Consider the following 72,089-nt stretch of genomic DNA (forward strand, 5'->3'; position numbering starts at 1 on the left):
CTCAATGAATCATTGATACAACTAGCCGTGGGTTCACATCTCCATGTGATTCGGACTAAACATGTCCTTATATAAGCATACCCCAATTGCTCCATTCTTACTTATCAACTCCTTGATAACAAGAACGTCAGAACTCAAGTCTGATAGTACCCAACCAATCATGTTAAACGCCTAGCAGCATCGCTTACATGATTCCCTAGGTATCAAATGATAGTGCCTGCAAGAACCATTCAATTATGGTTAGCGTACAGTACGGTCCCTTCAACTCATATATCCCGACCGATTCGACAACCATTGGTTTATCGGGAGTTATGAATGAATCGATACTATGTGTCATGTCGTAGTTTCATCGATGGTGTAATCTTTGAAACCCCTTTCATAATTACCACCATACTCTGATCAGAGATTTCAACCTACATACACATGAGAAAACATAGGATATCCATACCCGAAGGTAAGCGGTGAATCCCCGACTACAATGCATCGAATCCTATATGTTTCGACAGAACACCCAACCTTGCCACCTGATGACCCCATGAGAGTCGGTAAACAAGTCAAAGTGAAATTCTAGCACATAGAGTCTCAATGTTGTCCCGGATCATAAGGACTAATTGTGTACAACCATAAACTAGGACTTTTCCACTCGATAAGTGAGAACCACTTGGATAGTCCTTTTATGGAGGGTTGTTCAGTGCACTCTACCAGGAGCACCTATCTGCATGCTCGAACATCACAATGTCCCCTACCAATGAAACATGGTACTTACATCGCAGATACTAGTCTCGAACTCTAGCGGCCTATATCCTTCTTACCGGCGGCTGAATCGACTAGGAACTGTTTAGAATATACAGTATTCCAAATATGAGTTTCATGATACTCATCATATGAGCATATCATATTATTTATACTATTTGTATATTCAAGGTCTTTATCTATGCAACTAGCATGGGTATACAGATAAAGATTTGCCAAAACAATAATTTCAAATATGATTAAAATAAAGATTGCTTATACATAGAGTTTCATTGTGAACACTCGGCCAACACTTGGCTCGACGGGCACCTACTCTAACACTCAATCCTCTATAATTCAATCCCCATAACTAATATTATAGAAATTCAATTCCCATACCTTAGAGTTTGAAACATGCAATTCTAAATCATCAATTTCAATGCACCTCGATTGAATTCTAGCATTCATGATTATTAATTCAAGTAATAAAGCAATATAAAATGCTTAAATAGCCGAAATACTTGTAATAAGCGTAGTGTCTGGCTCCGCTTGCTCAGCATACATCACATAAGACCTTCTAGTCACTGGCTGCTTCTGCTTCGGGCAATTAGCGCCCTTATGCATGTTTACTCCTCACCTAAAGCACTTGTATGTGCCCCACATACACTTGCCAAAGTGATGGCGATTGCACTCCTTGCAGAACGGCTTCTCATCAGTCTTCGGGATGGCTGCCCACTGTGGCTACCCCTACAGTTGCTGCTTCCTTGTTCGCTTTGATGGTCCCGTAAATGGTTTCTTTCTCTGTTGTGACTGCTGCTGTGGAGGGGGGCTCTTTCTTTGCATCTCCCACTTAATATCTTTCATCTACTGCTCTGCTCTGAATGACCTTGTAATAGCATCATTATAACTTTTAGGGTGTCCCAACAACACATCCCGACACACAATAGGCCTAAGACCATATAGGAAGTGTCTCAGCTTCTCAGTAGTGTCATTTGCGATTAGGGGCACAAAGTGACAACCCCTATCGAACTTCTTGACAAACTCAGCAACAGGCGTGTCCCCCTGTTGGAGACTCCTGAACTCTCACTTCAGTCTGGACCTCACATCCGCAGTAAAGTATTTATCATAAAGAATCCACTTGAAGTCCTCTCATGTGAGGGTATTCAGATTCACGCCCCTCTTAGCTCCTTCGCGCCATAGCGATATGTTGTCCTTCAGTTAATAAATGGTGCATCGAACCCTGTCAGCATCCACCATGTTCATGTAGCGGAAGATCACATACAACGACCTAATCCACCCCTCAGTCATGAATGGATCAATAGTACCTGAAAAATACTTCTAATCCATCCTCCAAAACTGCATATAAATGTCATCCGAGCGGCCCCTAACAGCATTCCCAGCATGCTGCTCTAGTAAGCGGGCCATCCCCTCAAGCACTCATGAAGCAGCATCCGGGGGTGGTGGTGGTAGCTCCTCACGTCTCTTCTCCTCCCTCTCACACTCAATACTCATGGAAATAATACGTCAGGGCGGCATCACTGTTCACGTAGTCCAAAACACGTAACCAACATGCATTTAAATTTAAAATTACGTCTAGTCTCTTAATTCATGTATCATATAAGCATTTAAAACTCAGGATATAAATCTTAAAACAGTAAACAAACTAACTTGAGGCGTGACTTCTTGAGCTTCTCCGAGTGGCAGTAACACAACCCTTTCGGGATCCTTCGCTCTGATACCAACTAAAACGTCCCTTAATTTTCAAATTTAAAATCTACTAATTATTATTATTATTTTTATATAAATCACGAACTTCGAAACTCTCCTTGAAAATAACTCCACATTTAAAATCTTAATACATAAAAATGCATAAATCGTCAACCACCAAAATTACACGTCAACTTTAAAAATAATCCAAAACTAGAGTTCAAAATAAATCATAAAATATCTAAATAAATCATCTTCAAGATCTTTACGTAAAACCTTTATATACTTAGTAAGTGCGGAAAATAAAGTCCCTTGAGAGTGTACTGATGGACTCGATCCACTCGAGCGTCAATGCCTCTCCCAAAATCATCATCACATGCGACCATCCAAACCTAGTGTGTATAATGACTCAGCACGTTCTAACCATACATATCAATTAATATATACAGGCACATGCATTAAAATTATACTTTTGTTTAAAATAAGCTAGCATAATTTTGTAAGTGTAAATAAATAATAAATTATTAAATCATAGAACTTTCCATCATCGTATATCATTTTGAGTGAATTTTGATCCTTGAAAGTGACTAGGTATAATCATATCATCATATGGTCGACTCATCAGTCTTAGCTCACCAAGTACTTGGGGGCGGGAAGGTCAACAACTTTCGTCACTAGGCCGTGGCCAAATATGAGAATACGATCGTTGGGCTCCCTTTGGGGCATTCTCCCATAAATGTGATCCCTCTGGACTTTTTCCCTCACGATTTCCCCAATCATATCATATATGTCACAATTAATTCATATCATTCAAAAATATTTTTCTTTCTTTTTATTTATAAAATATCATATTATTTAAAAATCGTAAAATAGCATTTTTCGGGAAAAATCGTACAGTCTTTTCATATAACATGAAAATATCATATTTTCATTACGTTTTAAATTATCATTTAGCATGAATTATGATTCTTTGGGACACTGTCAGCCATTTCTAACTACCCGGGACGTAAAATGACCATTTTTCCCCTAGACTCCAACTTCTTGATTTTGACTTTTTCTTACTTTTCTTCACTCGAGCCTATCCATAGCATCATATAAGTTCAAAATTGACTTCTAATATTTTTCTTAGACGTAAACCCGAGCCTTTCGGTTTATGACTTAATAATTAAACCGTGAAGCGTTTTAAACACGAATTAAATTCAAAACTTAATATTTTAATCCCATTTTAAACACAATTATTTCATCCCTAAAATACCATATGAGCCGCGAGCCAACCCCTGTGGACCACGGTCCGACCCCCTTTCTTTCCCAAGCCAAAACCAAACCTTAACCATTCCTAAACTGTTCGCCTCGCCCAAACCATGAGCCACCACCAAGCCACCCTAGACTGGACCTGAACCAAACCCTACTTGCCTCATCCTTGACCCAGCACACCACCCCCCAGCCCAAAGCCAAGACGCGCGCACCCATGCGCAAGAGACCGATGATCGCGACTTTCCCTTATTCGAGCCATCCTGTCCCAGCCACCTAGGAACTCATCTAGGACCCTTCTAAAACCCTTCGGACCAGCCTCAAGCCACCACACATGCCCCTGCACCCAGGCCGAGCCGCGTGCCGTCTTGCCATTTAAAATATAGTTTTTGCCTCCATACTTCAACCAGCAGAGCCCAGCCATTCAAGGAATTTTCCTAGCCCCTCAACACCGCCCACACCGGGCCCTGACCAAGCCCTGGCTGAGCCAAGGTGTGCTACCCTCCTAGACTAGCCGTAAAACCCATGTAAATCCATCAAACCATAGTCTCTATCCCTCAACCATGCACGGCTCTTCTTTTTCATGTCCAGCCCTCGTATTGTCACTTAATAGACACTTTTCCTATCCCTTAAATGTCTTATATGTTAGATTAGCTATCCGTCGAGCCAAGTGTTGGCCAAGTGTTCACAATGAAACTCTATGTATTAACAATCTTTATTTTAATAATATTTGAAATTATTGTTTTGGCACATCTTTATCTGTATACCCATGCTAGTTGCATAGATAAAGTCCTTTAATATACAAATAGTAGAAAGAATTTGAGATGCTCATATGATGAGTATCATGAAACTCATATTTGCAATACTGTATATTCTAAATTATTCCTAGTCAATTCAGCCGCCGCTAAGAAGGATATAGGCCGCTCAAGTTCGAGACTAGTATCTACGATGTGAGTTCCATGTTTTATTGGTAGGGGACATTGTAATGTCCTCACATGCCGATAGGTGCTCCTTGTAGAGTGCACTGAACAACCCTCCATAATGGACTTTCCAAGTGGTTCTCACTTATCTAGTGGAAACGTCATAGTTTATGGTTGTACACCATTAGTCCTTATGACCCGACAACATTGAGACCCTATATGCTAGCATTGCACTTTGACTTTTTTATCGACTCTCATGGGGTCATTAGGTGGCAAGGTTGGGTGTTTTGTCGAAACATATAGAAGTAGATGCATTGTAGTCGGGGATTCACAGCTTACCTTCGGGTATGGATATCCTATGTGATCACATGTATATGTAGTATGAAATCTCTGAACAGAGAATGGTGGTAATTATGAAAAGGGTTTCATAGATTACACCATTGATGCAACTACATTATGACACATAGTATCGATTCTTTGACAGCTCTCGATATACCAATATTTGTCGAATTGGTCGGGATATATGAGACGAAGGGACCACTGTACGCTAACCATAGTAGAATGGTTCTTGCAGGCACTATCAGTTGATACCTAGGGAATCATGTGAGCGATGCTGCTAGGCGTTTAACATGATTTGTTGGGTACAATCAGGCTTGAGTTTTGACGTTCTTATTATCAATGAATTGATAATTAAGAATGGAGCAATTGGGGTATGCTCATATAAGGACATGTTTAATCTCGAATCACATTATGATATGAACCCACAGTTAGTTACATCAATGAACCATTGAGGGTCACACAATGCTAACTTTTTAGATCCCGTTGAGAAGTAAAATAGTTCAATGTGTTGAACGGCTTATAAAGAAGTTTATAGGCATAAATGAAAATTAGAAGTATGACTTCAATAAGGGGAACATGGCTTTTTAATTTGACGAAGTGTTCCTAAATTAAAAGTTGGCCAAACAAATAATGTATTTGAAAATTGTGATTTTCATAAACATTATTATGGACTAAATTAAATTAATTCAAGTGTTGAATTAATTAAACAATAGTGGACCTGGTAAAGTCCAAATAATTAAATTAATTTAAGTGTTGAATTAATTAAACAACAATGGGCCTTGTAAAGCCTAACTAGAAATAATTATTAAACTAGTGGGCTTGAGTAAAATCAACTAAAGTTTAAATGGACTCAAATGTGTTTGAGACATTTAAATAAAAGTTAAAAGTCTATGGGCCTTGTAATTGTTACAAGCCCAAATAGAATTGCATGCTTGGGAGATGAAGGGTTATAGGCAACTTTTGAGTTAATGGCATGGCATGCACATGCAACTTTTTGCTTCAACTTTTTGCACAACAAAGAAAAGAAATCCCTTCTCTCCTGAAACAAGATGGCCGAAATTTCCTTGCATATTCTCTCCATTTTTCTTTCTTCAATGGTTGAGGAAAGCTTAGTCTTCTAATTGAAAAATGCTCTAATTTTTCTAGTGCAAAATTAGAGTGGTTCAACTTTGTTAGTGGTGGACCTAATTTTGAAGGAAGGAGTCCATTTGGGCAAGGAGTGATGTTGGAAGCCTGTAGATTGTCTACCTTCAAGAGCCAAGTTGTTTACAACTTGGTTGGAGCCAAAACATCAATCCTTGTGATTGATAGGTAATTTTTCTAAACACACTATGAAAGTCATTTTGTGTTTTATTGTATTGGCTACACATCTTAGTGTTTAGGGTGCTCGGTTTTTGCTATAAAATTTTTTGAAACTTCCGTTGCGCTTTTCGGGCACCTTAAACGATCACTTTCATTATAGCGTACCCATTAGAAATCATAAAACGATTAATATTTGTATAGAAACGTCATAACTTTGAAAAATATAGGTCTAACGTTAAATAATTTGATCTAAATAATTTTCATGCCTAAAAACGTAAATCATGCGTAATATGATTTGAATGGCACCGAAGAAAGTTAAGAAGCTTGCATTTGCGTTAAAAACACTCGAATATTAGATTGTTGGCATGGGTTGCGAAGAAGGATGGACAATCAACGAAAAATCTTTGAAATTTTCTCTTGGAATTTTCGAATTTTTGTGTGTGGTGTGTGCAAATTTCGGCCACTAGGATCTAGGAACCCTAGTTTTTTATTTATAACTTTTGAAAATCCTAGTGTTAAAAGTTAGGTTTTATGATTTTTTGTTTAGAAACAATCAGCGCCATCAATCCTAGTTAAATTAAGCTAAGGCCCATTTAATTATAAAATAAAAGTTTACAAAATTCATTTTCAAAAATAATAACTTTGGTCCTTTAAAAGTCTTTCACTTGACTGAAACCTGCTTCTCGGATAAAAATTGGGCTCATCTCGTTAAATAATTTGGAATCCAGCATTTTTAGAAAATTTTCATATTATAAATCATTTTATCGAGCCTTAAAAATATTTTTAAAAATATTTTTAATCTTGGTTGTCCCCTGTATTTTTTCCCCATCCTACTATCGAATATCCGAATAGAATCCTTAATTTCTTGAAATCATGCAATCTAAACATTTAATATGTAATATATATAATTTAAGCTTTTAAAATCAATTCAATAAAGTAATTAGGCAATTTAAAAAATTTGCATGCACGCTGTTTACGTGGACTGATTTTTGGACGTCACTGAAATTATGTGTATTTGTTATATATGTGCTCGAACGGCCCCCACTTACTGATTAAAGACCATATCACTTGCCCCTTACTCTAACATCCCAAGATAAGTCAGAAGAGAAAATCGAGGAAGATGAACAAGATATTTTTGTGGCTGATAATAAAATGAATCAAGAAGTTTATTTAGTTTTTGCTTAGTTAAGTTTTAATTCAAGTTGTAAACGCTTCTGTATATATCATCGTTTTATGAATCTATTTTTAAAGACAATTGTATGATTGATTATGAGTAATAATCTTGTTTTTGGTTTATATTGTACTACGAGACTTGTTGTTTTCAATTGTGTGGTTGTAAAACAACGTCGGAGTCGAATAATACCGGTCTCGGGGCGTAACATATGCAACTCTCGATATATCAATGATTGCGGAGTTGATCGTGATATATGAGTTGAAAGGACCGTAATGTACACTAACCATAACTTTAAGTTCTTTCTAGCATTATCAGTGATACCTAGGAGATCATGGGCCGATGGTACCAGACGCTCTTACCATAATCCGATGGGTGCAATAGGAATTGAGTTCTGACATTTTTTATCAAGGTATTGATGAAAAAATGTGGCTAATTATGATAAGCCCCCGAATAAGAATAAGTGTTATTCTGAATCACAAAATTTTTGAACCCATGGCTAGCTGTATCTTTTAATCGGAGGGTCACACATATATCAGATTCTTTGTTCCCGTTGAGATAGTCAAAGTTCAAGTAGTTGAATTAAACGAATGTAGTTTGATGGAGATCCAACAAAATGCTTATAATGAAGTTTATGAGTTGATTCCATAAGATGGAACAAGTGGAGGTTCGCTTGACCGCTAATTGAGTAAGGAAGGTTGAACTGTCTGTTTTGGTAAAAGAGTTCACAAAACTCACAGCTGCAAAAAATGGATCAGTAGAAATTTTGATTTTCGAAATTTTCAATTTTCATTATATGAATAAGATTGGTATTTTTAATATATCTGTGCAGTCAAATTGTCGATCGAGATTATAATGAGTTCACAATTATTTATTTAGTAAATTTAGAATTTATTAATTAAATAATAGTTTTAGTAATAGTGATTACTATTATGTACAAAATTCTCATAAAATATTTAGAGAAGCCTAAAATTAATTAACTAATAAGTTAGTTATGGAAATTAAATAATGCTTATTCAATTTTAAGTGATTTTTTCTGTGCATATAATGTATGTGTGTGCGCGCGTGTGTGTGTACACACACACACTTTATATGGAGATATAAAGATGTATATATAAATATATATTGCATTATCATTAGTTTATTAATGCATAATAAAATTAAGGAGATATATATATAATTAAATTCGGCCATCATTAAATTTTTCACGAAAAATTTTGGCAGTGTGCTTCCCGCCTCCGTCGTCTTGTTGCCACTGCTCCGACTCCGGATTTCTAAAATTTGGGTGTCCATATATATATATATATGTATATATAAATATATATATATGTATATATAAATATATATTGCATTATCAATAGTTGATTAACGCATAATATAAATGTATATATGCCGTCAAGCTGCCACAACACCGACTTTGGATTTCTGTAATTTGGGTGTCCTAATCTCAACGCAGAAATTTTTTGAGATCTCTGGTATGATCCAAACAAGGAACAAAGTCTCTAATCGTAGACTTAATTTGACGATAAAAATGATGAAGATCCGTTCGAATGGATATACAAGAAGGACTATATCCGCTTAGAAACCGGAATATTTTGGAGCTAACGTTAGATACTCATCGGTAACAATCCTAAACCCCGTATGGATGTTTAAATTCGTATGCCACTCGAGGAACATTTCGAACATCGGAACAAAAATTTTAAACTTCTTTGCACCTTGGGTGCTTTAAAACGGTACTCAAAAAGTGATATCATAGCCAATCGTATGATTTTTTTTTGTTAAATCATGTTGAGAATTATTTTTCAAACTGCGTTTGAAAATTCCAGAAGATCATAGCCGCTGAAATATTTTTTTCAAAAACGAAAAAATATTTCCGCGGTTGCTCGGAAAAGTTCTGTGCAGCGCACGCTGATAGCTGCTGCCCGTAACGAGCAGTGCTTTCCTAGGTAGGCAGTGCGCTTCTTGTACAGATTTTCAAAAATAAAACATTTAAAGGGGGTTTGGGTGGGCTAGGCTGTGCCCGAACAATTCGGGCAGTGCGTGAGGGGCTCGGGTAGTGCGTGAGATAGTCTCAAGAAGATTTGCCCGATGGGAACTCTATTTTGGGAGTCCTTGGGTGTTTCAAATTTTTGAGTCAAAAGTGATATTTTACGAAAATTGATAAAATCGACCCTTATAAATAAATTTTGATGAAAATACGGAAATTTCTCATGGAATAAATAATTACAATTAGATTTTAATATAAGAAGTTTAATTAATTGAGTTACATAAAAGTGTGTGTTTAAATTTTTAATTATGAAGGTTAGTAAAACAAGTCAAAACTTGTGGCAAAACTGGTCATTTCATTGCTGACTGTCCCAAGCCTAAGAATGACAGTCGTGGCTCAACTGAGAAAGGAAAGAAATCCTATTAGCACAAAAGAATATCTAAAGATGACAAGAAATCTTACAGGAAGAAGCATGAGGTGCTTCTAGCTGAGGGAAACAAGTCAAAATGGGCAGAATATGACAGTGATGATTCAAATTCTGAGAGCTTGAGCTGCTCCAGTAACGATGATGAAGAAGTCAAGTGTCTAATGACTGATGACACAGAAATGCAGTCAACTAGTCAACAAGTGACAGGTACAAATAAAGAACCAATCTGGTATCTGGACAGTGGATGCTCGCGTCATATGACAGAGGATGCAAGTTTGCTATCCCAACTGATCAAATACACTGGCCCAAACATCAGTTTTGGAGACAACTCCAAAAGTAAAACTGTGGGTAAGGGTAAGCTTATCCATGGTAATTTTACGATTAAAGATGTTTTATTATTTGAGAATTTGAAGTATAACTTGATTAGCATCAGTCAGTTTTGCGATAATAAATTATCAGTTCAGTTTTACAAACACACTTGTTCAGTTAGAGACTCAAGTGATGAATTCATCCTAACTGGCAATAGTTGTGGGAATACCTACAAAGTCAGTTGGACTGAACAACCTTATGCACCAGTTTGTCTTAAAGCTTCCAAATCTTCTAAAAACTGGTTGTGGCATAAGAGATTGAACCACCTAAACTTTAAATCAATTCCCTGTCTGAGTAACCATGATCTTGTAACTGTTTTGCCCAAAATAGATTTTTCAAAAGATAAAATTTGTTTAGCATGTCAGTTTGGTAAGAAAATAAGATCTTCATTCAAAAACTAGGGTTGTAAATCATCTTCCCGATGCTTAGAGCGGCTAAATATGGATCTTTTCGGTCGTATACCAGTCATGAGTTTATGGTGAATGAAATACACTCTAGTAGTCGTGGATGATTTTTTAAGATTTATTTGGGTTATTTTCTCAAATCCAAAGAACAAAATGTTGTACAACTAATTAAGATTTTCAAACGACTTTTAAATGAAAAATCAGTTGGGATTGATCGAATAAAGTCTGATCGAAGGACTGAATTCATCAATCAAAATCTTTCACATTTTTTAGAAAATGATGGAATCAAGCATGAGCTCTCAGCAGCAAGAACTCCTCAGCAAAATGGTGTAGCTGAGAGAAGAAATCGGACCGTAAAAGAAGTTGTTAGAACAATTTTTTCTGATTCTGGTATTTCTCAAAGATTTTGGGTAGAAGCAGTAAACACCACATGTTACACGCAGAACAGATCAATGATTAACAAGAATCATGTGAAAACATTGTATGAGATCTGGCATGGACGCAAAGGTGTGGTTTATTATTTAAAGATATTTGGCTGCAGATGTTTTATTCTTGACAATGACAAAAATCATTTAAAAGTCTTTGATACTAAATCTACAGAGGGAATATTTCTGGGATATTCTTCAGTTAGTAAAGCTTACAGAGTTTTTAACAAATGCACTTTGAATGTAGAAGAGTCTATTCATGTTGTATTTGTTGAATCTGTGCTAACTGATAAGCCAACTGATCCAGTTGAACTAGTTGATAGATTTACAGATATCAGTTTGGAGGATGATAATGAAGAGGAGAATCACATAAATAGAAACATCCTTCATACACCAGAACCAGAGTGCTGGATCAATCAGTTGAACAATAAATTATTATTGATAATCATTTGGTGGAGCAAAATGATAACAATCAGTTACCAACTAATACAGCAGCAACTGAAGCTGAAGAAAATATTCAGTTGCCAACTGAATCAGTTGCGATGGATGCAACAAATACTGAATATAGATGGAAGAAATCACATCTACCAGAACTGGTGATAGGTAATTCATCTGATCCGTTAAGAACTCGAAATCAAATGTTTAATTTATTTGTTCATTCTGCTTTTGTTTCCCAACTGGAACCAAAGAAAACTGATGAAGCTCTTGATGATTCTAACTGGATAAATTCAATGTAAGAAGAACTAAATCAGTTTACCCATAAAATTGTCTGAAACTTAATTCCAAGACCAGTTTCTAAAACCATTATAGGTACAAAGTGGGTATATAGAAACAAACCGAACGAAGATGGTTCAGTTGTGCGCAACAAAGCAAGACTTGTAGCACAAGGGTATAGGCAAGAAGAAGGAATAGATTACGATGAAACTTATGCACCAGTTGCAAGACTGGAGGAAATCAGAATATTCCTTTCCTATGCATCTTTCAAGAACTTTAAAGCCTACCAGATGGACATGAATAGTGCATTTCTGAATGGTCAGTTGCAAGAAGAAGTATATGTTGAACAACCACCAGATTTTGTTAATCACTCTCTTTCTGATCATGTCTATCATTTGAACAAAGCCTTTTATGGTCTTAAACAAGCTCCAAGGGCTTGGTATTAAACTCTTTCAAAATTGCTAACTGATCCTGATTTTACTGTTGGATCAATTAATAAGACTCTATTCAAATTCACTAAAAATGATCACGTTTTACTTGTGTAAATATATGTTGATGTTATTATTTTTGGGTCAACTATCCCCAAATTATGTGAGAAATTTTCCAAGTTAATACAGGAAAAATTCGAGATGAGTATGATGGGTGAGCTGAAATTTTTCCTCGGTCTGCAACTGAAACAACTGGAGACTGGTTCTGAAAACTAGTTTGTAACTAAGAGTTTGAGTTTGGCATTGTTAAGTCCGAAACTGAAGTGGGTCTGTACAAGTGTTCGTATCGATCAACTTCTTTTAGTGTATATCATATCTTTTAGAGAGAATAGGTGACATAGGAGTGTTTGAAACCTCCGAACATCCATAAAATCATGTGTCTTATTATTTCAGTTTTTATTCTATCTATCAGTCAGTTTATTTCCACACAACTATTTGTTAACTAATTGATATTGACTTACAAGATTCTCGAGTATCAGTTTATCACTAAATAACTCATCGATCGAAAAGGTTTTGAAAATTGTGAGTGTTTATTCAACCCCCCTTTCTAAACACTCTTTCACCCTTAACCGATCCTATTAGATTATCCGAAATAATTTCTTTTATTTCCTACCCAGAATCCGGCAATACCCAACAACAACTTGTTATTCCATTATAATATAAGTTTATGTAATTTTAGCTTTTTTGAAAACTTCATCCTAAGATAGAATGTGTGAGGCCCGGGGCCGAAGAGGACGGGGGGTGATCGCTGGTGCCATGAGATGGCACGGACAATGAACTGCTCCTGGCAGGCTTCTAGGTGGAGGGAATATGAATGAACCATTCTTACACCGGAAGGAGAGGGATTCCGAGACTGTTCAATGTAATGGACTGTACAGTTGAAGAGGGCTTATAAAGATTTGATTGGTACTGTAGTACTACTCATATCAAGAAGGTGCATCTTCTTTTCGGTAGCTCATCACATAAGAACTCTAAAGTTAAGCGTTCTTGACTTGGGGCAATTTTGGGATGGGTGACCTCCTGGGAAGTTTCCCAGGGTGCGTGTGAGTTAGGACATAAGCACGCTAGAAAGAACCGTCTTGATACAGTGAGGACAGTCGTCGAATCTAGGGCGTTACAGTTGGTATCAGAGCCGACCTCTCTGAGTACGGTGTGGTTCGGGGAGGAACCAAGCGGAAGCTGGTGGGCATGTGAGGCCCGGGGCCGAAGAGGGCGGAGGGTGATCGCTGGTGCCATGAGGTGGCACGGACAATGAGCGGCTCTTGGCAGGCTTCTAGGTAGAGGGAACATGAATGAACCATTCTTACACCGGAAGGAGAGGGATTTGGAGACTGTTCAATGTAATCGACTGTACAGTTGAAGAGGGCTTAAAAAGATTTGATTGGTACTACTCATATTAAGAAGGTGCATCTTCTCTTCGGTAGCTCATCACATAAGACTTCAAAGTTAAGCGTGCTTGAATTGGGGTAATTTTGGGATGGGTGACCTCCTGGGAAGTTTCTCAGGGTGCGTGTGAGTGAGGACATAAGCACGCTGGAAAGAACCGTCTTGATACAGTGAGGAATGTCGTCGAATCTGGGGCGTTACAGTTGGTATCAGAGCCGACCTCTCCGAGTACTGTAATAGCCGAGCCCGGTGTACGGTACGGTTTAAGCTTTATTGTGTTTATTGGGTTTTATGATTTAGATGTTTAGAGTTGTGTTTTGGGCCATAGTATTATTGGTTATAGTTGTCTTGAGGTATTAAATGTTGTTGGTTGTTCGTTTCAGTGTTTCGGTTCGATTTTCAGTTGCCTTGGTTTGTTCTTGGCCGAAGTGGTACCGCACCCGCACCCTTGCAAGGACCGCACCCGCAGTCACTAATGTTGAATTTTGATGGTTTTACCGTGAGGACACCGCACCCGCGGCAGTGTAAGCACCGCACCCGCAGTGAGACCGCACCCGCGGTAATTGTAGCACCGCACCCGCGGTGATCGTGCATGGGAATTTTGTTGGAATGCCGTGAGCTTAGCGCACCCGCGGTGCTTGTGTGACCGCACCCGCGGTGTAAGTATGGGCGAGATATTTAGTACCTTTTTGATTGAGTTGACTTCATTTCTACCTTATCTTCCCCTTCATTTCGAGATTTCCTCTCATTTCTTAGGGTTTTCTACCATTTCTTTCATTCCCTATCTTCAATCCAAGCTTCTTTTCGACGATTCGACTTGAGATCGACGTTCTCCGTGGTATAAGGAAGCTTAGGTAAGTTTTTGGTGCGATTCTAGCATGGTTTTTGGAGATGAGTTGTTATAGGGTGTTGTTATTGTTGGTTTAATGGGATATTTGACTTGTATTTTTGGATATAGAGTTGATTTTGGTGTTGTTTATGGATTATTGTTGTAGGTGGTGTACCAAGAGTATAGTTTGAAGGTGTTCTATTGGTTGTAAGTGGAATTTCATCCCTTTGCTCACATGATGATATATGTATTGTGTTTTAAAGATTTTAAAGTGATATTCCCTTCAATTGATTCATTGTTATGTATTGATTTCATTGATTATCTATTGGAGGCATTGTATGTCTCACTATTGTTAAAAAGGGAATACAAGAGAAAAGATAGAGATTGGGAAACGACGGCTTTAAATGCTATTCAGAGTTCAAATGTTTTATTGGATTGATTTATTATAGTCAGAGCATTGCATGCAATTAGTTGATCAACAACCATAGGCTTTTATCCCTCACAGTTATCGATTTATATCGATGGGATATTTGCAACCACAGACAGAGATACTATTGATATCAATCCAACCAGAGAAAAGAGAATACCATCGTATTGCTATCTATTGCTATTGCTATTGCTATTGCTACAGTTATTGCTACAGTATTCATGTTTCAGAGTTGATGGTATTTATAATTTCAAAGTCATGTTTTATAGAGTATACTATGTATCATTGCTATGTAGAGTTCCACTTGCTGAGATTTATTCTCATTTCAGTTATTTCATGTGATGCAGATAAGAGTGACCGACCAGGACAGTGATCGTGGATGGGGGTCATATGCATACACCGTTGGAAGGAAGATTATTTTGCAAATATTTTGGGACATGATCATAAGAATGATTGTTTTGTATTTTGTATATCATTTGAATGATCATGTATTTATTTTGTAAACATTTTTATGAAATGTATTTTGAAACTCCTTCCATATTTTAAAGAAAAAAATTTATTTCCGCTGCGTATTTTTAATGTTACGGGTCAGGGTGTCACATTTAGTGGTATCAGAGCGGTGTTCTTCGGACCAATGCATATGACATCGTCTACTTTCAACTGTCCGGGTATGTTTTCTTGCATCTATCCATTGTTATATATTGATTGGTGTCTTGTGAGCAATTGTAGAGTATGCCTCCTAAGCGTAAGGCGACCGAGGGTGAGGATAGTTCTTCCTCGAGAGTTGTCGACGAGTTCGGCAAGTTGCTTAAGGAGCAGGCTAAGGTGCATAGCGAGCAGATTCAGCAGCTCATTCGTATGCGAGGAACTGGACAGGGTAGAGGCCAAGTGAGAGGTCAGGTTGCACAGGCTGTTGGCACTGATGCCGTCTTTTCTGCTTTCAAGAGAATGGATCCACCGGAATTCGCAGGTAACACCGATCCTCTAGTTGCTGTCGAGTGGGTCAAGGCTTTAGAGGCGATCTTCGATCATCTCCAGTACGAGGACAAAGACAGGATCAGCTGTGCCATTTTCATGTTGGTTAAGGCTGCCCGCATTTGGTGGAATGCGACGAAGGTTGGTGTGACTGTTGCGACATTGAAGTGGTCAGAGTTCACAGACTTGTTCTATGACAAGTATTTCCCCGATGCACTTCGAGCGAGGAAGGTTACGGAGTTCTTGGAGCTTCGTCAGGGGAGCTTGGATATTGGTGAGTATATTCTGAAGTTTGAAGAGGGTTGCCTATTTGCTCCGTACATTGCTTCCAATGACAAGGATAAAGGCGCTCATTTCATTCGAGGCCTTAGAGCTGAGATTCGTCGTGATATCAACATGTCCAAGGCTGTTACTTTCAAGGAGATCGTGTCCAAAGCTTTGTTGGCCGAGCAGGATGAGAAGGACATCGCCAGGGAGAGGCAAGAGAGGCATCAAGCTATTGCTCAGAGAGGCCAAGGTTCTAATCAGAGGGGCAGGGATCGTTTCAAAGGCAAGGGCAAGATGGAGCCGAGTCCTAGACCACCGCCAGTTCCAGTTGATCCCGAGAAGCCACTGTGTCCTAAGTGTGGCAAGCATCATCGAGGAGAGTGCAGACTTGGCACTCATTCTTGTTATCGTTGTGGCACGGCAGGCCACGTTGCCCGAGATTGTCCAAGAGGAGCTAGCCAAGAGAAGGTGCAGGGTCGTATCTTTGCGACGACGAAGGAAGGTATTAATCATGATTCTTCATTGATCTCTAGTACTATTTTGATTTCAGGCAGAGCAGCTACGACTTTGATAGATACTGGTGCTACTCATTCTTTTATGTCTGATTTGTTTTTGAGATCTTTGGGTATAGTTCCTTCTGTTCTTTCCCTCCAGCTTAGTGTTGTTTTGCCTTCGGGGGACGTGTTGTGCCCGACATCGATTGTGTTTGCTTGCCCCGTTCGTATTGTTGATAGGGAGGTTTTTGCTGATTTGATTGTCATCCCGATGGTTGCCTTTGATGTTATTCTTGGCATGGATTGGCTTTCGACTTACCGTGCAGTTATCGATTGTGTTGCTAAGAAGGTGACTTTTGCAGATGATGGTCAGGGAGGAGTTCTCGCCAGCTCAGGTACTTCGCTGGTCCTTCCTTTTATTTCTTGTCTTGAGGCTGAGAGATTGCTGTGTAGAGGTTGCGATGGGTTTCTTGCTTCTACTGTGGATGTGGATAGACTGATTAAGTTGAATATAGATGATATTGATGTTGTGAGGGAGTTTGCTGATGTGTTTGAGGATGATGTTCCGGGTTTGCCGCCGGACAGAGATGTTGAGTTCGTTATCGATTTAGCTCCAGGTACGGTTCCTATCTCTAAGGCTCCGTACAGGATGGCCCCTACTGAGATGAAGGAGTTGAAGACTCAGTTGCAGGATCTTTTAGACAAGGGTTTTATTCGTCCGAGTTCTTCGCCTTGAGGAGCTCCGGTTCTGTTTGTCAAGAAGAAGGATGGATCTTTGCGGCTGTGTATCGACTACAGGGAGCTTAACAAAGTGACTGTCAAGAACAAGTATCCGTTGCCACGGATTGACGACCTATTTGACCAGCTCCATGGTGCCACTGTCTTTTCGAAGATTGATCTTCGGTCTGGCTACTATCAGTTGAAGGTTAGGGAGTCCGATATCCCTAAGACGGCTTTCAGGACCAGGTATGGTCATTTTGAGTTTCTTGTGATGTCTTTTGGTCTGACCAATGCCCCTTCAGTCTTCATGGACCTGATGAACCGTGTGTTCAAGCCTTATCTGGATAGCTTCGTCATTGTCTTTATCGACGATATTCTGATCTATTCCAAGAACAGAGAGCTTCATGCAGAGCATCTCAGAGTGGTTCTTCAGTTGTTGCGAGAGAAGAGGTTGTTTGCCAAGCTGAAGAAGTGTGAGTTTTGGTTGGATCAGATTTCTTTTCTAGGCCATGTTGTTTCGAGGGATGGCATTGCTGTTGATCCATTGAAGATAGAGGCGATTCAGAATTGGCCTATTCCTACTTCTGTTTCAGAGGTACGCAGTTTCCTTGGTTTGGCGGGTTACTATCGTCGTTTCATTTCAGATTTCTCCAAGATTGCCCTGCCATTGTCCAATTTGACGAGGAAGACTGTGAAGTTCGAGTGGTCCATTGATTGCCAGAGTGCATTCCTGGAGTTGAAGGATAGATTGACGACAGCTCCTGTTCTTTCTTTGCCTAGTGGTTCCGAGGATTTTGTGGTCTATACTGATGCGTCGAAGAGAGGCCTTGGTGCAGTGCTGATGCAGCGAGGTAAGGTCATTGCTTATGCTTCTCGTCAGTTGAAAGACTATGAGAGGAATTATCCGACGCATGATTTGGAGCTAGCAGCTGTGGTTTTCGCCCTGAAGATTTGGAGACATTACTTGTATGGCGAAAAGTGTGAGATCTTCACAGACCACAAGAGTTTGAAGTATCTGTTTTCTCAGAAAGAGCTCAATATGCGGCAGAGGAGGTGGTTAGAGCTTGTCAAAGATTACGATGTGACGATCAGTTATCACCCAGGGAAGGCGAACGTTGTGGCTGATGCTTTGAGCCGCAAGTCGAGTGCTTCATTGAGTTCTTTGATTCAGAGGCCATTGTTGATGGATTTGCAGAGAGAGGAGATTGATCTGGTGACTCCAGGTACCATTGCTCGTCTTTCAGCGTTGGTTATTCGATCTACTTTGACGGACAGGATCCGTAGAGAGCAGTCGACTGATGTTCAGTTGACAGAGTCGAGAGCCAGAGCAGAGGATAGAGGTAATTCAGAGTTTGGTTTGAATGGTGATGGTTTGGTGACTTTCAGAGGCCGTATTTGTGTTCCTGTAGGCGATGATATTCGGCGAGATGTCTTGACAGAGGCTCATACCACGCCTTATTCGATTCATCCAGGCAGTACGAAGATGTATCAGGATCTTCGTCGACTCTACTGGTGGCCAGGTATGAAGAAAGATATTGCTTTGTTCATTTCTCAGTGCCTTACTTGTCAGCAGGTGAAGATTGAGCACCAGAGACCTGCTGGGACATTGCTATCATTGCCGATTCCTCAGTGGAAGTGGGAGCATATTACGATGGATTTCGTGACTGGTCTTCCCAGAGTGCAGAAAGGTTATAATTCCATTTGGGTCATTGTTGATCGATTGACCAAGTCGGCGCACTTTCTCCCAGTCAAGATGACGTACTCCATGAAGCAGTATGCCGAGGATTATATTGCAGAGATTGTTAGACTTCACGGTGTTCCTGTGTCGATCGTGTCTGATCGTGACCCCAGGTTTACCTCCGAGTTTTGGAAGAGTCTGCACAGAGCTATGGGATCACGGTTAGCTTTCAGTACAGCTTATCACCCTCAGAGCGACGGTCTGTCAGAAAGAGTCATTCAGATTTTAGAGGACTTGCTCAGAGCTTGTACTATTGACTATTCTGGTAGCTGGGATTCTAAATTGCCACTTGTGGAGTTCACTTACAACAATAGCTACCAGGCGTCGATTGGCATGGCACCGTATGAGGCTCTTTATGGCAGGAAGTGCAGATCGCCTTTGTATTGGGATGAGGTTGGCGAGAGAAAGATGTTGGGACCAGAGTTGGTCCAGCAGACGGCCGATGTTGTTGCTGTGATCCGTGAGAGGATGAAGACAGCACAGTCCAGACAGAAGAGCTATGCAGATGTTCGTCGTAGGCCTTTGCAGTTCGAGGTTGGCGATCACGTGTTCTTGAAGATAGCACCTCTCAAGGGTGTGATGAGGTTTGGCAAGAAGGGAAAGTTGAGTCCGAGGTTTATTGGTCCATTTGAGATCTTGGACAGAGTTGGTGACAGAGCCTACAGATTAGCCCTACCGCCAGATCTTGACAGAATTCATAATGTTTTTCATGTATCGATGCTCAGGAAGTATATTGCAGATCCTTCCCATGTTCTTCGCCACGAGCCATTGGACTTGACGCCGAATTTGACTTACCAAGAGATTCCAATTCAGATTCTGGATCGCACAGTTAGAGTATTGAGGAACAAAGAGATCGGCATCGTTAAAGTCCTTTGGAGGAACAATTTGATCGAAGAGGCTACGTGGGAACCAGAGGATGAGATGAGAGAGAAGTATCCTGAGTTGTTCGTGCAGTGACGTCAATTTCGCGGACGAAATTCCTCTAAGGAGGGGAGATTGTAATAGCCGAGCCCGGTGTACGGTACGGTTTAAGCTTTATTGTGTTTATTGGGTTTTATGATTTAGATGTTTAGAGTTGTGTTTTGGGCCATAGTATTATTGGTTATAGTTGTCTTGAGGTATTAGATGTTGTTGGTTGTTCGTTTCAGTGTTTCGGTTCGATTTTCAGTTGCCTTGGTTTGTTCTTGGCCGAAGTGGTACCGTACCCGCACCCTTGCAAGGACCGCACCCGCGGTCACTAATGTTGAATTTTGATGGTTTTACCGTGAGGACACCGCACCCGCGGCAGTATAAGCACCGCACCCGCGGTAATTGTAGCACCGCACCCGCGGTGATCGTGCATGGGAATTTTGTTGGAATGCCGTGAGCTTAGCGCACCCGCGGTGCTTGTGTGACCGCACCCGCGGTGTAAGTATGGGCGAGATATTTAGTACCTTTTTGATTGAGTTGACTTCATTTCTACCTTATCTTCCCCTTCATTTCGAGATTTCCTCTCATTTCTTAGGGTTTTCTACCATTTCTTTCATTCCCTATCTTCAATCCAAGCTTCTTTTCGACGATTCGACTTGAGATCGACGTTCTCCGTGGTATAAGGAAGCTTAGGTAAGTTTTTGGTGCGATTCTAGCATGGTTTTTGGAGATGAGTTGTTATAGGGTGTTGTTATTGTTGGTTTAATGGGATATTTGACCTGTATTTTTGGATATAGAGTTGATTTTGGTGTTGTTTATGGATTATTGTTGTAGGTGGTGTACCAAGAGTATAGTTTGAAGGTGTTCTATTGGTTGTAAGTGGAATTTCATCCCTTTGCTCACATGATGATATATGTATTGTGTTTTAAAGATTTTAAAGTGATATTCCCTTCAATTGATTCATTGTTATGTATTGATTTCATTGATTATCTATTGGAGGCATTGTATGTCTCACTATTGTTAAAAAGGGAATACAAGAGAAAAGATAGAGATTGCGAAACGACGGCTTTAAATGCTATTCAGAGTTCAAATGTTTTATTGGATTGATTTATTATAGTCAGAGCATTGCATGCAATTAGTTGATCAACAACCATAGGCTTTTATCCCTCACAGTTATCGATTTATATCGATGGGATATTTGCAACCACAGACAGAGATACTATTGATATCAATCCAACCAGAGAAAAGAGAATACCATCGTATTGCTATCTATTGCTATTGCTATTGCTACAGTTATTGCTACAGTATTCATGTTTCAGAGTTGATGGTATTTATAATTTCAAAGTCATGTTTTACAGAGTATACTATGTATCATTGCTATGTAGAGTTCCACTTGCTGAGATTTATTCTCATTTCAGTTATTTCATGTGATGCAGATAAGAGTGACCGACCAGGACAGTGATCGTGGATGGGGGTCATATGCATACACCGTTGGAAGGAAGATTATTTTGCAAATATTTTGGGACATGATCATAAGAATGATTTTTTTGTATTTTGTATATCATTTGAATGATCATGTATTTATTTTGTAAACATTTTTATGAAATGTATTTTGAAACTCCTTCCATATTTTAAAGAAAAAAATTTATTTCCGCTGCGTATTTTTAATGTTACGGGTCAGGGTGTCACAAGTACGGTGTGGTTCGGGGACGAACCAAGCGGAAGCTGGTGGGCATGTGAGGCCCGGGGCCGAAGAGGGCGGGGGGCGCCGATGCCATGAGGTGGCACAGACAATGAGTGGCTCTTGGAAGGCTTCTAAGTGAAGGGAACATGACTGAACCATTCTTACACCAGACGGAGAGGGATTCCGAGATTGTTCATTGTAATAGACTGTACAGTTGAAGAGGGCTTAAAAATATTTGATTGGTACTACTCATATCAAGAAGGTGCATCTTCTTTTCTGTAGCTCATCACATTAGAACTCCAAAGTGAAGCGTGCTTGACTTGGGGAAATTTTGGGATGGGTGACCTCCTGGAAGGTTTCCCAGGGTGCATGTGAGTAAGGACATAAGCACCCTGGAAATAACCGTCTTGATAAAGTGAGGACAGTCGTCGAATCTGGGGTGTTACAGTTGGTATCAGAACCGACCGCTCCGAGTACGGTGTGGTTCGGGGACGAACTAAGCGGAAGCTGGTGGGCATGTGAGGCCCGGGGCCGAAGAGGGCGGGGGGTGATCGCCGGTTCCATGAGGTGGCACGGACAATGAGCGGCCCTTGGCAGGCTTCTAGGTGGAGGGAACTTGAATGAACCATTATTACACCGGAAGGAGAGGGATTCCGAGACTGTTCAATGTAATAGACTGTACAGTTGAAGAGGGCTTAAAAAGAATTGATTGGTACTACTCATATTAAGAAGGTGCATCTTCTTTTCGGTAGCTCATCACATAAGACACCAAAGTTAAATGTGCTTGACTTGGGCAATTTTGGGATGGGTGACCTCCTGGGAAGTTTCTCAGGGTGTGTGTGAGTGAGGACATAAGCACGTTCGAAAGAACCGTCTTGATACAGTGAGGACAGTCGTCGAGTCTGGGGCATTACAGAATGACTTTTTCTTCTAGAATCACCTCATCCTCAGCAGCCCTTTGCACATATAATATGTGCACTAGAGGAGAAAAAGATAGAAAACTACGTAAAGGAACATCATCATCATTATCAGCATCCTCCTATTGTTGTGCAATTGACTGCACGACCTCATCAACATTGGCTAAAGAAATCTCCTTTAGAGGTAAAGACGCTACAACATCTGATTTTTCAGTAGCGTGCGATGAGGTTTTGGATGAATATTGCAATAATTATGTTTCATAAGAGAGTCACTCGGAACAATAGGAGCTGAAGGGGTTTCGGCTACTGTAAAAATGGAAATATCTTGTGCTGAGGAGAAGAGGGTTCAACAAATTTTTCAACTGGTTGAGAGCCTAAATGCTATGTCTCTTCAGTTGGGCTTGAGCATTGCTGAACATTTGTCTAAGTGGCCTTCTGTTCTGTCTAATTGACTGGCAGTTTAAGCTTATGATCATCCTCCCACACTTCCACGATCAGCAGCAATGATAGTAGATACATATCTAGTTGATTGTTATTGCAAGATCATCAAAAGCATTTTGGGGCAGTGGATTGTAGTTCTGCTTTCTTTAACATATATTTCAGTAAACCTTTTTATCTTCACGAGTTCAACAAAGTACGATCTCCTCTGAAGGACTTCTCTAATGTCTCGTGTCTTAATCAGCATCAAAATATTCTTTTCAAATTAATCTCCTTGTACTAGGCATGTTTATTCTTTAGTTTGGTTAAATGGTTGACAGATCTAATCTTCATCTAGTCATAAAAATGTGACTATCTATGTCTGCATATTCAATTAATTTATTGATCAGCAAAACGATTTGAGTTTTGATAGAATTTATAGGCTCATATTAACAAACAATAATCTCTTTTCCTTCAGCTGAGGCTGTTGAGAATTTTGATTCAAAACTAGATCGGGTGGCTTCGATGGGATCTCTGATCACAACTCCCTTGGGTCGAGGAATTGGAGGTGCACTGGAAATTTTATAGATCTTTATTGGGATGGGACAATGGACACTTGACCTTTGGAGACCACAGGCTTGTCAGTAGCCCTCTTATCAGTTGCTTTCGTAGCAACTATCAACTTTTCCACCCAGTACTTGAGAAACCGGGACATTTGCGATTGGTTTAGGCACCATTGGACTTGAAACGACCTTGGTCTTGTATTTTCTAGGCTTCTTGATAACTAGAGGAGGAGTAGATGCCTCAGAGTCATTGGATTGAAGCACCAGTTTCCTCTTAGCCTTGGATTCCTGAGCGTTGTTGCTTTTTGCAACTTTCTTTGAAGCTTCTAACTTTTCTTCCAACTCCTTCTTGACTTTCAGCAGGGCTGAGATAGTTACATCCAGAGTCTTTCCTTTTAGGCCTTTGAGCAATAAAATTCTAGGTGTTCATAGTTTTGAACTTTTGAAGGTTCACTGGATCACTGAGTGGAACAACAACATCCTCAGATAGACGGCTGAGCGGATTCGCAAAGCCTACTGGCTGCCTTTTTGAGGAAATAATAGCCTTTGGTATCTCAAAATAAAACTTAAGACTAATTCACCTTGATTCCACTAGCAATGGCAAACATGACCAAGAACTTCTCATTGGTAAACACGTCTAAAGAACCTGTCTTAACCAAATTTGGTTTGGCTACAACATCAGCTAAGAGTTGGTATTCAATCTTCATCTCCTTCTTAGCTCATTAAGTAATGGTAGGCACGTTCGAATAAGAGAACTTAATATTCATCTTTTCTAAAATTAATTTGGGTATATAGGCAAAATCAGCTAGCCCTTGAGTGCGCAACTAAAAAAGAGTAGAGAAAAAAGCTTAATCGATCAAAAGAGTTTGTTATCCTAGTAGCATGTTCTCCCAGTAGTAGCATCATGATCTTCCCATAGGGTGTGATTTTTATTCTTCCAAAGAAGTTCTTCCACTATGGCACAAAGATTTCCATAGAGGAGATACGAAATAAATTTATTCCAGATGACTCAATCAACTTGAGTACTTCAATGATAGCTCCTTTTTCAAGAGAATAGATAGATTCAAAATCCAAAATGCAAGAATTTGCAATGTATGAAGGAGCAGTCATTTCTGCATAGGAGAAACTTGAAGAAAAGTATTGGAAGATTCAAACAAATTTAAAAGCAAGGAATGTGAAAATTTGTACACAATCGAGTCGGACAGTCAGGACATGTGTAATTGAAATTTAAAAAAAAGTTGTTGTACAAAACAATCACCGAATTAATCGGAAATAAATTAAAACGTTAAAAGTAATTTGAAAAATCAAACTCAAATAAATGCACTTTAAAAAAATTTAATGATCGGTTGTCTTCACACAATTAATTAAGGAATTAATGAATCAAGGTAGTTGTTACTATATGATGAGATCAATTAGATTAGGAGTACTAATGGATCAATAAGACTCAAAGTCTAATTGACAGCATATCTCGTCATTCAGGCTTACTGAATTAGTTCCCATAAAAACATGAACTCTAAAAATAAATCAGCGAGACCTAAAATATTTTTAAAATAAGAAAACTTAGCATCTGCGAGTGGTTTGATGAAAATGCCAGCTCCATGTTACTCAATGGAGACATATTCCAATCGAATGTTCTTATTCAACACACGATCTCGAATAAAATGATAAATAATGTCGAAATGATTGGTCCAAGAGTGCAAGACTGGATTATAACTGGATTACAACTTCCAGCAACTAGGTTGTAGAGGCCCGTATTTCGTATACATAAATTTTCGAAATTATTTAAAAATTTTCTTTAAAAGTAAATAACTTGCCTCATTCATAAAATAAACTGAATAAAAGTTTTAATGTATAATGTAACAGTGGAATAAAAGTTCAAATGTCAAAATAGCAGCGGAAGTAAATATCTGTTTCAAAACAACAACTTAAAATAATTCATCGTGATAAAATGAGTTTGAACATAAAAATAGTAAATGATAAAAGTGAGGTCCTCGGGTTCCTACTACTGCCGACCTAAGATGGCTCACTGGTCCCCGCCCTCGGTCCCGACCTCATCAGTACCTACAACAATCAAGTCTATTGAGTCTAAAGACTCAGCATGCATATATCATAAATAACAAGTAAATATATCATAAAATTTGGCGGAACGTAAAAATATCGTATCGTAAAATGTAACGTAAAAAATCGTGTCATGGATAATTATAAGTACGTGCATAACTGAAAATCGTACGTAAAATGTGTGCTCGTTAGAGCCCTGTCATAAGATAGCATATCATAATTTTCTGTTGAGATAATGTTCTACGCAGGTGGCCCATAACGTAACATAATATGAATCTTCTGATCAGAGTAAACCACAGTATACTGGGCGGTAGAGATCATCACAGCCCTTGGACTGGATATCCGTACCCATACATGAACTAGTCGTAAGTCACCGGGTGAAGTAATAATCCCATAAGCTGCAATCCCATAAGCGTGAGGTGGCCACAAGACATATCACATATATCTCAAAACAAACATTTTTTATTTTATGAACGTAATATAATTAAAAATCATGTCTTATTTTACCAAATGGGTTGGATCGTTCCCAGGATCGCTGCGACCTAATTCTAACATGAGAAACATGAAAATAAACTTAACTTGACCAACATATCATAACCGAACCAAAAACGAGACAATTACGCCCAACAAACTTAATATCTAATCACGACTCTGTACCAACCCGAACCAACATCGAACCATCATTTAGTCATGATTAAAATATGCCTAAAATACTGGAAAATAAATACCGAGGGCTGTAATACACGAAAATTGTGCATGGAGGCCAAAATCATGAAACGCTCTTTTGAGAATCACTTTGGCACATCGCACCGCAAATTCTCGTACGACCTCTAAACTTGACCAAATCACAAACGGCCAAAAACATGACCTTCCTAACTCAATGAGGTACTGTCCATTCCAATGCCATAAGTTAAAAGCCAACCAAGAAGTCGTACGTGACATCTGAACCGCAGCAAAGTTGCTGTCAAAAAAATACAGCAGCAGCTTTTGCGCTTCCGTGCTTCGTTTTCGAGACAATCGGACATTGGGGCTTGAACCACCGACCATGGCCTCTTAACAACATCCTAAGGCATGGTTTGAACCATGGCTAAGGGCACTACGCCAGCCACAATACAAGCAAAACCCGAAACAACACCATACTCCCACACGAGAACCACGCTGTGCACGCGTGGGGTGCAGCGCTTCTCTTGCTGTCTTGGTCACTACAATGGCCATATGATCGACCGTGGCATGATCTAGACATCATGAGGCATTGTGTGTACCATGGCTAAGGGCTAAAAATCCAACCAAGATCCACACCAACCTCAAAACCGAAAACAACTCACGCAACTCGGAAAAAGAGGAAAACCGAGGGGCTGTCTTGATTGTTAAAATAATTCTACGGGGCCATGAACCAATCCATGAAAGGTCATCTTGGTCATGTCCTAGACATGATAAGGAAGTGTTTAAACCATGGTTATATGCCCTAGGCCAACCAAGATCCGAAACCTCGCCTTAGACAAACAAGAAAAAAAATCGAGACTCAACAATTGCAACTATGGAGAGTTGCTGTCAAATCTCTTCCGTCAGCGTGTAGGGGATGGAACCTATGGACTAACATGACTCTAATATGCCCTAGTACATGTCTAGATACAGCCTTGAGTGCCTGGAATCGAGCCAAACCCTGAAACAAAAAAACCAACAAAACCGTAAAGCACATGTGGGAGCTAAAAATTGTGCAAATTTTTTTGAGAAATGCTGCTATAAAATTTTGGGTTTTGCCTTTAAATCTTGTACATGTGATGTTTAAAAATATTTATATGACTTGATTCAAGAGCAAAGAAATAACATATAAAGGCCTGAATTTCGTTTTCGAAAGAAACAAATCGATATGACGAATACGGCGCGGCGGAGACGGAGTTCTCTTTTCTTGCTTTCTCTCTTGTTTTCTCTCTTATTTTCTCTAGGAGACTCACGATTTTCTTGCTGAAATATTCAGAATTTTCGAGAGAATGAATGGAGGGAACGGCTAGGAGTGAAGGGAAACTCTACTAATTAAATGATATAGAATGGCAAGATCCAAAATCTTTCTATCCTAGTTTTTGATAGATAAGGAATGAGGTGTGATTTGATTTGATTTAATGGAGGTAGTGGCCGATTTCTAGCTAATAAAACATGGTAGAAATATTGCTTAAATTTTTAATTATTGGTGATTAAAATGAAGGGAATTATTTTCTAAGAAAAGAATATGGAAATGAATCAAAAAGGTGAGTTGTTAAACAAATATCAAATCTTTTAAATGGGGGCCAAAAATTGCTAGTAAATGGGGTTGATATATTGCTAAATTATAGAATTTTAACTCTTTAAAGTTTTAAACACTAACTATGTATTTTAGTGAATTAATAAATTAGTTTTGATAGTAATTTTCTTGCATGCATGGCTAATTCTTTAAATTAAATTACTAGCAGGTTAAGTTACAAATTCTTAAATAAAATAAGCCTAGATTAATTTATCTCAATTGGTCACATATTTTAATTTAGGCTTTTAGTTAAATTATTGGACATAAAGGAACTTATTTACTACTTATCTCTAATTAATTAAATAAATCCTTAAACATTCTTTTATATTAAAATAACTTATCATTTGGCTTAAATTAAATTTAGAAATATTTTCTTATCATTAAATTTTATCTCGATACTCCGACTCCGGTCCAGCCTCGCTTATTTATCCGAAAAGATAAAAGCTAAACTACTGCGATTTAAAATAAATGCTCATGACTTAATGAAATTTAAAATGCTTTAAATAATAAAGAAATCATTTTTAATCTATATAATAGTAATTATGCATGGCTTATACGTAGTCTGATTTAACGGGTTCTACAACTCTCCCCCCTTTAAAAGAAATTTCGTCCTCGAAATTAAAACTTACCGAATAACTCGGGATACCGACTCCTCAACTCTGGCTCAGATTCCCACGTAGCTTCCTCCTCTGAATGATTAAGCCATTTGACTTTCACTAGCTTCACCAGTTTGTTCCGAAGCTTCTTCTCCTGTCTGTCTAAGATTTGTACTGGTCTCTCTTCATAAGACAGGTTTGGAGTGAGCTGCAACGGTTCCAAAATTCTAGACATGCGAAGGATTCGCCATATACTTCCTCAGCATAGAGACGTGGAACAAATTGTGTACTCCGGCCAGATTCGACGGAAGACGAAAACGATAAGCTAGCGTCCCAACCCTGTCGAGGATCTCAAATGGTTCGATGAATCTCGGACTGAGCTTTCCTTTCTTCCCGAACCGCAGACACCTTTCATAGGTGCTACCTTCACAAAAACGTGGTCGCCAACGGCAAACTCTAGGTCTCTCCTCCTCTGATCCGCAGAGCTCTTCTGTCGACTCTGAGCAGTCGTCATCCTATCACGGATCTTGACTCCTATATCGGCAGCCTGCTGAATAATCTCCGGACCCAATTATGATATCTCCCCTACTTCATCCCAATGAACAGGCGATCTGCACTTACGACCATACAGTGCTTCATACGGAGCCATACCTATAGACGACTGGAAACTGTGGTTATAGGTGAACTCTACCGATGGCAAATTCGACTCACAAATCCCTGAGAAATTGATGACACAAGCACGGAGAAGATCTTCTAAAATCTGGATAACTCTCTCTGACTGCCCATCTGTCTGAGGATGGAAAGCTGTGCTAAACAACAACTTCGTACCCACTGCTGGATGCATACTCTTCTAAAATCCGGAAGTGAATCTAAGATCTAGGTCAGACACGATAGAAACGGGAATACCATGAAGACTGACTATCTATCGTATATACAACTCTGCATATTGAATCATGGTGAAAGTCGTCTTGATAGGCAAGAAGTGAGCTGATTTGGTAAGACGATCAACAATCACCCAGATAGCATTTGATCCTCTGACTGACTTCGGTTAACCGGTCACGAAGTCCATGGTAATATTCTACCACTTCCACTCGGGAATAGGAAGTGGCTTGAGCAAGCCTGCTGGTCTCTGATGCTCCGCTTTCACTAGCTGACACGTTAGACACTCGGATACAAAACGTCTGATATCCTTCTTCATTCCTGGTCACCAATACAACAACTGCAGATCTTTGTACATCTTCGTACTCCCAGGATTAATGGAGTACGGCGACATATGGGCCTCGGATAAAATATCTGCTCAAATAGAATTCACTCTAGGAATCCACATTTTGTCTCGATATCTCACAATACCGTCGCTAACTGTATACAAGATACTGCCCTTGGCCTCATCTCTCTGCCTCCTTTTCTCCAACTGCTCATCTGCTGACTGTCCACTGCGAATACGTTCTAGAAGAGAAAACTGAATCGTCAAAGTAGATAGACGGGTAACTCTACCTCGATATACGTCTCTTGATCAAACCTCTGCATCTCAGACTGAAGAGGCCTCAAAATCGCTAGATGAGCCATCACTGCGACTTTCCTGCTCAGTGCATCTGCAACTACATTAGCCTTACCCGGGTGGTAGCTAATGTCACAGTAATAGTCCTCCCCAACGCCTCTGACGCATATTCAGCTCTTTCTGCGTAAAGAAGTACTTGAGGCTCTTATGTTCGGTAAAGATCTAGCACTTCTCTCCGTACAAATAATGCCTCCAAATCTTCAAGGCAAAAACAACGGCGGCCAACTCTAGATCGTGGTTAGGGTAGTTCTTCTCATGGATTTTCAACTGACGAGAAGCATACGATATCAGCATCCCATGCTGCATCAACACTGCGCCTAAACCGAGCTTCGAAGCATCGATATACAAAACAAAGTCTCTGGGCCCTGATGGCATTGCCGATATTGGCGCTGAGATAAGAGCTTTCTTCAAAGTATCGAAGCTCTTCTGACACTCATCGCTCCACACAAATTTCGCATTCTTCTTTATCAACGACGTGAGTGGAACTGAGATAGAGGAGAATCCCTGAATAAACTTCCGATAGTATCCTGCTAGCCCAAGGAAACTACGGATCTCTGATGCATTCTGCGGCACAACCCAATCTCTGACTGCTGCAACTTTCGCTGGTTCTACCTCAATACCGCTGCTAGAAACGATGTGGCCTAAGAACGCCACTTTCTCTAACCAGAATTCGCATTTACTGAACTTCGCGAATAGCTTATTCTTCTGTAGGGTCTGCAAAACTGCTGTCAGATGTCTAATGTGATCCTCTTGATTCTTTGAGTAGACGAGAATGTTGTCTATGAATACTATCACAAACTGATCAAGATACGACTGAAATACGCGATTCATGAGATCCACGAAGATCGCTGGCGCATTCGTCAAACCGAACGACATCACAAGGAACTCGAAATGGCCATAACGAGTCTTAAAAACAGTCTTGAGAACATCGACGTCTTTCACCGTCAACTGGTGATAGCCAGAACACAGATCGATCTTAGAGAATACTGAAGCTCCCTATAATTGATCAAATAAATCTTCAATCCGCGGAAGTGGGTATTTTTTCTTCACTCTAACCCTGTTCAACTCCCGGTATTCAATACAGAGTTTCATCGTACCATCCTTCTTCTTCACAAACAAGACTGGTGCGTCCCATGGGGAAAAACTCGGGCCAATGAACTCCATGTCAAGAAGTTCCTGAATCTGCTTCTTAAGTTCTGCCATCTCTGTCGGTGCTAATCGGTATGGTGCTTTTGAGATCGGAGCCGTACTTGGCATAAGCTCAATAGAAAACTCCACCTCTCGCTCGGGTGGCATACCAGAGATGTCCTCAGGAAAAATATCTAGAAAATCCCTAACAATTAGGACATCGGAGGCTGACTGACTGGGTGCCTCGGGAACGGATATAAAAGTTTCCAAAAACTCTCGACACCCTCTATGCATGAGCTTCCTAGCCTGGACACAAGATATCAAACGCGGTAAATGAAAGTACCTGTCTGGTTCGAATAAGAACTGCTCCATCCCAGGCGGTCAGACTAGAACGGATCTTCGCTGAAAGTCGATTAAAACTCTATTCCTTAGTAGCCAGTCCATACCCAGAATGAAATCAAACTCTGGCATCGGCAACACGATAAGATCCGCATAAACAAGATTGTCATGAAGCTCGAGGTCTATGTCTTGGATCACATTGGTAGCTGCCATCTCCTCACCAGAAGGCAATACTACTGAATAGGCTATATCTAGCCCAATGGTCTTGACCTTGAGAAAACTAGCAAAGGTCTCCTTATGAACGAATGAGTAGCCCCTGAATCTATCAAGGCTTTCGTAGGTGAACCAGCTATAAAAATTCTCTGAAAGATTGGAACACTAAGCTGAACCCAATAGTTACAAGAACTAAAATTATAGACATGCGAAGGCCAGAGTTTTTCTCAACTAAATTCTCGAAAATAACACTGATTAGAGCATTCAATCCTATCACAAATTCTAAGTTCAAAATCTCAACCCAATACATAAATTCCCAAATACAGACTTAAATCTTAAAGGTACCTGTCATGATCATCGTCTCCGGGTTCGTCTCCGCTGCATGGAGAGCAAAGACTCTGCTTTGGGTAGGCAGACTCCCCAGCGGGCACTGCTTCAGCAAGTGGTCTGGAATACCACACTTGTAGCACTTCCCTGAGCCATACATACATGCTCCAGCATGGCGGCGTGTGCACCTAGGACAGACTTGATGCTCTAAAGTCCTCGGGATTGCACGTCCCTACTGCTGTTGTCCTCTGTTTCTGGGTGGGCCGTGGAAAGGCCTCTTACTCGGATGCTGCTGCTGAGGAGGAGGGCGGTGCGGCACTAGGATTGGTCGCTTGCCCTGGCGGTCTCTCTCTATATCATTCTGGTCCTGCTCTGCAGCTAGAGCTCTGGAGACAGCGACGTCATAAGTAGTAGGGCCTGCCACCCTAACATCACGGCGCAAGATCGGCCATAGACCATCTAGAAAATGACTCAACTTGGCTCCAGCATCACTTGCAATCAGTGGCACGAAATGACAACCCCTCTCAAACTTACGGATGAACTCCGTTACAGTCAAATCTCCCTTCTTCAGGGTCATGAACTCACTAGTAAACCTGGAAAGCACCTCGTCAGTGAAATATTTAGAGTAGAATACCTCTGTGAAGCGCGTCCAGCTCAGAGTAGCCAAGTTCAAGGCTATGGATGCTCCTTCCCATCATAAGTGGACATCCCCTCCAAACAGATAGGTTGCACAACGAACCCTATCTTCATCTCCGAGTTCCTTGAACTCGAAAATAACCTCGAGGGACTTAATCCAGCCTTCGGCAATCATAGGATATGCCGTCCCTGAGAACTCCTTAGGTCTCATCTTCATGAATCGCTCATAGGTAGCCTCAGGCCCAGTCAGCCTGGCTACCCCAGCATTGTTCCCCGCAAACTGTGCAAAAAGAACTGCGTCATACCGGCTAGCATCTAGGCGTTCATGTCCGGTGGAGGTGATAAATCTCTCTCCTGCCTCTGATTCTCACCTTCCTCCTGGCAAGGCTCATCATCTCTCGTGCGCTCAAGAATGCGTCTAGGAGGCATACTGTTCCATATATACAACCCATACGTAACCAACATGCATAATTCCATTATTTCTTTAAATTTAAATAAATACTGCATAATCATAATCTGATCATAAAATATTTCATGAATTCATGCTGTTAAAATATTTCATGCTTTAAACAAAATGCGTAAACGTAAAATTTACAGATCGAAGACGTGACTTCGTGAGCTTCTAGAGATCAGTAGTAGTAAAACCCTTTACAAGAACATAGGCTCTAATACCAACCGTAAAGGCCCGTATTTCGTATACATAAATTTTCGGAAATATTTAAAAATTTTCTTTAAAAGTAAATAACTTGCCTCATTCATAAAATAAACTGAATAAAAGTTTTAATGTTTAATGTAACAGTGGAATAAAAGTTCAAATGTCAAAATCGCAGCGGAAGTAAATATCTGTTTGAAAACAACTTAAAATAATTCATCGTGATAAAAAGAGTTTGAACATAAAAATATTAAATGATAAAAGTGAGGTCCTCGGGTTCCTACTACTGCCGACCCAAGATGACTCACTGGTCCCCGCCCTCGGTCCCGACCTCATCACTACCTACAACAATCAAGTCTAATAAGTCTAAAGACTCAGCATGCATATATCATAAATAAAAAGTAAATATATCATAAAATTTTGCGTAACGTAAAAATATCGTATCGTAAAACGTAACATGAAAAATCGTGTCAAGGACAATTATAAGTACTTGCATAACTGAAAATTGTACGTAAAATGTTTGCTCGTTAGAGCCCTATCATAAGATAGCATATCATAATTTTTTGTTGAGATAATGCTCTACGCAAGTGGCCCATAACGTAATATAACATGAATCGTCTGATCAGACTAAACCACAGTATACTGGGCGCTAGAAATCATCACAGCCCTTGGACTGGATTGCCGTACCCATACATGAACATGAACCAGTTGTAAGTCACCGGTTGAAGTAATAATCCCATAAGCGTGACGTGGCCACAAGACATATCCGCATATATCTCAAAATAAACATTTTATATTTTATGCACGTAATTAATTAAAAATCTTGTCTTATTTTACCAAATGGGTTGGATCATTCTCAGGCTCGCTGCGACCTAATTCTAACATGAGAAACATGAAAATAAACTTAACTTGACCAACTTATCATAACCGAACAAAAAACGAGACAATTACGCCAAACAAACTTAGTATCTAATCATGACTCTGTACCAACCCGAACCAACATCGAACCATCATTTAGTCATGATTAAAATACGCCTAAAATACTGGAAAATAAATAACGAGGGCTGTCAATCTCTTCCGTCAACGTGTAGGGGCTGGAACCAATGGACTAACATGACTCTAATATACCCTAGTACATGTCTAGATGCAGCCTTGAGTGCCTAGAATCGAGCCAAACCCTGAAACCACAAAACCAACAAAACCGTGAAGCACATGTGGGAACCAAAAATCTGTGCAGAATTTTTTGAGAAATGTTGCTGTAAAATTTCGGTTTTCTCCTTTAAATCATGTACATGTGATGTTTAAAAATAATTATATGACTTGATTGATGAGCAAAGAAATAACATATACATGCCTGAAATTCATTTTCGAAAGAAACAAATCGATATGACGAATACGGCGTGGCGGAGATGGAGTTCTCTTTTCTTGCTTTCTCTCTTGTTTTCTCTTTTATTTTCTCTAGGAGACTCACGATTTTCTTGCTGAAATGTTCAGAATTTTTGAGAGAATGAATGGAGGGAATGGCTAGGAGTGAAGGGAAAGTCTACTAATTAAATGAGATAGAATGGCAAGATCCAAAATCTTTCTATCCTAGTGTTTGATAGATAAGGAATGAGGTGTGATTTGATTTGATTTGATTTAATGGAGGTAGTAGCCAATTTCTAGATAATAAAACATGGTTGAAATATTGCTTAAATCTTTAATTATTGGTGATTAAAATGAAGGGAATTATCTTCCAAGAAAAGAATAAGGAAATGAATCAAAAGGGTGAGTTGTTAAACAAATATCAAATCTTTTAAATGGAGGTGCTAGGTAAATGGGGATGATATATAGCAAAATTAAAGAATTTTAACTCTTTAAAGTTTTAAAAGCTAATTATGTATTTTAGTGAATTAAAAAATTAGTTTGGGATAGTAATTTTCATGCATTCATGGCTAATTCTTTAAATTAAATGACTAGCATGTTAAGTTACAAATTCTTAAATAAAATAAGCCTATATTAATTGTTAGGATCGATTAGGGGGGTAATCGTTGAGCTACAATAGCTCGGTTCTTGAAATATTGAACACCGATGAATTAAATCGAGTTTGGTGTTCAAACCAAGCGTAAGATACTCGAAATAATCCTTCGTAGAAACCGATTAAATCTTTTGTAAACCATTTAAGATATATGCAAGTTGAATGAGTAAAAAGATTTTCGGTTGAAGCATTTTATCAAACACTTGGTATGCAATATTTTGGTATTTGAATAACACAAAAATATGCTTCAACAATGCATCTTTAAAACTATGCAAATGATAAATAAATACAATAAACAAATAGACACGAATTTGTTTATGGATGTTCGGAGATTTCAAACACTCCTACGTCACCCCTTCTTCCCCTTGGAAGAATCCACTAGAAGACTTTGATTTATACAACACCTTGTACAAACCCATTCAGCTAGGACTTACCCACTGCCTAAACTGAACTCCTAGCACTCACGATTGTAGGAAGCACCTCACAATCAGCATATTGTTTAGTGTCTCATATGCAAAGACTACATACACAAGTTTTACGTCTTTGTGCAAGACTCACTCAACTAATCTTTGAACTTCAACTCTCTTATATGTGTGTGAGTGATTGTGTGTGAGGAATTTATCATTTACAGTGTATATCTCAAGTGTATCCTCACACAAGGGCTTCTGCTCTCAACTAGCTGATTTCTTCATGCTAACTGCCCATGCTTTGAATCCTCTTCCAAAGCTCTTGTTTGATCTTCAAAATGTTGTATTTATAGGCTCCAGCACTGATATATACGTTAGACACAAGAATATGACCGTTGGAATGTTTCTGTACTGTTTCCGAGATTGCAACGGTCAAATTCAGCTTGCTGGGCATTTTCCCGACTGGTCAACTCTGGTCAACTCAACTGGTCGTTCAGTTCAACTGGTTAGCAGCTGGTTCAGTTTCAGCTGATGTGCTGAAATCAGCCTAGCTGATTTCAATTTGTGCAGAACCAGTAGCTTCATCGCCATTTATCAGCCTCTTAAGCTTCGATTCAGACTTTGACTTATACGAATGATTTGTAGATCTTTGTCTTATCTTTTCAACGCATACTGAATCGCTTCGTTTCGATAATTGAGCTCAGAGATATGATCAAAATACCGCAGCTGCTCAAACCCAACTGATTGCTGTTTTCGTGTGATCAGTTCGGTAATTGAGCGATCAGTTAGACCATGATAACTTCCGATTTTGCCCAACTGACCTGAAATACAACTTGTTCCAAATTGAGTTTTCTGATCATTCCAATTGGCGGATTGTCATTTAAATCATCCAGTTGAGAGATATCTTCAAAACACCGAAGCTTGCCAGAAATTCAGTTAGTGCAAAATTCAGTTTCAGCTTGCTTCTTGTGTTTGCAACTTCACACTTGAGTAAAAATGTTAGAAACATAATAACAAGTTTTGTTAACATCAAAATCAAGATTGCGAACTTGAAAAGTTCCAACAATCTCCCCCTTTTTTATGATCACAAAACTTGGATAAACAATCAACTCAACTAACATATTTCTCCCTCTTTTTGTGTGAATCAAAAAGTCATTTTTCAAAACATTTTAAACAAAATTTTCTCCCCCTCAATATTTTTTAAAAAAATAACTCCATTAAAATTACATTGAGTTCTCCCCCTATATTTTTGAAATTTTGAAAAATTATAAAAGAAGAAGGATAACTAACCAATTTTCTCCATGGCACATTTTCTGCTGCAGCACATATGTTGTCTTCAACAAATAAACTGTATTTTCTCGGGCATAATTTGGCTGCAAATTTTATACCGATGTAAACCTCTACGAGTCTAGTTTGCAACGCAAAACACGGTTTGTCATTTGGACACTCGAGCAAGGAGATATGCTATTTTTCCCACGGTCGCTGCAAGCTGTGCGAAAATTCAGTTTTGCATATATATGTGTAAAAAATCTGAAATTTCGAATTTTAAACATCAAAATCAGTTTCAATGTTCTTTCAAGAACAACATGCTCTGATACCACTTGTTAGGATCGATTAGGGGGGTAATCGTTGAGCTACAATAGCTCGGTTCTTGAAATATTGAACACCGATGAATTAAATCGAGTTTGGTGTTCAAACCAAGCGTAAGATACTCGAAATAATCCTTCGTAGAAACCGATTAAATCTTTTGTAAACCATTTAAGATATATGCATGTTGAATGAGTAAAAAGATTTTCGGTTGAAGCATTTTATCAAACACTTGGTATGCAATATTTTGGTATTTGAATAACACAAAAATATGCTTCAACAATGCATCTTTAAAACTATGCAAATGATAAATAAATACAATAAACAAATAGACACGAATTTTTTTATGGATGTTCGGAGATTTCAAACACTCCTACGTCACCCCTTCTTCCCCTTGGAAGAATCCACTAGAAGACTTTGATTTATACAACACCTTGTACAAACCCATTCAGCTAGGACTTACCCACTGCCTAAACTGAACTCCTAGCACTCACGATTGTAGGCAGCACCTCACAATCAGCATATTGTTTAGTGTCTCATATGCAAAGACTACATACACAAGTTTTACGTCTTTGTGCAAGACTCACTCAACTAATCTTTGAACTTCAACTCTCTTATATATGTGTGAGTGATTGTGTGTGAGGAATTTATCATTTACAGTGTATATCTCAAGTGTATCCTCACACAAGGGCTTCTGCTCTCAACTAGCTGATTTCTTCATGCTAACTGCCCATGCTTTGAATCCTCTTCCAAAGCTCTTGTTTGATCTTCAAAATGTTGTATTTATAGGCTCCAACACTGATATATACGTTAGACACAAGAATATGACCGTTGGAATGTTTCTGTACTGTTTCCGAGTTTGCAACGGTCAAATTCAGCTTGCTGGGCATTTTCTCGACTGGTCAACTCTGGTCAACTCAACTGGTCGTTCAGTTCAACTGGTCAGCAGCTGGTTCAGTTGATCCAGTTTCAGCTGATGTGCTGAAATCAGCCTAGCTGATTTCAGTTTGTGCAGAACCAGTAGCTTCATCGCCATTTATCAGCCTCTTAAGCTTCGATTCAGACTTTGACTTATACGAATGATTTGTAGATCTTTGTCTTATCTTTCCAACGCATACTGAATCGATTCGTTTCGATAACCGAGCTCAGAGATATGATCAAAATACCGCAGCTGCTCAAACCCAACTGATTGCTGTTTTCGTGTGATCAGTTGGGTAATTGAGCGATCAGTTAGACCATGATAACTTCCGATTTTGCCCAACTGACCTGAAATACAACTTGTTCCAAATTGAGTTTTCTGATCATTCCAATTGGCGGATTGTCATTTAAATCATCCAGTTGAGAGATATCTTCAAAGCACCGAAGCTTGCCAGAAATTCAGTTAGTGCAAAATTCAGTTTCAGCTTGCTTCTTGTGTTTGCAACTTCACACTTGAGTAAAAATGTTAGAAACATAATAACAAGTTTTGTTAACATCAAAATCAAGATTGCGAACTTGAAAAGTTCCAACAATCTCCCCCTTTTTTATGATCAGAAAACTTGGATAAACAATCAACTCAACTAACATATTTCTCCCTCTTTTTGTGTGAATCAAAAAGTCATTTTTCAAAACATTTTAAACAAAATTTTCTCCCCCTCAATATTTTTTAAAAAAATAACTCCATTAAAATTACATTGAGTTCTCCCCCTATATTTTTGAAATTTTGAAAAATTATAAAAGAAGAAGGATAACTAACCAATTTTCTCCATGGCACATTTTCTGCTGCAGCACATATGCTGTCTTCAAAAAATAAACTGTATTTTCTCGAGCATAATTTGGCTGCAAATTTTATACCGATGTAAACCTCTACGAGTCTAGTTTGCAACGCAAAACACGGTTTGTCATTTGGACACTCGAGCAAGGAGATATGCTATTTTTCCCACGGTCGCTGCAAGCTGTGCGAAAATTCAGTTTTGCATATATATGTGTAAAAAATCTGAAATTTCGAATTTTAAACATCAAAATCAGTTTCAATGTTCTTTCAAGAACAACATGCTCTGATACCACTTGTTAGGATCGATTAGGGGGGTAATCGTTGAGCTACAATAGCTCGGTTCTTGAAATATTGAACACCGATGAATTAAATCGAGTTTGGTGTTCAAACCAAGCGTAAGATACTCGAAATAATCCTTCGTAGAAACCGATTAAATCTTTTGTAAACCATTTAAGATATATGCATGTTGAATGAGTAAAAAGATTTTCGGTTGAAGCATTTTATCAAACACTTGGTATGCAATATTTTGGTATTTGAATAACACAAAAATATGCTTCAACAATGCATCTTTAAAACTATGCAAATGATAAATAAATACAATAAACAAATAGACACGAATTTTTTTATGGATGTTCGGAGATTTCAAACACTCCTACGTCACCCCTTCTTCCCCTTGGAAGAATCCACTAGAAGACTTTGATTTATACAACACCTTGTACAAACCCATTCAGCTAGGACTTACCCACTGCCTAAACTGAACTCCTAGCACTCACGATTGTAGGCAGCACCTCACAATCAACATATTGTTTAGTGTCTCATATGCAAAGACTACATACACAAGTTTTACGTCTTTGTACAAGACTCACTCAACTAATCTTTGAACTTCAACTATCTTATATATGTGTGAGTGATTGTGTGTGAGGAATTTATCATTTACAGTGTATATCTCAAGTGTATCCTCACACAAGGGCTTCTGCTCTCAACTAGCTGATTTCTTCATGCTAACTGCCCATGCTTTGAATCCTCTTCCAAAGCTCTTGTTTGATCTTCAAAATGTTGTATTTATAGGCTCCAACACTGATATATACGTTAGACACAAGAATATGACCGTTGGAATGTTTCTGTACTGTTTCCGAGTTTGCAACGGTCAAATTCAGCTTGCTGGGCATTTTCTCGACTGGTCAACTCTGGTCAACTCAACTGGTCGTTCAGTTCAACTGGTCAGCAGCTGGTTCAGTTGATCCAGTTTCAGCTGATGTGCTGAAATCAGCCTAGCTGATTTCAGTTTGTGCAGAACCAGTAGCTTCATCGCCATTTATCAGCCTCTTAAGCTTCGATTCAGACTTTGACTTATACGAATGATTTGTAGATCTTTGTCTTATCTTTCCAACGCATACTGAATCGATTCGTTTCGATAACCGAGCTCAGAGATATGATCAAAATACCGCAGCTGCTCAAACCCAACTGATTGCTGTTTTCGTGTGATCAGTTCGGTAATTGAGCGATCAGTTAGACCATGATAACTTCCGATTTTGCCCAACTGACCTGAAATACAACTTGTTCCAAATTGAGTTTTCTGATCATTCCAATTGGCGGATTGTCATTTAAATCATCCAGTTGAGAGATATCTTCAAAGCACCGAAGCTTGCCAGAAATTCAGTTAGTGCAAAATTCAGTTTCAGCTTGCTTCTTGTGTTTGCAACTTCACACTTGAGTAAAAATGTTAGAAACATAATAACAAGTTTTGTTAACATCAAAATCAAGATTGCGAACTTGAAAAGTTCCAACAATCTCCCCCTTTTTTATGATCAGAAAACTTGGATAAACAATCAACTCAACTAACATATTTCTCCCTCTTTTTGTGTGAATCAAAAAGTCATTTTTCAAAACATTTTAAACAAAATTTTCTCCCCCTCAATATTTTTAAAAAAAATAACTCCATTAAAATTACATTGAGTTCTCCCCCTATATTTTTGAAATTTTGAAAAATTATAAAAGAAGAAGGATAACTAACCAATTTTCTCCATGGCACATTTTCTGCTGCAGCACATATGCTGTCTTCAAAAAATAAACTGTATTTTCTCGAGCATAATTTGGTTGCAAATTTTATACCGATGTAAACCTCTACGAGTCTATTTTGCAACGCAAAACACGGTTTGTCATTTGGACACTCGAGCAAGGAGATATGCTATTTTTCCCACGGTCGCTGCAAGCTGTGCGAAAATTCAGTTTTGCATATATATGTGTAAAAAATCTGAAATTTCGAATTTTAAACATCAAAATCAGTTTCAATGTTCTTTCAAGAACAACATGCTCTGATACCACTTGTTAGGATCGATTAGGGGGGTAATCGTTGAGCTACAATAGCTCGGTTCTTGAAATATTGAACACCGATGAATTAAATCGAGTTTGGTGTTCAAACCAAGCGTAAATACTCGAAATAATCCTTCGTAGAAACCGATTAAAACTTTTGTAAACCATTTAAGATATATGCAAGTTGAATGAGTAAAAAGATTTTCGGTTGTAGCATTTTATCAAACACTTGGTATGCAATATTTTGGTATTTGAATAACACAAAAATATGCTTCAACAATGCATCTTTAAAACTATGCAAATGATAAATAAATACAATAAACAAATAGACACGAATTTTTTTATGGATGTTCGAAGATTTCAAACACTCCTACGTCAAACCTTCTTCCCCTTGGAAGAATCCACTAGAAGACTTTGATTTATACAACACCTTGTACAAACCCATTCAGCTAGGACTTACCCACTGCCTAAACTGAACTCCTAGCACTCACGATTGTAGGCAGCACCTCACAATCAGCATATTGTTTAGTGTCTCATATGCAAAGACTACATACACAAGTTTTACGTCTTTGTGCAAGACTCACTCAACTAATCTTTGAACTTCAACTCTCTTATATATGTGTGAGTGATTGTGTGTGAGGAATTTATCATTTACAGTGTATATCTCAAGTGTATCCTCACACAAGGGCTTCTGCTCTCAACTAGCTGATTTCTTCATGCTAACTGCCCATGCTTTGAATCCTCTTCCAAAGCTCTTGTTTGATCTTCAAAATGTTGTATTTATAGGCTCCAACACTGATATATACGTTAGACACAAGAATATGACCGTTGGAATGTTTCTGTACTGTTTCCGATTTTGCAACGGTCAAATTCAGCTTGCTGGGCATTTTCCCGACTGGTCAACTTTGGTCAACTCAACTGGTCGTTCAGTTCAACTGGTCAGCAACTGGTTCAGTTGGTTCAGTTTCAGCTGATGTGCTGAAATCAGCCTAGCTGATTTCAGTTTGTGCAGAACCAGTAGCTTCATCGCCATTTATCAGCCTCTTAAGCTTCGATTCAGACTTTGACTTATACGAATGATTTGTAGATCTTTGTCTTATCTTTCCAACGCATACTGAATCGCTTCGTTTCGATAACCGAGCTCAGAGATATGATCAAAATACCGCAGCTGCTCAAACCCAACTGATTGCTGTTTTCGTGTGATCAGTTCGATAATTGAGCGATCAGTTAGACCATGATAACTTCCGATTTTGCCCAACTGACCTGAAATACAACTTGTTCCAAATTGCGTTTTCTGATCATTCCCATTGGCGGATTGTCATTTAAATCATCCAGTTGAGAGATATCTTCAAAACACCGAAGCTTGCCAGAAATTCAGTTAGTGCAAAATTCAGTTTCAGCTTGCTTCTTGTGTTTGCAACTTCACACTTGAGTAAAAATGTTAGAAACATAATAACAAGTTTTGTTAACATCAAAATCAAGATTGCGAACTTGAAAAGTTCCAACAATCTCCCCTTTTTTATGATCACAAAACTTGGATAAACAATCAACTAAACTAACATATTTCTCTGTCTTTTTGTGTGAATCAAAAAGTCATTTTTCAAAACATTTTAAACAAAATTTTCTCCCCCTCAATATTTTTAAAAAAAATAACTCCATTAAAAAATTACATTGAGTTCTCCCCCTATATTTTTGAAATTTTGAAAAATTATAAAAGAAGAAGGATAACTAACCAATTTTCTCCATGGCACATTTTCTGCTGCAGCACATATGATGTCTTCAACAAATAAACTGTATTTTCTCGAGCATAATTTGGCTGCAAATTTTATACCGATGTAAACCTCTACGAGTCTAGTTTGCAACGCAAAACATGGTTTGTCATTTGGACACTCGAGCAAGGAGATATGCTATTTTTCCCACGGTCGCTGCAAGCTGTGCGAAAATTCAGTTTTGCATATATATGTGTAAAAAATCTGAAATTTCGAATTTTAAACATCAAAATCAGTTTCAATGTTCTTTCAAGAACAACATGCTCTGATACCACTTGTTAGGATCGATTAGGGGGGTAATCGTTGAGCTACAATAGCTCGGTTCTTGAAATATTGAACACCGATGAATTAAATCGAGTTTGGTGTTCAAACCAAGCGTAAGATACTCGAAATAATCCTTCGTAGAAACCGATTAAATCTTTTGTAAACCATTTAAGATATATGCAAGTTGAATGAGTAAAAAGATTTTCGGTTGAAGCATTTTATCAAACACTTGGTATGCAATATTTTGGTATTTGAATAACACAAAAATATGCTTCAACAATGCATCTTTAAAACTATGCAAATGATAAATAAATACAATAAACAAATAGACACGAATTTTTTTATGGATGTTCGGAGATTTCAAACACTCCTACGTCACCCCTTCTTCCCCTTGGAAGAATCCACTAGAAGACTTTGATTTATACAACACCTTGTACAAACCCATTCAGCTAGGACTTACCCACTGCCTAAACTGAACTCCTAGCACTCACGATTGTAGGCAGCACCTCACAATCAGCATATTGTTTAGTGTCTCATATGCAAAGACTACATACACAAGTTTTACGTCTTTGTGCAATACTCACTCAACTAATCTTTGAACTTCAACTCTCTTATATATGTGTGAGTGATTGTGTGTGAGGAATTTATCATTTACAATGTATATCTCAAGTGTATCCTCACACAAGGGCTTCTGCTCTCAACTAGCTGATTTCTTCATGCTAACTGCCCATGCTTTGAATCCTCTTCCAAAGCTCTTGTTTGATCTTCAAAATGTTGTATATATAGGCTCCAACACTGATATATACGTTAGACACAAGAATATGACCGTTGGAATGTTTCTGTACTGTTTCCGATTTTGCAACGGTCAAATTCAGCTTGCTGGGCATTTTCCCGACTGGTCAAATTTGGTCAACTCAACTGGTCGTTCAGTTCAACTGGTCAGCAGCTGGTTCAGTTGGTTCAGTTTCAGCTGATGTGCTGAAATCAGCCTAGCTGATTTCAGTTTGTGCAGAACCAGTAGCTTCATCGCCATTTATCAGCCTCTTAAGCTTCGATTCAGACTTTGACTTATACGAATGATTTGTAGATCTTTGTCTTATCTTTCCAACGCATACTGAATCGCTTCGTTTCGATAACCGAGCTCAGAGATATGATCAAAATACCGCAGCTGCTCAAACCCAACTGATTGCTGTTTTCGTGTGATCAGTTCGAGAATTGAGCGATCAGTTAGACCATGATAACTTCCGATTTTGCCCAACTGACCTGAAATACAACTTGTTCCAAATTGAGTTTTCTGATCATTCCAATTGGCGGATTGTCATTTAAATCATCCAGTTGAGAGATATCTTCAAAACACCGAAGCTTGTCAGAAATTCAGTTAGTGCAAAATTCAGTTTCAGCTTGCTTCTTGTGTTTGCAACTTCACACTTGAGTAAAAATGTTAGAAACATAATAACAAGTTTTGTTAACATCAAAATCAAGATTGCGAACTTGAAAAGTTCCAACAATCTCCCCCTTTTTATGATCACAAAACTTGGATAAACAATCAACTAAACTAACATATTTCTCCGTCTTTTTGTGTGAATCAAAAAGTCATTTTTCAAAACATTTTAAACAAAATTTTCTCCCCCTCAATATTTTTAAAAAAAATAACTCCATTAAAAAATTACATTGAGTTCTCCCCCTATATTTTTGAAATTTTGAAAAATTATAAAAGAAGAAGGATAACTAACCAATTTTCTCCATGGCACATTTTCTGCTGCAGCACATATGATGTCTTCAACAAATAAACTGTATTTTCTCGAGCATAATTTGGCTGCAAATTTTATACCGATGTAAACCTCTACGAGTCTAGTTTGCAACGCAAAACACGGTTTGTCATTTGGACACTCGAGCAAGGAGATATGCTATTTTTCCCACGGTCACTGCAAGCTGTGCGAAAATTCAGTTTTGCATATGTATGTGTAAAAAATCAGAAATTTCGAATTTTAAACATCAAAATCAGTTTCAATGTTCTTTCAAGAACAACATGCTCTGATACCACTTGTTAGGATCGATTAGGGGGGTAATCGTTGAGCTACAATAGCTCGGTTCTTGAAATATTGAACACCGATGAATTAAATCGAGTTTGGTGTTAAAACCAAGCGTAAGATACTCGAAATAATCCTTCGTAGAAACCGATTAAATATTTTGTAAACCATTTAAGATATATGCAAGTTGAATGAGTAAAAAAATTTTCGGTTGAAGCATTTTATCAAACACTTGGTATGCAATATTTTGGTATTTGAATAACACAAAAATATGCTTCAACAATGCATCTTTAAAACTATGCAAATGATAAATAAATACAATAAACAAATAGACACGAATTTGTTTATGGATGTTCGGAGATTTCAAACACTCCTACGTCACCCCTTCTTCCCCTTGGAAGAATCCACTAGAAGACTTTGATTTATACAACACCTTGTACAAACCCATTCAGCTAGGACTTACCCACTGCCTAAACTGAACTCCTAGCACTCACGATTGTAGGCAGCACCTCACAATCAGCATATTGTTTAGTGTCTCATATGCAAAGACTACATACACAAGTTTTACGTCTTTGTGCAAGACTCACTCAACTAATCTTTGAACTTCAACTCTCTTATATATGTGTGAGTGATTGTGTGTGAGGAATTTATCATTTACAGTGTATATCTCAAGTGTATCCTCACACAAGGGCTTCTGCTCTCAACTAGCTGATTTCTTCATGCTAACTGCCCATGCTTTGAATCCTCTTCCAAAGCTCTTGTTTGATCTTCAAAATGTTGTATTTATAGGCTCCAACACTGATATATACGTTAGACACAAGAATATGACCGTTGGAATGTTTCTGTACTGTTTCCGATTTTGCAACGGTCAAATTCAGCTTGCTGGGCATTTTCCCGACTGGTCAACTTTGGTCAACTCAACTGGTCGTTCAGTTCAACTGGTCAGCAGCTGGTTCAGTTGGTTCAGTTTCAGCTGATGTGCTGAAATCAGCCTAGCTGATTTCAGTTTGTGCAGAACCAGTAGCTTCATCGCCATTTATCAGCCTCTTAAGCTTCGATTCAGACTTTGACTTATACGAATGATTTGTAGATCTTTGTCTTATCTTTCCAACGCATACTGAATCGCTTCGTTTCGATAACCGAGCTCAGAGATATGATCAAAATACCGCAGCTGCTCAAACCCAACTGATTGCTGTTTTCGTGTGATCAGTTCGATAATTGAGCGATCAGTTAGACCATGATAACTTCCGATTTTGCCCAACTGACCTGAAATACAACTTGTTCCAAATTGAGTTTTCTGATCATTCCAATTGGCGGATTGTCATTTAAATCATCCAGTTGAGAGATATCTTCAAAACACCGAAGCTTGTCAGAAATTCAGTTAGTGCAAAATTCAGTTTCAGCTTGCTTCTTGTGTTTGCAACTTCACACTTGAGTAAAAATGTTAGAAACATAATAACAAGTTTTGTTAACATCAAAATCAAGATTGCGAACTTGAAAAGTTCCAACAATCTCCCCCTTTTTATGATCACAAAACTTGGATAAACAATCAACTAAACTAACATATTTCTCCGTCTTTTTGTGTGAATCAAAAAGTCATTTTTCAAAACATTTTAAACAAAATTTTCTCCCCCTCAATATTTTTAAAAAAAATAACTCCATTAAAAAATTACATTGAGTTCTCCCCCTATATTTTTGAAATTTTGAAAAATTATAAAAGAAGAAGGATAACTAACCAATTTTCTCCATGGCACATTTTCTGCTGCAGCACATATGATGTCTTCAACAAATAAACTGTATTTTCTCGAGCATAATTTGGCTGCAAATTTTATACCGATGTAAACCTCTACGAGTCTAGTTTGCAACGCAAAACACGGTTTGTCATTTGGACACTCGAGCAAGGAGATATGCTATTTTTCCCACGGTCGCTGCAAGCTGTGCGAAAATTCAGTTTTGCATATATATGTGTAAAAAATCTGAAATTTCGAATTTTAAACATCAAAATCAGTTTCAATGTTCTTTCAAGAACAACATGCTCTGATACCACTTGTTAGGATCGATTAGGGGGGTAATCGTTGAGCTACAATAGCTCGGTTCTTGAAATATTGAACACCGATGAATTAAATCGAGTTTGGTGTTCAAACCAAGCGTAAGATACTCGAAATAATCCTTCGTAGAAACCAATAAAATCTTTTGTAAACCATTTAAGATATATGCAAGTTGAATGAGTAAAAAGATTTTCGGTTGAAGCATTTTATCAAACACTTGGTATGCAATATTTTGGTATTTGAATAACACAAAAATATGCTTCAACAATGCATCTTTAAAACTATGCAAATTATAAATAAATACAATAAACAAATAGACACGAATTTTTTTATGGATGTTCGGAGATTTCAAACACTCCTACGTCACCCCTTCTTCCCCTTGGAAGAATCCACTAGAAGACTTTGATTTATACAACACCTTGTACAAACCCATTCAGCTAGGACTTACCCACTGCCTAAACTGAACTCCTAGCACTCACGATTGTAGGCAGCACCTCACAATCAGCATATTGTTTAGTGTCTCATATGCAAAGACTACATACACAAGTTTTACGTCTTTGTGCAAGACTCACTCAACTAATCTTTGAACTTCAACTCTCTTATATATGTGTGAGTGATTGTGTGTGAGGAATTTATCATTTACAATGTATATCTCAAGTGTATCCTCACACAAGGGCTTCTGCTCTCAACTAGCTGATTTCTTCATGCTAACTGCCCATGCTTTGAATCCTCTTCCAAAGCTCTTGTTTGATCTTCAAAATGTTGTATTTATAGGCTCCAACACTGATATATACGTTAGACACAAGAATATGACCGTTGGAATGTTTCTGTACTGTTTCCGATTTTGCAACGGTCAAATTCAGCTTGCTGGGCATTTTCCCGACTGGTCAACTTTGGTCAACTCAACTGGTCGTTCAGTTCAACTGGTCAGCAGCTGGTTCAGTTGGTTCAGTTTCAGCTGATGTGCTGAAATCAGCCTAGCTGATTTCAATTTGTGCAGAACCAGTAGCTTCATCGCCATTTATCAGCCTCTTAAGCTTCGATTCAGACTTTGACTTATGCGAATGATTTGTAGATCTTTGTCTTATCTTTCCAACGCATACTGAATCGCTTCGTTTCGATAACCGAGCTCAGAGATATGATCAAAATACCGCAGCTGCTCAAACCCAACTGATTGCTGTTTTCGTGTGATCAGTTCGATAATTGAGCGATCAGTTAGACCATGATAACTTCCGATTTTGCCCAACTGACCTGAAATACAACTTGTTCCAAATTGAGTTTTCTGATCATTCCAATTGGCGGATTGTCATTTAAATCATCCAGTTGAGAGATATCTTCAAAACACCGAAGCTTGCCAGAAATTCAGTTAGTGCAAAATTCAGTTTCAGCTTGCTTCTTGTGTTTGCAACTTCACACTTGAGTAAAAATGTTAGAAACATAATAACAAGTTTTGTTAACATCAAAATCAAGATTGCGAACTTGAAAAGTTCCAACAATCTCCCCCTTTTTATGATCACAAAACTTGGATAAACAATCAACTAAACTAACATATTTCTCCGTCTTTTTGTGTGAATCAAAAAGTCATTTTTCAAAACATTTTAAACAAAATTTTCTCCCCCTCAATATTTTTAAAAAAAATAACTCCATTAAAATTACATTGAGTTTTCCCCCTATATTTTTGAAATTTTGAAAAATTATAAAAGAAGAAGGATAACTAACCAATTTTCTCCATGGCACATTTTCTGCTGCAGCACATATGATGTCTTCAACAAATAAACTGTATTTTCTCGAGCATAATTTGGCTGCAAATTTTATACCGATGTAAACCTCTACGAGTCTAGTTTGCAACGCAAAACACGGTTTGTCATTTGGACACTCGAGCAAGGAGATATGCTATTTTTCCCACGGTCGCTGCAAGCTGTGCGAAAATTCAGTTTTGCATATATATGTGTAAAAAATCTGAAATTTCGAATTTTAAACATCAAAATCAGTTTCAATGTTCTTTCCAGAACAACATGCTCTGATACCACTTGTTAGGATCGATTAGGGGGTAATCGTTGAGCTACAATAGCTCGGTTCTTGAAATATTGAACACCGATGAATTAAATCGAGTTTGGTGTTCAAACCAAGCGTAAGATACTCGAAATAATCCTTCGTAGAAACCGATTAAATCTTTTGTAAACCATTTAAGATATATGCAAGTTGAATGAGTAAAAAGATTTTCGGTTGAAGCATTTTATCAAACACTTGGTATGCAATATTTTGGTATTTGAATAACACAAAAATATGCTTCAACAATGCATCTTTAAAACTATGCAAATGATAAATAAATACAATAAACAAATAGACACGAATTCAGATTGCTGGGCATTTTCCCGACTGGTCAACTCTGGTCAACTGGTCAACTCTGGTCAACTCAACAGGTCGTTCAGTTCAAGTGGTCAGCAGCTGGTTCAGTTCAGCTGGTCAGAAGCTGGTTCAGTTTCAGCTGATGTGCTGAAATCAGCCTAGCTGATTTCAGTTTGTGCAGAACTAGTAGCTTCATCGCCATTTATCAGCCTCTTAACCTTCGATTCAGACTTTGACTTATAAGAATGATTTGTAGATATTTGTCTTATCTTTCCAACGCATACTGAATCGCTTCGTTTCGATAACCGAGCTGAGAGATATGATCAAAATACCGCAGCTGCTCAAACCCAACTGATTGCTGTTTTCGTGTGATCAGTTCGGTAATTGAGCGATCAGTTAGACCATGATAACTTCCGACTTTGCCCAACTGACGTGAAATACAACTTGTTCCAAATTGTGTTTTCTGATCAGTGTAATTTTCGGATTGTCATTTGGATCATCCAGTTGAGAGATATCTTCAAAACACCGAAGCTTGCCAGAAATTCAGTTTGTGCAAAATTCAGTTCCAGCTTGCTTCTTGTGTTTGCAACTTCACATTTGAGTAAATATGTTTGAAACACAATAACAAGTTTTTTTAACATCAAAATCAAGATTGCGAACTTGAAAAGTTCCAACATTAATTTATCTCAATTGGTCACATATTTTAATTTAGGCTTTTAATTAAATTATTGGACATAAAGAAACTTATTTACTACTTATCTCTAATTAATGAAATAAATCCTTAAACATTATTTTATATTAAAATAACTTATCCTTTGGCTTAAATTAAATTTAGGAATATTTTCTTGTAATTAAATTTTATCTCGATACTCCGACTCCAGTCCGGCCTCGCTTATTTATCCGAAAAGATAAAAGCTAAACTACTGCAATTTAAAATAAATGTTCATGACTTAATGAAATTTAAAATGATTTAAATAATAAAGAAATCATTTTTAATCTAAATAATATTAATTATGCATGGCTTATACATAGTCTGATTTAACGGGTTCTACATAGGTACTCAGTTTCGGCAGTTGAGATGGAAATAGATTTCTTCTTCTTTCCAAACCATGATATCAATCGATCTCAAAGGAACTGACAAGTCTCACTCATACTCTTTGTCGAATTTTCATCTTGCATAATCTGCATCTGAATATGTAACTAAATTGAAAAATGATTTTTTAGGATAACAGAGTCCTACACTCTAAGTACCATTCAAATATTTCAAAATCCTTTTAGCAGAAAGATAATGTGATTGTTTAGGAACATATTGAAAGCGAACGAATATACATACTACAAACATAGTATCAGGTCAGCCAGTAGTTACGTTTAATAGTTACCCCTTTAAACGTCGATACGTTGTTTCTTCGACTAATATTCTCCCCTTCATCTTTATCGATCTTAACCGATGAACTCATTGGGGTTGCAGTAGTAGAGCTAGTTTCAATTCCGAATCATCTCAGTAAGTCTTTAATATATTTGACTTGATTAATAAAGATTTCAGAGTCTAGTTGATTCATCCATTTGTAACGTGGTCCAAGTAGTTATTGGCTTGGATATCATTAGTCTGGTTCAAGTCATTTTGGTTCATATTAGTTTGGTTCACCCGTTCTTCTTTTCTTTATGAGCTGACCTGTAACATCCGAAAAAACCAACCTACGTAAACCGCATGCATGCAAAATTATTTAAATTGCTTAATTGTTTTAATTAATGTATTTTAAATACTAGCATGATCTTTATTATATGATTAAATATGTGATGTCATGATTAAATGATTATATAACATGATTACATGAAATTAAGGATTTTACCCGAATATTTGATAATAGGCAGGGGACCAAGACAAGAATATTTATTTTCACTAAATGATGGCAAGGCTTCCTAATATGATTTAAAAAGGATTTAATTTTCCTAAAAATGTTGGAGTTCGAATTATTTTACAAGTCGAGCTCGATTTTTCCCGCGAAGCCGATTTTATGCAAACAAGGAGTTTTAAAATATCAAAAGTATTATTTTATGGAAAATTATTTTATTAAATTTTTTGTTTAAATTAAATAAGTGTTATTTGGCCCAATTTAATTAATTTAAGTAGGTCTAATTACCCTTAAGCTTGCAAGCTCAAAACCAAAGCCCATTAATAGGACAACTAAACCTCACAATTCACACCATCAACAGCCGTGAAACACATCAAAGCACACACCACAATTTCGAAAAAATAGTAGGAAGAAAAGTTTGTGTTTTTCGTCGTCCATTCGTCCTTCCTCGGCGACGATTGAAAATTCAAGTGTTATAAACGCAAAGGCATGTTTCTTAAACTCTTTTAAACATCATACAAATCATAATATGTGTGTGTTTATTGATTATGCATGAAAAAAATTGGGGTTGGATTATTTTACGGTATGAAACGTATTTTTCAACGTTTTTACAATTTTAAGCTTGTTTTAAAAGACTCGTTATGAACCCAACAGACACGCTGTCAAAACATGATAAAATGGGATTGAATATGAACAAACCATGATAATGTTTGAGGAGAAAACAAGCTGGAACCGTGGGCAAGGAACCAAAAAAAGGGCCGTAGGTTTTGTTTGATAGGTGCAAGGTTCGTTTGGTTGTGCATGGGGCAAGAGGGCTCGACCAGGTCTAGTGGTTGGGTCCTAAGGGTCATGGTTATGTCCTAGGGAGAGTCCAAGGAGGGCTAGGGCTAGAGTCATGGGCTGGGGAAGAGTCCACATGAAGTGGGACTCTCCCCCATGCGTTGTGCACTGCTGGGCTTCGGGAGAGAGCTGCAGCAGGGCTAAGGGCGAGCTGGGTAAGTCCATCAGGGTCCAAGGAAGATGGGCAGGGGTCGAGCCAGGGGCTGAAGTGGCTGGGTGAGCTGTGGCTCAAAGGAGTGTGAGTGATGCGCTTGGAAGCAAGAGTTACGCGCTTAGGCTGCTGATGGCTTCGTGTGGTCTGTGCGCGCGGTCAAGGGCTGGGCTAGGCTTGGGTTGGGCATGGACGTGGTCCAGGGTAAGTTGGGGTCAGGTGGGCTCGGTTGTGGCTCGCCTGGAGGTGTCCTAGTGTCACTAGGAGTCTTTGAGCGTGAGGTTGCAGTAGCAGCTACGAAGAGTCACGCACAGATTGTTGGGTCTGGTTCCAGGGGTGTTTGAGAGCCGTAGGGGCTGGTTCTTTGGGTTGGGCTTGGTCAAGAGGGTTCTTAGGTGGGTTGGCTCAGGATTGGCTCGAGGTGGCTCGACCATGGCTCGAACAAATAAGGATATGGCTCGGGTGGTTCGATCAAGGGTCAAATTCGAGATTTAAAGGAAGAAAATTGGAACCATGGGTCCACGGGTGTGGTTCATGGCTCACAAGGGTATAATAAATAATAAAAATATTATGTTTAAAATTTGGGATCAAAATAATGAGTTTTGGATTTATCCGGGATTTAATCACCTCACGAAACGTTAATTAAAGAATTAATTGAAAAGCCTAGTTTTAGCTTTATAAAATTATGGAAAAATTATATTTAAGCTTAAATAATTATTTAGAATAATCTCACGTCATTAAAAGTGAGAAAATAAACAATTGTGGGGACCCGGACGCTAATTCATTTCTTAATCGTCTGTGGGAATAATTAATTCAATGATAATAAACAGGATATAATTTTTTTTTATACAAATGTCAATTGCGGAACGTAATGGAATTCATTCAAATATATATATCGAAAATAAAGTACAAGTCTTGTACAATATACAAGCATTTAAAACTAAGGTTTAACGACTGAATGTCAAGTGTTCAAACACTATCTAGAATCCAAGTCCGTAGTCTCTACTTTACTCACGATCTCTCTTCATCTCCTCGACCCTGATCCTGTCCCACCTGTTGTCCTGCACACATACAAACACGACAACAGCCGGATAACTCCGGTGAGAAATATATCCCAGTATAAATCAACGATACATGCAATCATATAATCAATATAAAGCATGAAACAGATATAAGTAATTTGTATCAAAATCTGAAAGCATAATTCAATATCAATCTGTAAATCAACTCATAACTCTATATCTCAGAATAGACTCATTCCTAGTCTAGGGATCCCGGTTTCCAGACGTTGGCATTCCTATATCGAATTTCAGTAAAAGAAGTAGATTCCACCTCTAATCAAACATCGATATAAACCAAACATCCGTGTCTTGACCTATCCGCCACTGACCTTGGCATCTCCTGCCAATCACTATTCCGTGACAATGTGCAATGGGTCAGTGACGATTCCATCACTATCAGGCCCGTCTGTCACAAGACCAATCATCTAATACATGCTTTCTATAAAATAATAGAACAATCAAATCAGTATAAATCAATGCACAAAATAACAATAAATATGTGGTTTAGGGAAACTCAAGTATATCACACTCGAGTCATTCACCCGGTTCGACATTGACTTATACTTTTCTTTCTGTAAATCTGATTCTGTCGAAGTCTCGAATTCGAAGTCTGTCAATAATCGATCTGACAATGACAATATCAAGAAGTAAAATATCAATATACTGCTCAAATCAATACCGAATCTGATCAGTCTGAATCTAACTCAAAATCAACGGCATAATGGCACAATATGAATATCCTCGTCAATGCAATATCAACAGATATCAATTACCGCAACTCATAATCAATAATGATACAAATTTGATATCAAATCTCAATCATATCAACTCAGAAAATCATAACAATTATATACAGTATCCGTTCTTCAATCCGATTTCGATTATACGATGTCTAACATGTCAAGAACATCATATATGAATCATATTTGATTCTGGTAATATCGTAATTTCAAGACATATCAAAACTTAATAAAACTTACGTCAAATTGAAGCCTGCGTCGATAGGAACACAGTACTGAAGTCGGATTCAAAATCAGACGGATGGATTTTTCGCAAATCAAATTCTAGTATCCTAAAGCTTGTCAATTCTCTGAAGAAGGCTTCGGCTTTCTTTTTGTTTCTCCAGAAGAAATGAATCCAACATATATATGTATATATATATATATATATATATATATCTTGCATGTAAGGGACGTGTGGCTCATCCTTTGTTAAACACGTCTCGCGCATATGCGCGACCTGTCTAGGTGCATATGCGCGAGACAATATGTCTCGGCGCGTCATTCACACGGCAGCTCGCGCATATGCGCGCCCTCATTCGGCGCATATGCGCGAGGTCCTTTACCATTCTTCACAACTCTTGGGATGTGCCCGGCAGGGTCACGCATATGCGTGAGGTCTTTTCCTCGCACATCATTCCAACTTCTTTTCGGCTTCCCTAGTCTGATCCGTTCTGTCTATAATCACATCAATTAATCAATGAATCATTTCAGATAAACAACACCATAAATCTCGGGCATTATATTTCTCCCCCACAAGATACGATTTCGTCCCTGAAATCACATGCAATCAATCATATTAATAAGGAGTATATAACAGAATACTGAAAGAAAACTCACATCAATGAAATAACCTTGGGAATCTCTGTCTCATGTCTGACTCAGTCTCCCAGGTAGCTTGTTCGACATGATGACTCCACTGAATCTTCACAATCGGAATAGTCTTCATTCTGATTTGCTTTTCCTTTCGATCGAGAATCTGAATCGGCTTTTCAAAATAGCTCAATGTCTCGTCAAGTTCGGCCTCTGCTGGCTGAATAACACGTGAAGCATTAGGCAGGTATTTCCGCAATAATGATACATGAAAGACGTCATGTATCCCACATAGAGAACGTGGTAAGGCGAGTCGATAGGCACGATCTCCTATCTTCTCGAGAATCTCATACGGCCCAATATATCATGGAGACAGATTCCATTTTTTGCCAAATCTGACAACTCCTCTGAAGGGGAAAATCTTCAAAAATACTCGGTCTCCTGCCTCAAATACCAACGGTCGTCGTCTGATGTTGGCATATTTGGCATGTATATCTTGAGCTGCCTTCATTCTCTTCTGAATCAGCTTCACTTTCTCCATCATATCTCTGATCATGTCAGGTCCAATCTCAGGAACCTCAAAGATATCGTCTCAATACAGAGGGGATCTGCACTTCTTTCCATACAACGCCTCAAAAGGAGCCATCTCAATACTTGTCTGATAGCTGTTGTTGTAGGAAAATTCATAAAGTGGCTATGCATCATGCCAATCAGTGCTAAAATAAAGCACTATAGCTCTAAGAAAATCTTCTAATGTCTGAATCGTCCGTTCTGACTGTCCGTCAGTTTGTGGATGATATGTGGTACTCAGCTGTAATTTCGTACCTAGAGCCTGCTGTAAACTCTGCCAGAAGTGCGAAGTGAACCGAGGATCACGGTTTGAAACAATCGACTTCGGCACTCCATGCAATCTGACCACCTCTCTGACATAGATCTCTGCCATCTGGTCATGTCGGTACGTCATCTTGTACGGAATAAAGCATGCTGATTTGGTCAATCTGTCAATCACGACCCAAATCGCATTAAAACCTCTGGAGGAACGTGGTAACTGCGTCACAAAATCCATGGAAATGTGATCCCATTTCCATTCAGGAATAGTCAATCTCTGTAACAATCCTCCTGGTTTCTTCCTCTCGGTTTATCCTGTTGGCAATTCAGACATTTGGATACAAATATAGCAATATCAGCTTTCATCTTGTAGCACCCGAAAAATCAGATTACGTATAAGTCATGCATAATTTCTATTATTTAAATTAAAAATGAATATTTATGAATATATGAAGTGTTTTATTTATTTTAAAAGTAGATTTCTGGTTTTAGCTTTTCAAGATAAATACGAGAGGCCGGACCGGAGTTTGGAGATTAAAGATAAGGCTAATAATAAGAAAGATATTCCTAAATTTAATTTAAGTCAAGGAATAATTTAATTTAAAGAAATAGAATGTTGTAGAAATTTTTTAATTAATTAGAGCTAAGTTGGTAAATAAGTTCTTTAGGTTAATATTTAATTAAAGCTTAAATTAAAATATGTAAACAAATAAGGATGAATTAATCTAGATATAAAATAGTCAAGAAATTTAACATAACATTTAAATAATTAAATTTTAAACCATGCAATGCCATGTAAAATTTTATTCTAAATAAATGTGTTAATTCACTAAAATGTTCAATGGGTGGTAAAACATTAAGAAGCTAAAATACAAGTGGTAATCAATAACACATTATGGTAGTAGTAAATTCAAATACTATAATCCACATCATTTTCCTCAAACCATTATCTAAGCAAATTATCGAGCACATGTAGTAGGAATAAGAAGCAAAAACCAACAGCAGCTAGGGAAGGGAATCATTTCAAAATTCTTCAACTTCTTGACTTGTAACTCCCACCTTAATGCATATAATGACACCTTTAACATCTCTTGTAACCATCACCTCCATTACATAACACATCTCCATCCATGTGACCGAAATAATCAGAGAAAATCAGCAGCTTAGAGACGTGAGATAGCAGCAGAAAACAAGAAAATAAATCTAACTCCGTTCCGTCGCTCGTATTTCGTCGTATTGATTTATTTTTGTCAAAACAAATTCCAGGCATGTATATATTGTTTCCTTTCTCTTCAATCAAGTCCTATAGATATTTTTAACCTGTTATATAACTATAATTCAAGAAAAATCACGAAAATGACGGCAACTTTCAAGCAAAGCAAAAATCTGTACAAAGTTTCTCGGATCCTTTGGTTTCAATGTCACGGTTTGGTGTGTTTTGATGCTTACAGGGAGTTGATCGGTTCCCAGCACTCAAGGCTGCATATAGGCATAATTTAGAGTGTGTTAAGATGTTTTTAGTTCATTGGTTTACATACATACATTCACAAACAAAGAAATGACAGCAGAATTTTCCCTTATGTGCAGAATGGGTCTCGGTTTTGGCCATTAACTGGGTAAGGTGAGTGTGTTCGAATCTTGGCTGTCCTAGGGACTATAGCCATGGTTAGAACCCTACCTTATCATGTCTAAGAAGTGACCAAATCAGTTTCTCCAAGCCTAGTTCACGGATCCTTCGGATTTTTACAGCAACATAGCAAGTGTCCCACGGTTCTAAAATTCTGATTTTTTTTATGAATGTGGTTTCGGTTTTGGTGTGTTGTGTGGATTATGGTTGGCTTCTAGCCGATAGCCATGGTTCATACAACTCTCCATCATGTCTAGATCTAGCCATGGTCGATCAAATGACCCTTGGAATGAGACAAGACAGTAAAATATGTCATTACAAGACACTCCATCCCAAGGGGTGCTCTCGGGTGGTATGCTGTTCTTGTTCTAGGTGGTTGCTTGATTTTTGTTCGGCTTTTAGCCCTTAGCCATGGTCCAAGCCATGCTTTATGATGATGGTAAGAGTCCTTGGGCGGGGTTCAAGCCAATGGTCATTAATTTTCAGAGTTTACACCACAAACACACAAGCTGCTACTGCTGTAATTTGACAGCAACTTTCATCTTCGGTTTTGGTGCTTGTTTGAGTTCTTGGTTGGCTTTTAACCCATGGACTTGAACTGAACAGTACCTCAATGAGTTAGGAAAGTCATGGTTTTGGCCGTTTGTGATTTGGTCCAGTTTAGAGGTCGTACGAGAATTTACGGTGAAAGGTGCCAAAATGACTCTTGAAAGAGTGTTTTATGTTTTTGTGTTCCATTCACCTATTTTCGTGTTTTACAGTCCTTGTGCATATTTTTAAGTATGTTTGGGGTATTTTTAATCATGGTTAAACGTCGGTTTAATGTTGATTCGGGTTGGTACGATACTATGATTAAAAATCAAGTGGTTGGTCCAAATAGTCTCATTTTTGGTTCTATTGTTGAGTTTTGGTTCTATTGTCAAGTTTAAGTCAAGATAATATTATTTGCATGTGTCACATATTAGAGTTAAGTCGCAGCAAGCTTGGGAGCGATCCAAATCATCTGGTAAAAAATATAAGTTTATAATTATATTACGTCCATAAAAATATAAAATGTTTATTTTTGAGATATATGCGATATGTCTTGTGGCCACCTTACGTTTATGGGTTTGGAAGTCGATAGGCGCAACCGAGGACCTCTCCACCCGGTGACTTATGACTGGTTTATGATTATGTATGGGTACGGACATTCAGCCCAAGGGCTGTGGTGATCTCTACCGCCCAGTATACTATGGTTTAGTCTGATCAGGCACTCACGCTATGTTATGGGCCACTTGCTTAGAAACATTATCTCTACCAGAAAATTATGATATGTTATGACAGAGTTCTATTGAGCAAAGCTTTTACGTATGATTTTCAGATATGCACGTAGATATAATTATTCATGATACGATTTTCACCATACACTTTACGATACTTTATTTTACGTTGCATGCGATTTTATGATATATATTACTTGTTATTCACGATATATACATGTTGAGTCTTTAGACTCACTAGACTTGATTGTTGTAGGTACTGATGAGGTCGAGACGGAGGGCGTACACCAGTGAGCTATCTTGTGGCAGCAGTAGAAAACTCGAGGACCTCATGTTTTAGTTTATGCACCTTTTATTATTCAAACTCAGTTTTAATACGTTGGATTATTTTTAAATTGTTGTTTACGTTGGATTAATTTTAAGTTGTTGCTTGAAAATAATATTTACTTCCGCTGTTATTTTAAAATTAAATTATTTACATGTTTATTTTAAAAATGAAGCAAGATAATTATTTATTTAGAAAATTTTTAATAATTCCGCTAAAATATGAATACGAAATATGGGCCTTTACACATCTGTTTCCAGCAAAACTGTCTTTTCAAATCATTATACATCTTTCTGCCATCAGGATGAATACTGAATCGACTGCTATGCGCTTCTGACAATATATGTCGTTTCAAATCGGGAACATTCGGCACAACAAGACGATTATTCACATACAGTACACTGTCACGCACCTGATACTCAGATCGATGCCTGCTCTGACCATCGCTATCGAGTTTTGCACATTTTGATCACTTTTCTGAGCCGCTTTAATTTTCAAAATCAGCTCTGGTTCGACTTCACTAACATATAATCTCATCGATATATAATCTGTCTCAAATACCAATCCAGACAAATAGTAATCTTCTATTAAATTCGAAACACCAATCGTTGTTAAGGATAAAGAACATACCTTTCGACTCAGTGCATCAGCTGCTGCATTGGATTTTCTTGGATAGTACTTGATTTCACAATCGAAGTCTTTAAGTAAATCAAGCTATCTTCGCTGTCTTATATTCAACTCTGACTGTGAAAAGAGATATTTCAAGCTTTTATGATCAGAATAGATTTCGAACTTCTCACCATAAAGGTAATGTCGCCATATCTTCAAAGCAAATACAATGGCCGCCAATTCAAGATCATGAATTGGGTAACGAGTCTCATGTGGCTTCAGCTGTCTCGAAGCATATGCAATAACATGCCATCGCTGCAACAGAATACAACCCAATCCTCGGTGAGATGCATCAATATAAACCACAAAATCACCAGTACCTGATGGAATAGTCAATATCGGTGCACTGGTCTGTCGTTTCTTTAGCTCAAGAAAACTGGACTCACAAGCTTCAAACCATACAAATGGAGCTTTCTTCTGCGTCAACTGAGTAATATGATAGGCAATACTCAAGAAATCTTTAAATCGCCGGTAATATCCTGCCATACCCATAAAACTGCGAATCTCAGGTATTGATGTCGGTCTTGGCCATCTGATCACAGCCTCAACCTTGCTAGGATCAACAGAAATACCGTATCCGGATATAATATGACCCAAGAATACAACCTGTCTCAACCAAAACTCGCATTTCGACAGTTTAGCATATAATTTCTCAGCCCTCAGAATTTTTAATACAGTTCTCAAATGCTCGGCATGATCAATCATATTCTTTGAATAAATCAAGATATCATCAATGAATATAATAACGAAATCAACAAGATACCTCTGGAATATACGGTTCATCAGACCCATAAATACAGCTGGATCATTCGTCAAACCAAACAGCATGACCATAATCTCATAATGTCCATACCTGGTTCTGAATGCTGTCTTCGAGATATCAGAATCCCTGACTCTCAGCTGATGATATCCAGATCTCAGATCGATCTTGGAATATACTGAAGAACCCTGCAACTGATCAAATAAATCATCAATACGGGGCAAGGGATATTTATTCTTTAATGTTGCTTTGTTCAGTTGCCGGTAGTCGATGCAGGGTCTCATTGAACCATCTTTCTTTCTCACAAACAGGACGGGAGAACCCCAAGGAGACACACTCAGTCTGATATACCTCTTGGCCAGTAAATCCTCCAACTGTGTAATAGCCGAGCCCGGTGTACGGTACGGTTTAAGCTTTGCTTGTTATTTGGGTTATGTGATTAGATGTTTAGAGTTGTGTTTTGGGCCATAGTATTATTGGTTATTATTGTCTTGAGGTATTAGTTGTTGTTGGTTGTTCGTTTCAGAGTTTCGGATCGATTTTAGTTGGTTGAGTTTTGATCATTGCCGTGACCAGAGTGCACCCGCGAGTGCCCCCGCGGTGTACTATTCATGATTTTGGAGTTGGGAAGCCGTAGCAGGACCTCACCTGCGGTAGTGCAAGGACCGCACCCGCGGTGATGACCGCACCCGCGGTGTCTGCAGCGCCGCACCCGCGGTCCGAGTGTTCCAGAATTTTGTGTTGTGCCGTGAGCTAAGCGCACCCGCGGTGCTTGTGGCAGCGCACCCGCGGTCTAGGTATGGGCGAGATTTTAAGTTACTTTTTGGGAGTGGTTGGCCATACTTTCCCTTTTCCTTTGTTCTCATTTCCGATTTTCTCTCTTCTAGCAAGGGTTTTCATCCATTTCTTTCACTTCCTATCTTCGATTCAAGCGTTTAGTTTGCGTTTCGACTTGAGATCGTGGTTCTCCTTGGTGCTAGGAAGCTAAGGTAAGCTTTTGGTACGATTCTTTTAAGGTTTTGAGTTAAGAGTTGACTTGGGTTTGTTGTTCTTGTGGATTTATGGATTATTTAGCTTGGATTCTTGGATATAGAGTTGATGTTGGTGTTATTTATGGATTATTGTTGTAGGTGGTGTTCAAGAACTTTGATTGAGGTGTTCTATTGGTTTGTAAGTTGAATTTCATCCTTTGTGCTCACATGAAGTTATATGTATTGTGTTTCAAAGGTTTTAAGGTGTTATTCCCTTCAATTGATTCATTGTTATGTATTGATTCCATTGCTATGCATATTGGAGACTTTTATGTCTCATTATTGTTCAAAGGGAATACAAGAGAAAAGAAAGAGTTTCAAAGTGATTGTTAATGCCAAGAGAGATTTTAAATGTTTTCTGGATTGATAAATACATAGTCAGAGATTGCATGCAATTAGTTGATCAACGACCATAGGCTTATATCCCTCAGAGTTATCGGTTTATATCGATTTGGGATACGAGCACCCCAGAGCAGAGATACTATTAATATCAATCCCAGAGTAAAGAGAAATACCATCTCATTTCATGCTATTGTTATAATGTTCATGTTAAGAGTTTATGATTCAGAGTTGATGGTATTTATGATTTCAAAGCTATGTTTTACAGAGTATGATATGTTCATTGTTATGTAAGAGTTTCACTTGCTGAGATTTATTCTCATTTCAGTTATTTCATGTGATGCAGATCAGAGTGGCGGCCCGGGACGTTGACTGTGGACAGGGGGTCATATGCATACACCGTTGGAAGGAAGATTTTGGCATGATCATAGGAATGTTGTTTTGTATTTTGTTATGTCATTCAAATGATCATGTATTGTTATTTTGTAAAGATGTTTAAAGAAATGTATTTTGAAACTCCTTCCGTATTTTAAAGAAAATTTTAATTTCCGCTGTGTATTTTATTTAAAGAGATCAGAGGTGTCACATTTAGTGGTATCAGAGCGGTGTTCTTCGGACCAATGCATATGACTTCGTCTACTTTCAACTGTCCGGGTATGTTTTCTTTTGCATCTATCCATTATTATCTATTGATATGTCTTTTGTGAGCCCATTGTAGAGTAGAGGATGCCACCTAACAGGAAAGCAGTAGAGGGTGAGGATAGTTCTTCCTCGAGAGTTGTCGATGAGTTCGGCAAGTTATTGAAAGAGCAGGCCAAGGTCCATAGTGAGCAGATCCAGCAGTTGCTCCGATTGCAAGGAGCAGGTCAGGGCAGAGGTCAAGCAAGAGGGCAAGTTGCTCAGGCTGTTGGCACTGATGCCATATTTTCTGCTTTAAGAGGATGGATCCGCCAGAATTTTCAGGGAGCACCGATCCTTTAGATGCAGTCGAGTGGGTCAAGGCTTTAGAGGCGATCTTCGATCATCTCCACTACGAGGACAGAGACCGTATCAGCTGTGCTGTATTCATGTTGGTTAAAGCTGCTCGCATATGGTGGAATGCGACCATGGTTGGAGTTGATGTCTCGACATTGAAGTGGTCAGAGTTTACTGAGTTGTTCTATGACAAGTATTTCCCCGACGCACTTCGAGCGAGGAAGGTTTCGGAGTTCTTGGAGCTTCGACAGGGGAGCTTGAATGTGGATGAGTATATTCTGAAGTTTGAAGAGGGTTGCTTGTTTGCTCCGTACATTGCTTCCAACGACAAAGACAAAGGTGCTCATTTCATTCGAGGCCTTAGAGCTGAGATTCGTCGAGATATCAATATGTCCAAGGCTGTGACTTTCAAGGAGATTGTGTCTAAGGCTTTGTTAGCCGAGCAGGACGAGAAAGACATTGCTAGGGAGAGGCAGGCGAGGCATCAGGCCACTGCTCAGAGGGGACAGAGTTCGAGTCAGCGTGGCAGAGATCGATTCAAGGGGAAAGGTAAGATGGACTCGAATCCTAGACCACCGACAGTTCCAGTTGCTCCATCTGATCCCGAGAAGCCTTTATGTCCCAAGTGTGGGAGACATCATAGGGGAGAGTGCAGATTTGGCACTCATTCTTGCTATCGTTGTGGCACGGCATGCCACATTGCCCGAGATTGTCCAAGAGGAGCTAGCCAAGAGAAGGTTCAGGGTCGCATCTTTGCGATGACCAAGGAAGGTATTAATCATGATTCTTTTGTGATCTCTAGCACTATTTTAATTTCAGGCAGAGTAGCTACGACTTTGATTGATACTGGTGCTAATCATTCTTTTATGTCTGAATTGTTTTTGTGATCTTTGGGTATAGTTCCTTCTGTTTTTCCCCTCCAGTTCAATGTTGTTTTGCCTTCGGGGGATGTGTTGTGCCCGACGTCTATTGTGTATGCATGCCCTGTTCGTATTGATGAGCGAGAGGTCTTTGCTGATTTGATTGTGATCCCGATGATTGCTTTTGATGTTATTCTTGGCATGGATTGGCTGTCGACCTATCGTGCTGTTATTGATTGCGTTGCTAAGACGGTGACCTTTGCAGATGATAGCATTAAGGGAGGTACGCTCGCCAGTGCAAGTACTTCGCTGGTCCTTCCTTTTATTTCATGTCTTGAGGCTGAGAGATTGCTGTGTAGAGGTTGTGATGGGTTTCTGGCTTCTATTGTGGATGTGGATAATATTGTGAAGTTGAATATTGATGATATCGATGTGGTGAGGAAGTTTGCTGATGTGTTTGAGGATGATGTGCCGGGTTTGCCGCCGGACAGAGACGTTGAGTTTGTGATTGATCTAGCTCCAGGTATGGTTCCTATTTCTAAGGCTCCGTACCATATGGCCCCTACCGAGATGAAGGAGTTGAAGACGCAGTTGCAAGATCTTTTGGATAAAGTATTTATTCGTCCGAGTTCTTCGCCTTGGGGAGCTCCGGTTCTATTTGTCAAGAAGAAAGATGGGTCGTTGCGGCTGTGTATCGACTACCGAGAGTTTAACAAAGTGATTGTCAAGAATAAGTATCCGTTGCCACAGATTGATGATTTGTTTGACCAATTGCATGGTGCTACTGTCTTTTCGAAGATTGATCTTCGGTCTGGCTACTATCAGTTGAAGTTTGGGGAGTCCGATATCCCTAAGATGGCGTTCAGGACCAGGTATGGTCACTATGAGTTTCTTGTGATCTCTTTTGGTCTGACCAATGCCCCTTCAGTTTTCATGGACCTGATGAACCGTGTGTTCAAGCCTTATTTGGATAGCTTCGTCATTGTCTTCATCGATGATATCCTGATCTATTCTAAGACCAGAGAGCTTCATTCAGAGCATCTCAGAGTTGTTCTTCAGTTGTTGAGAGAGAGGAGGCTGTTTGCTAAGTTGAAGAAGTGTGAGTTTTGGTTGGATCAGATTTCTTTTCTAGGCCATGTCGTTTCGAAGGATGGTTTAGCTGTTGATCCAGTGAAGATTGAGGCAATTCAGAAGTGGCCTATTCCTACCACTGTCTCAGAGGTACGCAGTTTCCTTGGTTTGGCGGGTTATTATCGTCATTTAATTTCAGATTTTTCCAAGATTGCCCTGCCATTGTCCAAATTGACGAGGAAGACTGTGAAGTTCGAGTGGTCCATTGATTGCCAGAGTGGATTTCAAGAGTTGAAGGATAGATTGACGACAGCTCCTGTTCATTCTTTGCCCAGTGGTTCGGAGGATTTTGTTGTCTATACCGATGCGTCGAAGAAAGGCCTTGGTGCAGTGCTGATGCAGCGAGGTAAGGTCATTGCTTATGCTTTTCGCCAGTTGAAGGGTTACGAGAGGAATTATCCGACGCATGATTTAGAGCTGGCAGCTATGATTTTTGCCCTGAAAATTTGGAGACATTATTTGTATGGCGAAAAGTGTGAGATCTTCACAGACTACAAGAGTTTGAAGTATTTGTTTTCTCAGTGAGAGCTCAATATGCGGCAGAGGAGGTGGTTAGAACTTGTCAAAGATTATGATGTGACTATCAGTTATCACCCAGGGAAGGCGAACGTTGTGGCTGATGCTTTGAGCCGTAAGTCGAGTTCTTCCTTGAGTTCTTTGATTCAGAGGCCATTGTTGATGGATTTGCAGAGAGAGGAGATTTCTTTGGTAGTTCCGGGGACCATTGCTCGCCTTTCAGCGTTGGTCATTCGGGCTACATTGACGGACAGGATCCGTAGAGAGCAGACTATTGATGTTCAGTTGACAGAGATGAGAGCTAGAGCAGAGGAGAGAGGTAACTCAGAGTTTGGGCTGAATGGAGAGGGTTTGGTGACTTTCAGAGGCCGTATTTGTTTTCCTTTTGGCGATGATATTCGACGAGACATTCTGACAGAGGCTCATACCGCGCCATATTCGATACATCCAGGTAGTACGAAGATGTATCAGGATCTTCGTAGACTTTACTGGTGGCCAGGTATGAAGAAAGATATTTCCATGTTCATTTCTCAGTGCCTTACTTGTCAGCAGGTGAAGATTGAGCATCAGAGACCTGCTGGGACATTGCTATCATTGTCGATTCCTCAGTGGAAGTGGGAGCATATTACGATGGATTTCGTGACTGGTCTTCCCAGAGTGCAGAGAGGTTTCAATTCCATTTGGGTTATCGTTGATCGATTGACCAAGTCAGCGCACTTTCTTCCAGTCAAGACGACGTATTCCATGAACCAGTATGCTGAGGACTATATTGCAGAGATTGTTAGACTTCATGGTGTTCCTGTGTCGATTGTGTCTGATCGTGACCCCAGGTTTACTTCAGAGTTTTGGAAGAGTTTGCACAGAGCTATGGGTTCGCGGTTAGCGTTTAGTACAGCTTATCACCCTCAGAGCGACGGTCAGTCAGAGAGAGTCATTCAGATTCTTGAGGATATGCTCAGAGCTTGTACTATCGATTATCCAGGTAGCTGGGATTCTAAATTGCCTTTGGTTGAGTTCACGTATAATAACAGTTACCAGGTGACGATTGGCATGGCACCGTATGAGGCACTTTATGGCAGGAAGTGCAGATCGCCCTTGTATTGGGATGAGATTGGCGAGAGGAAGATGTTAAGACCAGAGTTGGTCCAGCAGACTGCTGATGTTGTTGCTGTGATCCGAGAGAGGATGAAGACAGCGCAGTCGAGACAGAAGAGCTATGCAGATGTTCGTCGTAGGCCATTGCAGTTCGAGGTTGGCGATCATGTGTTTCTGAAGATAGCACCTCTCAAGGGTGTGATGAGGTTTGGCAAGAAGGGTAAGCTGAGTCCGAGGTTTATTGGTCCATTTGAGATTTTGGACAGAGTTGGTGATCGAGCCTACAGGTTAGCCTTACCGCCAGATCTTGACAGAGTTCACAATGTGTTTCATGTTTCGATGCTCAGGAAGTATATTGCGAATCCTTCCCATGTTCTTCACCACGAGCCATTGGACTTGACGCCGAATTTGACTTACCAAGAGATTCCGATTCAGATTCTGGATCGCAGAGTTAGAGTTTTGAGGAACAAAGAGATCGGCATTGTTAAAGTCCTTTGGAGGAACCATTTGATCGAAGAGGCTACATGGGAACCAGAGGATGAGATGAGAGAGAAGTATCCTGAGTTGTTCGTTCTGTGACGTCAATTTCGTGGACGAAATTCCTCTAAGGAGGGGAGATTGTAATAGCCGAGCCCGGTGTATGGTACGGTTTAAGATTTGCTTGTTATTTGGGTTATGTGATTAGATGTTTAGAGTTGTGTTTTGGGCCATAGTATTATTGGTTATTATTGTCTTGAGGTATTAGTTGTTGTTGGTTGTTCGTTTCAGAGTTTCGGATCGATTTTAGTTGGTTGAGTTTTGATCATTGCCGTGACCAGAGTGCACCCGCGCTCTTAGAGGAGTGCGCCCGCGGTGTACTATTCATGATTTTGGAGTTGGGAAGCCGTAGCAGGACCGCACCTGCGGTAGTGCAAGGACCGCACCCGCGGTGTCTGCAGCGCCGCACCCGCGGTCCGAGTGTTCCAGAATTTTGTGTTGTGCCGTGAGCTAGGCGCACCCGCGGTGCTTGTGGCAGCGCACCCGCGGTCTAGGTATGGGCGAGATTTTAAGTTTCTTTTTGGGAGTGGTTGGCCATACTTTCCCTTTTCCTTTCTTCTCATTTCCGATTTTCTCTCTTCTAGCAAGGGTTTTCATCCATTTCTTTCACTACCTATCTTCGATTCAAGCGTTTAGTTTGCGTTTCGACTTGAGATCGTGGTTCTCCTTGGTGCTAGGAAGCTAAGGTAAGCTTTTGGTGCGATTATTTTAATGTTTTGAGTTAAGAGTTGACTTGGGTTTGTTGTTCTTGTGGATTTATGGATTATTTAGCTTGAATTCTTGGATATAGAGTTGATGTTGGTGTTATTTATGGATTATTGTTGTAGGTGGTGTTCAAGAGCTTTGATTGAGGTGTTCTATTGGTTTGTAAGTGGAATTTCATCCTTTGTGCTCACATGATGTTATATGTATTGTGTTTCAAAGGTTTTAAGGTGTTATTCCCTTCAATTGATTCATTGTTATGTATTGATTCCATTGCTATGCATATTGGAGACTTTTATGTCTCATTATTGTTCAAAGGGAATACAAGAGAAAAGAAAGAGTTTCAAAGTGATTGTTAATGCCAAGAGAGAGTTTAAATGTTTAGTGATTGATAAATACATAGTCAGAGATTGCATGCAATTAGTTGATCAACGACCATAGGCTTATATCCCTCAGAGTTATCGGTTTATATCGATTTGGGATACGAGCACCCCAGAGCAGAGATACTATTGATATCAATCCCCAGAGTAAAGAGAAATACCATCTCATTTCATGCTATTGTTATAATGTTCATGTTAAGAGTTTATGATTCAGAGTTGATGGTATTTATGATTTCAAAGCTATGTTTTACAGAGTATGATATGTTCATTGTTATGTAAGATTTCCACTTGCTGAGATTTATTCTCATTTCAGTTATTTCATGTGATGCAGATCAGAGTGGCGGCCCGGGACGTTGACTGTGGACAGGGGGTCATATGCATACACCGTTGGAAGGAAGATTTTGGCATGATCATAGGAATGTTGTTTTGTATTTTGTTATGTCATTCAAATGATCATGTATTGTTATTTTGTAAAGATGTTTAAAGAAATGTATTTTGAAACTCCTTCCGTATTTTAAAGAAAATTTTAATTTCCGCTGTGTATTTTATTTAAAGAGGTCAGAGGTGTCACAAACTGTTCTTTCAACTCTTTCAACTCAATCGGTGCCATTCTGTACGGAGCCCTCGAAATCAGAAATGTACCTGGAATCAACTCAATACTGAAGTCTATCTCTCGAATCGGAGGCAAACCAAGAATCTCATCTGGGAAGACATCAGCAAATTCACACACCACTGGCAAATCCGCCAATGATGGACTCGATTTCAGTAAATCGACTGAATAGACAAGGAATCCCTCCGCTCCTTTCTGTAATAATCGAGTCATAGATAATACGGATATCAAAGGAATCCTAGATCTAGAACCCTTACCATAGAATTTCCACTCATCAGCCATATCTGGTCTTAATCTCACAATCTTGTGGAAACAATCAACAGTGGCTCTGTATTTAGTTAACAAATCGATACTGATAATACAGTCAAAATCATACAACCCAAGCACAATACAGTCTAACCCAATATCATGCCATGCCCATCATACTGTAGCATACAATGTTTCACAGACTTCACTGATATCAAACTTGTCCTCAAAGGAGAAGAGACAGACACGACAGCAGATAATGACTCAATGGGCAACGAATGAATCAAGGCAAATCGCTCAGATATGAATGTATGCGATGCACCTGTATCTATCAATACATATGCAGGATAACCACAAATAAAACAGTTACCTGCAACAACATCGTCTGGTGCGTCCTGAGCCTGCTCCTCTGTCAAAGCAAATACTCTGGCCTGCTATCTAGGAGGCTGGCTAACTATCTGACTACCTCCTGGCCTCTGTTGTGACTGAGCTGGTGCTGGTTGGAATGAATGAACACCAGCTGATCGTCTATCAGTCTGTGCTGCTGATCCAGATGATTCGGCACCCTTTGATGTCTGAGAATCTCTCTGTGGGTAGACTCTAGCAAAATGTCCTTGCTGTCTACAAATACGGCAACTGCCAAACACTCCTTGGCACTGCTCTGTGGCATGTTTCCCTCCACAAGTGCTGCAGCAGGCTCCTTTATAACTCTGGTCCTGATCGATCTGTTTCGAGCCACTAGAACTGGATGAACTGCTTCCAAATCTCTTAAACTGCTTCCCTCTGGCTTTCAGGAAATCTTTCTTTCCCCCACTACTGCTGCCACTTTCAAACTAGGGAGGTGGTTGATGTGGTCTCGGTGCTGGAGGCACAAATTAAGCTCCTTTATGTCTTATCAGACCGACTTCGGCTCCCTTAGCTCTATTCAAGGCATCAGTAAAATAACTCGATCGCCCCGTATTCACCAATGTAAATATTTCAGGATTCAGGCCATTTATGAACTGATCAGCAACAGCTTCGTCATTCTCGGCCACATGTGGAGAAAATCGCAATAATGCAGAGAACTTGGCCACATATTCCTCAATGTTTAGCTGACCCTGTCTCAAATTTGAAAATTCTTCACATTTGTCCTTCCTATACGACACTGGAAAGAACATTTGATAGAATTCAGTTCTAAAAACATTCCAGGTAATAGTCGTACCTCGATGCTCCAATGCTTTCTTCGTCGTAATCCACCAGTTCTTTGCAACATCATGCAAATGGTGTCCGATCAGTTTCACTCTCCGCTCATCGGTGTAGTCCAAGGATTCAAACAGCATCTCGATGTCATCTAGCCAACTCTGACAATCCACTGAAGTCTCAGTACCCATCAGAGTCGGTGGATGGAACGACTGAAATATCTTCAGCAACGTTTCCATCTGTGTTGCTGTCATATCCATTGGAGGATTCAAAGTGCTACCCTGTATTATAAAGCAGTAGAACATGCTAGCAATCAAAAGCAAGGAAAGAAAACTCAATCTACCCCGCTCACTAGCTCCCATCTCAATCTAAAGGATCTATCGCTCTGATACCACCTTTTGTGGGGGCCACGCTAATTCATTTCTTAATCGTCTGTGGGAATAATTAATTCAATGATTATAAACAGGGTCTAAATTTTTATTTTTTTTACACAAATGTCAATTGCGGAACGTAATGGAATTCATTCAAATATATATCGAAAATAAAGTACAAGTCTTGTACCATATACAATCATTTAAAACTAAGGTTTAACGACTACATGTCAAGTGTTCAAACCCTATCTAGAATCCAAGTCCGTAATCTCCACTCTTCTCACGGTCTCTCTTCATCTCCTAGACCCTGATCCTGTCCCACCTGTTGTCATGCACACATACAAACATGACAACACCCGGATAACTCCGGTGAGAAATACATCCCAGTATAAATCAACGATACATTCAATCGTACAATCAAAATAAAGCATGAAATAGATATCAATAATATGTATCAAAATCTGAAAGCATAATTCAATATCAATCTGTAAATCAACTCATAACTCTATATCTCAGACTAGACTCATTCCTAGTCTAGGGTTCCCAGTTTCCAGACGTTGGCATTCCTATATCGAATTTCAGTAAAAGAAGTAGATTCCACCTCTAATAAAACATCGATATAAACCAAACATCCGATGTCTTGACCTATCCGTCACAAACCTTGGCATCTCCTGCCAATCACTATTCGGTGACAATGTGCAGTGGGTCAGTGACGATTCCATCACTATCAGGCCCGTCTGTCACAAGACCAATCGTCTAATACATGCTTTCTATAAATTAATAGAACAGGCAAATCAGTCTAAATCAATGCACAAAATAACAATAAGTATGTGGTATAGGGAAACTCAAGTATATCACACTCGAGTCATTCTGTCGGTTCGACATTGACTTATACCTTTCTTTCTGTAAATCTGATTCTGTCTAAGTCTCGAATTTGAAGTCTCTCAATACTCGATCAGGCAATGAAAATATCAAGAAGTACAATATCAATATACTGGTCAAATCAATACCGAATCTGATCAGTCTGAATCTAACTCAAAAATCAACGGCATAAAGGAAAACTCTGAATATCCCCATCAATACAATATCAACAGATATCAATTACCGCAACTTATAATCAATAATGATACAAATCTGATATCAAATCTCATTCATATCAACTCATAAAATCATAACAATTATATACGGTATCCGTGTCTAACATGTCAAAAACATCATATATGAATCATATTCGATTATGGTAATATCGTAATTTCAAGACATATCAA

This window comes from Primulina eburnea, chromosome 7, assembly GCF_022965805.1.
Source record: "Primulina eburnea isolate SZY01 chromosome 7, ASM2296580v1, whole genome shotgun sequence".
Classification (NCBI taxonomy): Eukaryota; Viridiplantae; Streptophyta; class Magnoliopsida; order Lamiales; family Gesneriaceae; genus Primulina; species Primulina eburnea.